We start from the raw sequence: 72,089 nt of genomic DNA on the forward strand, positions 1-72,089 counted from the left end.
ACTTTAGCCTTGTAGATAAGTAAAGGAAACCCAGAGAGCCTTGTGCCCTGGGTCTCGTGTCTGCTAAGACAGCGATGGCATTCAATCTCAGATTTTATGTGATGACTGACAGTTCCTTGTCATTTCTGTCCCCCTGTACTACTGTATGCTGTGATGAAGAAGGTGCAGGAAGTGTCCCAAGAGCCCAGGCTAAACTTCCTCTGCTCCCTCAGCAGTGCACATGGGACAGCAGGGAAGGAAGGGCCAGAGGCAGTGAGCATGAGCCTTCTCTCCTGGGAAAATGTTCTGTGACTTCTGTGCACTTGGGGCAAAAGGCTGAGAGGGGTGGCTTCAAGGTTGACATATGAAATAAGCCTGTGCCATAGAAAGACTAACCAGGCCAAGCACTCCAAGGAAGGGACAGAGCCTCTGCTAGACAAGCCTGCCATGGGCAAACCGAGGAGAGGCTGTGGGTGCTCAGAGTGGGTTGTGACTCTCCTGGGCCAGCACCATTGAGCTCATCTTGATTATTCCACTGCCATTTTCAGAAGAGCTTTCTCCCCTGATAAATTGTCTCTTCCTGCCACTCTTCATGTGCCCCTTCTGAGCTCTCGTTCTTCGAGTACACAGGAAAGAACTTGGAAATCCCAGCCACTGCCCTTGAACCCTGGACTCATACTCTCTGGAGTCTATTGATTGTCACAAGTCTCCTGCATGGCTTCCACTCCTGGGTGAGCCAAGCCAGCTGAAATCCTCACCTGTGTTCTGAAAGATGGCACTTCTCTGTTTGAGTTTGGGACAGAAGAAAGACACTGGACTGACTCAAGATGGAAGAACAGATTACTTCTGGTAGGAGGCGGGGGCCTCAGAAAATGGCCCATGATAGACAGGGACTCTCCAGGGGAGTGGTCAGCATAGTAGCTCCTTTTATTCCAGGACATGTCCCCAAGTATATGGCATGCAGAGCGCTGGATTCTTTTAGCAACACACACACACACACACACACACACACACACACACACACACACACACACACCCCTCTGCCCTTCAACAACAGAATGATTTTGATGCATCTCTTAACTAACCAAAAGTAACATCTTGACAATTTTAATGGACTAATTATACACTCCTGGTCATCTTGAAAAGTGCCCATTTTGGGTCATTATGTCTTGACAACTGTAAAGGTCCTCAGCTGGAAAATTAGGAATCAGACAGGGAATTTCAATGACTCTGACCTTGGGAAGTCCACAGCCGTCATTTTCCTTCACAGAGGAAGTCCATGAGAAGCAGAGGGAGCCCTGGAGGGATGGGGGTAGTGGCTTCAAAGTGGCACTAAAGCTCAGCCCTCTACCTGACCTGGGCACAACTGGAGAAGCCCAGGGAAGTGCATCAGGTACCAGGGATCATCGGCCATCCCTGAACACCAAAGTAGCAGACTCCTGAATGTGCCTACATTTTTGAAATCTGAACAGTCAAAGGCCTGTCTCCTGTGACCGTCCTGTCTCCTGTGACCATCCTGTCCCCTGTGACCATCTGTCCAGGGTCTTGCTCAAGCCAGGCTGTGTGTTGGTGAAGGGCTCCCTGGTTATGCCACCAGTTCACTTTGTTCATATCCAGGTTCAAATGGATTGCTCTCTGTGGTAATAAAGTCTAGGGAGTTCTGCAATCAGGAGGTCCCAGAATGCCAGACCTGTGCCTGAGCAGGAGAACCCGAGGGAGGGGGCAGCTCTGAGATCACCTCTGAAAGCTTAAGGAACACTACAAGACTGAGTCTGAAGGCCAGGCACCTGGACTGCTGCCACAGAAGACCAGAAAGGCATCCTCAGTTCAGAAGAGAGGGGGATGGTGGGCATACTGCTGCCTTGTGCTCTGTCTGTTCCCATGTGACTATATTCTATCTATACTGATGATAGCAACACTTCCTTAAGATGCGGCAATGATGATGTCCTCTGAAAACGCTGCACAGGCTCGCCTGTGACCTCAGCCAGGTATACACCTGAAGTTCACACTATTGTCAGGCAAGTCCTTTGTTGAACCCCACAGCAGCAGAGAGGCAAGCAGGGCATCTCTTCAGAGATACAGCCATCTCAACAACAGATTGGGGTAGAAACTCTGGAGATACTGGGGGCACAGCAATAGCCACCACAACCAATCCTAGACAAGTGTCTCCCAAGCTTCAGGCTACAGACCAGACTCTTTAAATAAGGTCTTCATTCCTTCAACAAATGCTGGACACTGTTGTTGAAAATATTTAATCCCAATGGGAGGCTTTTACTCTGCTTTTAATTACTAAGGTCCCAGATAAAAGACACACGTGACCTTAAGCCTTTATCAGCACCAAAGCCAAGCAGATATCTATCCTCTATGCCATTCGAATCTGCTTTCCTATTGATAACCCTGACTTATTACTCACTATGTTCCATCTGGGCTGCTCTTAACTCCAATTGGCCAGCCCTCGTGGACATGATTTTAACATTCTTACTGTGTGGTACCTTCTCTTTCCTACCTTCCTCTCTCTCCTCATGGTCTCCTCAGATTCCAAACCCAGGAACCCCAAGATCTTCCTCTCATAATTCCATCCAATTGTAGGCTGTAGGCATTTTTATTCACCAAACAGGGATAAGCTGGGGACAGGGAGCAAAGTCACAGTCACATAGCGTTACTTGGTCACTTGGGTCTAGTACAGACTCTCTTGTCACTGAGGCAACCAGGCTTTGGGGACCAGAATTTAGTGTTACAATATAAGCAAAAGACGAAACCTCATCAGGACACTTAGGAATAAGATGGCAGAAGTCACAAACAAAGCCTGTCAGATCTGTCTTCCTGAACAACTACGTGACTCCCCACACTGTCAGAGCATGAGACTGGTGTAGGACAACCCAGCTTGGCATCCTTAATACCATCCGAAGGCTCGATCTGTGGCAAGTAGTCGCCTTGAGTTGCAGCAGCATCCTTATCTTTCACAAGTTTGCACATAAACTCTCCTGCCTGGGGTGACATTATCAGCTCTGGGGGACTCTCTGTATGCCACAGACCTTGGGGAAGTACAATGACTGTGCCTGGGTCTTCTTCATGCTACCGATGGCTGTCGCAGTGGTACCTCCTTTGTTGCTCTGTGAGGGGCAGAGGGGCTTATGCTGACTTTCCACTGATCTTTCTAGTCTGTAAGGTTGAAAGAGGAAGTGCAAAAAGCCTGGGGCCTCATGGCGATCCAGCTTCAAATTCTGGATGCAGAATCGCCATCACACCATCTTTCTACCAGACATCTCTTTCCCCTGACTCCTGAGTTCTCCTTTCTCCCTTCAGCCTACCCACTCCCAACACCATGGCTCAGCACGGCCAGTGTCTGGGGACAGCTGCTGTGCTCACCCCATTCAGGACCCCACATCTGGCTCCAGGCATCCAGGGTTGCTCTTGTGGTTTGATTTTTCATGTCTTGGAAAGCTCCCCTCAAATGGGGCTCTCTGGCCTTGGAGAAAGAATGCTTTTGGCCGTGGCCGTGACCCTATACCCAAGAGCCAGGCAGTTCAGAAACCAGACTCAGCTTTTCCTCACTGAATAAAGGGGTTATTGTTCCCAGCTGCCCAAGTAGACATGCCCTGCCATGAGCCGAACTTGAGCTAATAACCAGATCCAGGCTTAGGGTGGCGGGAGGTGGAAGGCCACGGTTGTTTTAACTTTTAAAACTCGTTTTCAGTTTACGTTGCCAAGTGAGTAGGAAAATCGAGCCTCCTTTCCTCCCATACTCTCTTCCGTAGTCACCACTCCTACCCACCTTTATCCCCAATTTAATTTTTGTTTGTAATCTACAGAAAGCATCAGTGCAATATGGCTTCAGACTCAGGCTACCGCAGGACTTGGGCTGTCTTGGCACGGACTCTGGGTTTGTTAGTGTGCTTCCCAGACCATACTTGGCTCATCCTGGCTGGCTTGCCTGCTTATGTCTGGCCCCTTTTCTTCCATGTACCCCCTCAGTGGGAAGCAGGACTATTATAAAACTACCAATTTCAACCGTGTGCCCTGAATGTCATAGTTTACCTCCCAGCTGAGACATCATCTGACTGACCCGTGTCTCCTTTCTTCCCAGATGTTAGCTCTCCAGACAAGAATGGCACAGTTGTCACTGTGAGGTATGGCTAAGATATGTGGCATTACCCATAAAGCTCATGTGTGAAAGCTTGGGCCACAGCTGCTCGTGCTAATGAGGGGAGGACAGATGTATTGGAGCACCAGTGGATGATACGGGGAGGCATCACCTACTGGGAGGGAAGGGGTCACTGGAGGTGTGCCCAGGAGAGCTAGTCCTGTCCCTAGTGCCTCCTCCTTTTCCTCTTCATTATCTTTTCCCTTCCTCGTCCTTCCTCCTGACCTTTCCCTCCCTCTCACCCTCCTTTGTGGCTACCATGAGGTAAGCAGCAACCTCTCCACACATGCCTGCTGCCACCAGGGAAGTCTACCCCACCTCAAGCCAGAAGCAATGGATCCAGATGACCAGGAGCTGAAGTCTCTGAAACTGTGAGTCAAGAGAAACAAACCTGTTGTCTTGTCAAAATGGTTTCTCTCGGGCATTTGGTACAGAGTCAAAACCCAAATAACACACAAAGGGCGAGCAGTAACAGTTTGCACCCAACTTAACAAAGCTTGTGGGCGAGGGCCTCTTCCGTGTTGACTCCTGACAATGCCATGGCTCATGTGCAGAGGATCCAGGAACAACCTATTAGAGAGAACAGATCAACTTGAGACAGATGCTTTGTCACTCAAAATGAGGGCATCATGAACCACCCAGGTCTGATGAACGTCAAAAAACTCAAGTACGGGCAAGCCCAGCTTGGGCTTCTTGTATTGTTCAGTCACTCAATCCAAGACACCCAATAGTATGCTAAAATCATTGTCGAAGGCCTGCTAGCTTTGGGTTTATTTGTTACACAGCACAGTTAGCTGATGAATTGGTCTATGGTGCTAACACTGGCTGTCCTTCTTGGGTCATTTGTCTTCTATAATGTCCCATTTTTGTGGTCCTTTGCTTATGTCCAGGTAGGTTGCAAGTCCATCACAGCACATGTGTGTTGGTCACATGATATCCCACAGGTGGGACCTACAGAAAATGGTTCATGCCTATAAAATGCACGAGTAGACAATACAGGAAACAAGACAGGTCTGAATCTGCAACTCTTGCAACACTATTTTGTGACTTTGATCTGGGCTGCTAAGTTCTTTGGACATCAGTTTTCCTATCTACAAAGGACTAAACACAGCCTCAGAGTCCTTGGAGGGACTGATGTGTGTATCCCTTGCCCAGGGCTGTGTTGGACCACAACTCAGCAATAGCACTTTAATATTCTCTACATCTCCCTCTAGTACAGTTCTCTTAACATCTTTAACCATAGTTTTTGTGTCAGCCAGTGTGCATTAAATGAGGAATGTTTGACATGGAGATTAGCCTCTGCAGGCATTAGCCTCTGGGTCTTTGTCTTTTCTTCTGATGCTAGAGATGTCAGGAGACTTACTTCTGTGCAGACACACACACACCCAGGCCACTCTTGCCATGTTCCTTCCACAAACAGAAGCATCAAGTAATGAGTGAATACAGAAGACAACTTAGCCCATGTTGCAAGCCACGAAAGGTCACCAGGCACAGGGGACTAAAAAACTTGGACCCAGAAGGAGATGAGGCCCTAGAGTTAAAGCAGACAGCAAGAATGTACTCAGGCAGTTGAACCAAAGCGGGAAAGAATCACACACGGTCTTTTTCCACGTAGCTGTAGAATGAAAGGGAAGGTTTGGTAAAGATCGAATTCTAGTCTAAGTTTAAATGATCCCAGCAGAATCAGAGGCCAGGACTTCTAAGGACACCTAATCCTCAAGTCTCATGGGATCTTGGTGTTTCCATGTCTACCAACAGCACCAACCAGCTGAAATAATGAGTGTTGTCTGCATACCAAGTCTTCATGACTCAGCACCGGAGTCAAATGCATCTGTCGCATAAGAACAACAGATCCCAAGTAGCACAGTTTGAAGCACAGAGGACACTACACAGGGCCCTGTCTTCCCATATCCCATATGTGGCCCTCAAGGCAAATCTCCTTTCATTCTTGTTTGAGACAGAATCTTATGTAAGAGGCTGACCTGTCCTCAGGCTCTCTCAGTAGGTGAGGATGACCCTAAATGCCTGATCCTTCTACCTTCTCCTTCAAAGTGTTGGAACTACTGGCATGTGCCACCATCTCTGGGCTTGTTCCAAACTCTGTTTCGTTTACTGAGACAGGGTCACAGGCAGCTCAGGGTGGCCATGAACTTGCTACGGTAGGGCATCATCACCACGCCTGGATTATTCTAAGTTTTTTAAAAATGAAATCTACCCAGTGTCTGCCAAGAGTGTGTGCTGTGTACAATACATCCCATAATAGAAGCTGAATAGGTGATCATTTCATTCATATTTTAAAATTATCTCCATGCAGGAGCATACACAGGGATGTGTCATGCATGTGAAGTGTGAAGGAGTCCTGGTTCTCATCAATGCCACACTTTGTAAAGCTCTGATGTGTGGACAGTGGCCCAGGAGTGAATGTTCTCTACAGTGAGTATATTGTAGGCCTTTGTATATAGGATTATGTAATATTTGTAGGTCTTGTGGCTGTGTAAGTTAGGTAAGTGATTTGAACACGGGAAGGTTGGAATCAGACCAAGCAATTGCTCATTGATTACACTATTGTCATTGTCAAGCTGTAAAATCAATGCACTGATGTGAGCATAGATGGGGAGGAAGGTGCATGCTCAGGCATCATGCATGCACATGCACCACACTTGCTTGCGTTTGGTAATTATGTTGAATTCTTTACTCTGCTGTATCTCCCATCATGCATATGGAGGCTCTCAACAGTGGTGACTCTGGTCACCGATAGGACCTGTGTGAGCCAGAGCCATTGTGGAGTATCTCTGTTAATACTTGCATGAAAGCTACAGACCTGGCAAGTAACAGAGCTGAGCCTAGAACTCCTCTCTGAGTTCCCTACTCTGCAGCTCCATTGCTTGGCCAGTGGTATGTGTGTGTGCATGTGTGTGTGTGTGTGTGTGTGTGTGTGTGTGTGTGTTTTACTGCTGTGAACAGACACCATGGCCTGGTGTGAACAGACACCAAATCTTATAAAGACAATATTTAACTGGGGCTCACTTACAGGTTCAAAGTTTCAATCCAGTATCATCAAGGTGGGAGCATGGCAGCATCCCGGTAAGTATGATATAGGAGGAGCTGAGTGTTCTACAGCTTCATCTGAAGGGCTGCTAGCAGAATACTGGCTTCCAGGCAGCTAGGATGAGGGTCTTAAAGCCCATGCCCACAGTGACACACCCACTCCAACAAGGCTACACCTAATAGTACCACTCCCTAGGCCAAGCATATACAAACCATAACTCACTCTCTCTCTCTCTCTCTCTCTCTCTCTCTCTCTCTGTGTGTGTGTGTGTGTGTGTGTGTGTGTATTTGGGGGTGCATTGTATATGTGACAGTGCTCACCCATGCATGCACATCTAGGGCCCAGAGGTTTATATCACATATTTTCCTCTGTATCTCTCCACTTTATTTTTTTGAGACAGGCTCTCACACGGAACCTGGAACTTAACATTTCACTTAGACTGGTTATGAGTAAAGCCCTTGGATTTGTCTCTCTCTCTCTCTTTTTTTTTTTTTTTTGCCTCACTTGAGACCATTTACCTGGGTTCTGTGGATCTGAACTCAGGTTCTCATGCTTATGTAACAAGCATTCAGCCAATTGAGCTACCTCAAGACACCATAGATTTATTTGGCTTTTAATCTGGTGAACAGTCTCTAATGGTGCACATGTTCAGATGAACAACAGTGAGGTGGGGCAATGACAGAGAATCAAACCACACAATGACATCTCATGGGCACCGTGAGCCATGGGGGAAAGCGGTGGAGCAGTGAGGGAGGAGGTGATCTCTGCAGAGATGTAAACACAGATGAGTGCAGGGCTGGAGTGCACACGAGCCAGACAGTGTCCTCAGGATGGAATGGGCTCTGTGGAGCCATAAATTCCCCACCGTACTCCTGCATGCAATCTTCAACCTATCCAGGTACCAAGTGTTACATGCATATACAGTGCAATTATACACGGTGATATGGACAGCCCCACCCTACTCACAAATGCCTACTTGATGGTTTGGGACTCTGAGAAGATAGGTCCTTGGATCTAGGTGGTGATGAGGGCTAGAGATGCCAGATGGTACCTCTGTTTTCTTCTACAACTTTTGGTCCTAGGGATGGGGTAGCTGAATGAACTGTGAATGTTGCCCATTCTTATGGTGCTCAGATATGCTGCAGAGATAGGCATGGGGGAGGGTGCTGGAAATCAGGAGCTTTCGGGGATCATACAAATAAAAGGCTTGACAGGATACCAGAAGAACCTGGTGAGTGAGGTATAGGTGTCAAAAGAGCCCCATGGTGTGCTCTTCCCACTGCTGTAGGGAAGGGATGTAATTTCAACCAGAGGGAAAACACAAGAATCACTTGCATTTGGGGGGAGACTGCAAAGTTATCGTTTTGAGTTCATCTTCAAGTCCCTCTGGCTTCCTAAGGGTGTGTCCAGTTGCCAGGTGGATCTATCTGTGAGCAAAGCAGAACAGAGAGGAGTTCTCAACCTTCATTTTGGTCTCTGAGTCTTCATGGAAACTTTAAGGAATGAGTTGCAACCGGCCTTTGTGGTGAGACCACATCTAGGAATCTCTACTTGGCCGGACTTGAGTTGGGCTTCCTGCATTCCCTTAGGCCCTCTGTGCAGTTCCAGGCAAGAGTCCAGTGAAGAGTAGCATCTGTCTTCCCTGTGAAATCATTCTACCACCTGGGTCTCTCCTTGTGTCCCACCAGACTTAAGAATGTCTCTCACCCTGGTCTGCCATCATTTTAGCCAGAGCCTCTGATCCCTTACTGGGTGTCACTTGGTAATTTTCCACCATTGACCCTTCCACCTTGACATTACTTCCCAGGTCTTAGTGTCATAATTAGAGTGAAGCCCTAACACTCTCTCTGGTGGCAAACTCCATTGCAATGGACCCTGTATATAGAAGCATGGAGCAGCCTTGTCTGTTATAGCTCTCAGCTGATGTAGGATGCATCAGGGCCCCTGTGCCTCAAAGTCTTCTTTATATCCCTCTCTAATAAGAAGGTTCAGGAAAAAGGCAGACGAGATCTCAGAACCTTCTAGAATGTTCCATGTGGCCCTGCAGTCTCTAACAACCTCTTCCATGCCATGCCTCTGATTCTCCCCAATGCTTTGCAAGCTCAGTGCCAGCTGTTGGGATGGCCCCAGTCTTTGGGGTTCTAGGGCAGTGCTGGCATGTCAGATCTCTATCTGTCTAGACCAGATGAACTAACTGTGTTTCCTTACCTGCTGCTTTCTGGGTCTTTATCCTTATTTACCAGGGCAATTTGGCCTACTTTGAAGGAGAGCAACCCAACAGGCTTGGTGATGGGAGGAAGAGATAAATGGTGCTGCCTCCTAGCCTGTGGCTTCTACAGGGTTCTCACGGCACCCACAAGGCATGGCAGTCGGGGCAGAGGCTTCTACACTGCCGTTAGGCCTTGGTTGTGCTTGGACTCACCTCTCTACAGTTGAACATGAGCTGATATTGGTAGATAATAACAGAAAGCCAGCTAGAAGTGGTTTGGCCTGGACTGGCTTTTCAGGAGGTCTTTGTTGCTCTCAGGGTACAGGAAAGAACTTTGTTGCATGACACCCTCTTTATCATATTGTCAAGCTCTGCCTGGGAGGACTGTCTTGACTGATGTATGGCTGACCCATTGTCCTGAGTGGAGACAGGGAGGGGACCTGAGTTCACCTTTACATTTCTCTAGTCTCTACAAGGGCTAGATTGAACACACTGGGAAAGAAGAGGGTATTCATGTCCATTACAGTGTCACAGCTTGCAATAAAATTGAGGCTCAGTCTCGCCTTGACTGGCCTTATGGTGGTATGGCTCTTTGCTGTGGGGACCTGAGCTATGCACTGTAAGATATGGAAGAGCAATGAAGATATCCCCTGGCAGGCACAATTTCCCACTCTTCATTGGGAACCCCTGGGTCCTCGATGAAGAACATCACATGGACAGCCTCTGAGCTCAGCCCCGAGGGTTGCAGCTCCCACTTCATCATCACCGCAACAAATGTTGAGGCCATTCGGTGATTCATGTCCTTCACACTGTAAGGGCTCAGAATCTCTGGGATGTCCAGGTTCATTCCTTAACTCTGCATAACATGTGTCTGTGTCTGACAGCCAATCACAATAATGAAATAAAGTGCTGGGTAATCAATGTGAAAAGGTAAAGGGTGTCTTTACGGTAGATTCATTCTTTGCAACAGAAACATTCTCTTGAAAAGCCTAGTGCTCGTGAGAGTATAGCTGTCCTCAGTCTTGTCTATGTATGAGCTCACTAGGCAGTGCTGAGAACCCAAGAGCACTGGGTCTCAGGGCTACAAGCTCTGGCTTGCGAGGTCTGGGGTGCTGAAAGAAAGCCTTTTCTCTCTAAGTTACTTTTGGTCAATGTTTTATGACAACATCACAGAGACCAAACTGTCTTCACAAACTCCGTTAAAGATCTGGAAAGTCGAAGACCTCCCCTCATCATTTTCAAGTACCCAGTTGCTTAGGACACACATTTACAAAGGAAGTTATTAGGACCATGTTGGGTTTGGTGACATTGTGTGTCAGGAGGACTATGGGTGACTTTCAAAAAAAAAAAAAAAAAAGAAGATAAGCAAATATAGACTCTCAACGCCTTGGCACCAAGAACTGAGTCATTTGTCCTCAGCAATATCGACTAATGTCATTCAAAATTGACAGCGTAACAATGCAAGAGAGACTACCTTATATTTTTATTCTTTGACAGTTTCATATGAATATATAATGAATTTTTGTCATTTCTACTCTCTTCCTGACACTTACAGACTTTCCTACTTGTACTGAAACAACTTCCTCTCCTCCTCTCAAGACTTTTTGGGAGGGAGTGTAAGTGTACCTGTGTGTGCATGTGCACATGATCACGCATGTACATGGGTGCATGCATTGTGTGTGTGTGCATGTGCACATGAGCATGCATGTACATGGGTGCATGCATTGTGTGTGTGTGCATGTGCGCATAGATGTGTGTGTGCGTGTGTACTCCTGAGTTTAATGACTTGCTTACATGATCATGAGTGAAATGCTATTTACTTGAGTTGGGCAAATTTGCAGTGTTTACATTACAGAAGAAAATGACACCAGAAAGAGAGAAAAGATAAAGAGACGCTGGGCAGGATGAGGCTGTTCTCAGGTGCACCTCTGAGCTTGCTGCATTGTGCACCGAATCCATCTGATTTTTGTTCTGCTGTTCTTCTTGGCTTAGTCACTGAAATAAATATTCTTCACACTTATTATCTACTTGAACATCCTTTTGGGCTGTGGAGTTTTGTTATGAATGTGTTTTCTGTTTGTTGTCTTTACCTGGGAACATATTGGAATTATTTTTTCATTAATTTATAAGTTCTCTTTCTAGATTAAGGATATTAATATCTTGTCTTTATGTTTCAGGCATTATTTGCCAACTTGTTTGTTCCTTTTACATTTTAGCATGTTTTCGACAGTATTTATTATCTCTTTTCTGAGAGTTAATAGAAAAAATATATTCATGAGCAAAATTTGAAAAGCAAAGATGGGAATGTGAATTCTGAAACAAAATATGTTTTGATTCCTCAGAAATAATCATGACTACATTTTGGTGCATCTCTAGCTGCTGACAGGAACATGAGTTTTTTTTTTCTTTTTAAGAAATTGAAATTATATAGTGTTTGCTAGCTATATTGTAGCCTGTTTTTGTGAGTGTTCATTTCCCTAACCAATAGTCTTCTAAGGTGTGATATTTCATAGCTATGAGCTCTTCTGTTATAGAGTTGCTGTATATTATTTTAAATGGTTGCCTGGTACCCAGAATTCTTGATGCTTCCAAACATTACTCAGAATAAATACAGCAATGAGAACCCTTCAAGATGAATTTATCTGATCCTGTAGGTTGGATGTGGCCCTAAGCATGGGATTGTGAGGATCAAAGATAAGTCTATAATAAAAATGTGATAAAAGTAAGATATCTCACTGATTAAGAATGTTTGCTGTTCTTCCAAGGAGCCTGAGTTTGTACCCCCCCCCCAACATCAGTGCTTCTGTAACTGATATAAACTGTCTGTAACTGAAGTTCCAGTGGCTCAGACTTCCTTTTCTGGTCTCTCTGTGCACATGCTCACAGGTGGCATGTACACATATACACATGCTGAATACAGTCTGAGTGACATGTACCCACAACAGTCTAGAAGGTTCTAAGCATGATGTAGCTAGCTCACCAATGCAATTATGCATGTGGTGAAGGGAAGCAGCCATTGTCAGAGACCTTGAGCCTGGTGAACATGCATCTCTGGCTTCATAAAGACTCACCCAGATGAGTATTTCTCTGAGTTAATAGGTGACATTTAGGGAGGTCAGGATAGATGCCTGTGACCAGGGAGTCCAGGAGCTAGGATTTTGGAGGGATCTTCCCCTGTATATAGTGTGCTACTCCTGGAGAGACACAAGAGGGATCAGATGATGGGGAACGTGGGGAAAACAAAAGTTTGAAGGTCCAGAGGAAAGATGAGGCAAGAGGGCAGTATAGAGAAGGCTCTGGAGACCCTAGAGGGAGAGAGCAGACATGTCCATGAGCGGGAATGATAGGCGCAACCCAGAAGGAAGACAGCCAACAGATTCACTGCCAGGATTGGTTCCCTGGTCCCTCGATTTCAAAGGTATCTGACATGTTGGCATCTGTAGCTGCGAGGGCAAATACAGAGGAAATGCCTGCCTGTGCAGTCTGGTGCCAAGCATTGCCCAGATAGCATCCGTTCTTTGAGGTATTGTTATAGTCTCCTGGGGTCTGAATTGACTGAGGATGGGATCCAGGGCCACGCTATACAAGTCAGTTCACACTGAGACTGGGTTTTCTTTGACATCAGGGATAATATGCATTGATGTGCTGTGGAAGGACTGTCCTATATCAGGGATATTGAGCACTCCCAGGGACCGGCCTACTTCTCCCTCTCTTCTCTCAGCTCAGGGAATTCTCAAGAGAAGCTTTTCAGTGCTGCTTTTATTTTCTTTCTCATTTTGTTTTGTAAGGTGTGCTGTGGAGCCAGGGGCCCCATGAAAACATTTACCTGGAACTTAATATTCTGTGGCCATTTCCAACTTGAATGTGTTGAAATTAAGTAGAGAAGACATGAAAACATCACAGAGACCAAGGAGGTGCTATGAAGACTGGGTGTGTGTATGAGGGGAGGGACACCAGGCCTTGGCATAAGAAAGAGTTGAATTCCATTTCTTTAGAGCCTTGCAAAGCATTTCAAATTCTTGGTGAGACAGCTAGACTCAAGGTCCTATCCCTAAGGGCTCCTGACTCTACTCCCCAATTTCCCAATTTGGATCATGGCTTTCAGCTTGTGCTGTGTGCTTTGACCGTGTTTATGTATATGTTCCTAAGGCCTGAAGAAAATTCCCTACTCTCTCTCTCTCTCCATGCTTGGGAAATTTCAGTCCATTAAAAAAAAACAAAAAAACAAAAAAACAGAGTTAAGGGTCAGGTAAGGCTCTTAGAAACAAGCCCCAAGCCATAACCAGGGCTTTGCAGCCATTGTGTGTTTTCTTGTGGGTTGCTCTGCCCTCACATTTAATTGTTGATTCATTTCACGTGTATTTATGAAGCACTCGATGGGGCTGTTCTGAGAGCTGAGGTTTCATAGATCAACGAAGCTCTCACAGCTCATCAGAGAAGTTTCTCTGTGTGGTGGACAGTGTGAATACATAGACCTATAAGTGGTCAGAGTTCGGAAAAGAGATGTCAGTGTGATGCTTAGGCACGAATGGGTCAACTTAATCACCCACCCTCCTCAAGGCTCAAGGTCCATCTCAGGAGAAAGGATGGAAATACTGTAAGGGCCAGAGACCAAGGATGACTGGAGGGAACAGTGTCTGGACATGAAGTCACAGCAGCTTTTGGTTATCTGAACAAGATCTCCACAAGATGAAGCCGGTCATGGAGGAGAGAGGGTTGAGAAGGACTTGCTCCTATCTGAGGAGCAATGGACAGCTGATGGCTTCTATGGAAAGGACAATCAGTTTTCTTCAAGGGTGTGGACCATGGCACACACTCCAGTGGATGGCCCCAGATCAAGGGTATTCGAGAGGCATGAATTAAAGTTGAGTTTTTAAAGAGGTCATTATGTTGTGAGGGAGGGTCAAGAGGTGGGAGTGGATCTGGAAGGAGCTGAGGTGAGAATCTGGGGGTGAATATCAAAATGTGTCCTATGAAATTATCAAAGAACTGGTAATTTTTTAAATAGTGGAAGCTCATTGAATAATAGTTTGGTTATCTGATTTCTGCCTGCACAAACTTCATTTCTGGTAACAAGCTGCTGAGGGATAGCCTACCTCTGACCCTTCTTTCCTCATGAAGAACCAAACGAGTGAAGACATGAATCATTTGTCTTAGTTACACTTCTATTGCTATAAGAAAACACCAGCCGGGCACGGTGGCGCACGCCTTTAAGCCCAGCACTCAGGAGGCAGAGGCAGGCGGATTTCTGAGTTCGAGGCCAGCCTGGTCTACAAAGTGAGTTCCAGGACAGCCAGGGCTATACAGAGAAACCCTGTCTCGAAAAAAACAAAACAAAACAAAACAAACAAACAAACAAACAAAAGACCACCATAACCAAGACAGTTTATGAAAGGAAGCATTTATTTAGTTATAGTTCCAGAAAGAATTTGTGAAGGGGAAGCAGACATGGGAGGCAGTAGACAGCTAAAAAGTAGTAGCTGAGAGTCCACATATCACACCACAAAGAAGAAACAGAGAAAGCAAACTTGACCTGGTAAGAGTGTTTTTGCAAACTCAGAGCTTGATCCCAGTGACATACCTCCTGCAGTCAAATCTAATCCTTCCCAAACAGTACCACCAACTGAAGACTGAGCACCCAAATGCTGGAGAATCTGAGGACATTTATTATTTGAACCACACTCCACTTTCAGCCCCCATGGGCTTATTGCCATACTATAATGCAGAAAGCATTTAATCCAACTTCAAAAGTCCTCGGAGTCTTTCAGTCCTTTAGTGTAATATTCTATTGTTATGAGGAGACACAGTGACCACAGCAACTCTTATGAAGGAAATCATTTCATTGGGCTGGCTTACAGTTGCAAAAGCTTAGCTTAGTAACAGCATGGTAGGAAGCATGGTTGGCATTGTGTTGGAGAAGTCAAGAGTTTTAGGTCCAGATCTTAAGGCCACAGAAACAGAGAGTGACACTTTCTCCAACAAGGCCACGTCTCCTTATCCCTCTTAAGTAGCACCACTCCCTAATTGGCCAAGCTTTCAAATATGTAAGTCTCTGGGGTCATTCCTCCTCAAACCACCATCACATGGTGTTTGTTTGTGATTTACAGCTACCGAGGGGTAAGAACACACCACCACCATCACACCACAAAACATGGCAGCAGCCAGGCACAGAGGCAGGACCAGCCGAGACTTCACATCTTCAACTTCAAATAGGAAGCAAAGAGAAAACTCAAAATGGCAGAATTCTTTTGAAACCTCAAGGTCCATTCCCAGTGATATACTTCCACCAGCTAGACCACACCTCCTCGACCTCCCTAAATAGCCACCAACTAAGGACCAAGCATTCAAGTAGTAGAGACTATGGGGGCAGGGCATTTGTCATTCAAACCATCACAGCATCCAAACACACACCCATAGCTGTGCCTGATACATCACTAGGGTTTGAAGCCAGCCAATGGAAAGGAAGAGGGACACTCCTTTAAGTAGAGGCCTGGGGAGCTCACAATATTGACACACCCATGTGATACCACAGGACATCAGGCCTATGAAAGAAATAGGCACAAGACACCAAACTATGAATCACACGAATTCATACTGCCTCACTTCACTGTATTGAGTTTAAGGACAGGTTTTAATACACCTGTCCTGGGAGTCCCCACAGGAGAGAGGGTTTCCTGAAACAGGAAGGCTAGGTGAAGCCTTCCCTGTGTTGAGAGACTCTGAGACGCATGACTGGAAATTTGCAAATCTACTCCTCCCCTGATTTAAGAAAGCAGCAGCCATCGCTGTCTAAAGCAGCTGCGTGGATACTGAGTAACGAATACATCTTTAATAAGATCCAAAATCCAGCAGGATTTATTGATTGGGAGCAATTGCTTTTAAATACAGACTAGTAGGCCAGGCTTATAACATTCTTTTTTCCCTTCAAATAGTTCAGTTGGTTTGAATTAGAGACATGTAGCTGAGACTATTAGCTAAAGCTAAGAAGAATAAACTTTTAACCAGAAATTTCAGGATACACCTCCCCACCCCATGCCACCACTGCCACATTAAGAAAGTGTCACAGATCCCTCCATGGAAAAAGAGCATTTTGAGGCAAATCCACTGTTTAGGGAAAAGAAGCCACACAGAAAACTAAGGCCATCATCCAAGCTGGAAACTTACTCAGCCAGCATCCTCCTGCATTCAGATGGACAGAGGCAGGGCTTATTCAAAGAACTTGCTCACCAGGGTCCAGGCAGATCTGAGAAAGCATGGCAGCCCTCAGACCACATCCCACCGGAGGTGTGGAGCCCTGAGGGAAGATGTCTGTTGTACTTCTGTAAGTTCAGTGCAAAGAGACCGTGCTTCACTCCATAGCTGACAGGAAAAACCCCAGAAATACTCCCGATTCTCTTCTCTCTCACCCTCACATAGAGCACCATAATAATTCCAATTTCTTTCTTATCTATCCCTCTTGTACACTCTCAAGATGGTGGAGGCTCTCCTCATGAGGTCATGCTTAAATTCCTTGGTATGGTTTGCATCTGAGGCGTCCTCCACAGGCTCATGATTGAGTGGCTCTGTTATTTCGAAGAGGCTGCAACACCTTATGGGTGTGTCTTATGTTTTTTTTTTTTTTTACGACTGACATTGTCATCTACAAAGTTCACTGAGAGCCATGCAACTATGTTCCCCAGCCCAAGATTTAAAACAAATTCAATTCCCCATAATTCTCTAAGGAAGTCTTGAGTCTGCATTGTGGGATATCCATAGCTGTCAGGGGAGGCTGTAGTCCATTGGCTGCAGGTTTGATTCACGAGTCTAGGAGGAGGAGCCCAGCTCCTAGGCACCAGGAAGACCCTTAAAAGGTGACATTCAACCTCTGGTCCTTGTTTGCTAAGTTCAACAAGCTTCCACCTCATGCTGTCACCTATACAGACAGATCAATGCTGCCAGGCCTTACCCACCATGACGAACCTGAACCATGAGCCAAAGGGAACCTGCAGTGGGCAAATACCACAGGCCACTGCAATTAAACACTAGGACTGTTTTCTTTTAAAATCCCAGAGGTGCAAGGCCTAAATGCAAGCAGGGACAGTTTCTTGTGTGACCTCCACAGTATTTTATAGATGGTTCCCTGTGGGTGGTTGTGACATGCTCTCCCCCTCACCTCCTTCCCCCTCTTTCTGGGGCTCTTGCTCTTCCCCCCAGCACTAGGGGTATAGATGCACACCACTGTACCTAGTGTTTATGTGATTCACACAAGCCCGTGGACTCAAACTCAGGCCTCCTGCTTATGCAGCAAGCACCACGCCCACTGCCTCATCTCCTAAGCCCTTCCCCCTGCTCTTCTACTGAAGCCCCTTCCTTGGGAAGGGAAAACGGTTAAGAAACATCTGGAGAGATACAGCTGTTGTTTGTCCCTTTGGAATCTGCCATTCAGGGTAGTTTCTGGTTTTCTCCATTCCCTTCCTTGCTCTGGCTTTTGGTGAGGAAGCTCTTTTTTTTTTCCTGGAGGAAGTACGGGGAATGCTTTAAGTTTGTCAGGCACTGGGGCCAGCAAGATGGCCCAGTGGGTTAAGGTACTTCTTGCAAAGCCAAGCTTGAGCCCTTCTATTCCAAGGACCTGTATGGTAGATGGGAAGAACTGAGTCTTGCAAGCTGTCTTCTAACCACCATATGTGTGTGCATGGCATGGCATGGCATGCCCCCCTGCCCTCCAGTGAATACATGTAATAAATCAAACAGATTGATTAGACATTGGCTTGTACTCAACCTCTACTGCTCTGGGGAGCTGTATCAGTACTGCACTCATCAGCCTGACTTATTTCAACTTCTTGAACAGTAAGAAGCTTATAAGATAATGGTTTAGAACCGTGGCTCCCTCAACCCCATGGAAACCACAGCATCAGAGTGGAATGACACCCAAGCTCCCTCCAGAAACTCAGATGCTCCAGGAACAAAGGGCTTCTCAGGCTCAGACAGCAGAGCCTAATGAACCAGGAGATACACTCTCGTGTTTTAAAAGTTTGACCCTTTAAGTTGGAAAGGACTAAATTCTCATGACTGTAGTCTCCAGTCTTTCCAGGATTTGGCTCCTGAGATTTGAGCTTCAGACCATTCTCTCTGGGCTGGGCTTTGAAAACAAAGCACTTTGCATCTTAAAGTCATCTATGTGCTGCATCTGGCAGGTAGAACAGCCTGTTCTGTGTCCTTTCACCCCACCAGAGTGCCTCTGTGGTCGGCCAGCCTGGGTGGAGACAGCAAGGGGCAAAAAGAGAGAAACACACCAAGTTCAACCTCTGTAGAGTGAGCCTGGTCATGAGCCCATTTCACAAGTGTTGGGTGGGGGAAATGACAAAAAAACATGTCTCCCCCCGAGCTCCTGCTTGACTATGGCCAAGGCTCAGAAGATGAACTCCTTTCTGGGACAGGCACAACACGCACTACATCTTCCGGGTTAGGAACATGCTAACCTGGGATCAGATGAGGCAGCTTTTCCTTCTGACAGTATGGTATTTCGTGTGTGAACATTCCTTCCCTGGCTTCTGGTTCCTGTCTTCCATCTGAGTATAGCCATAGCCAAAGAGATATGCCGGCTCAGATCTAGAACCTTCTTTCCTTCCTTCCTTGAGCTGCTTTTGTCCGCTGTTTTGTCACACCAATGGAAAGGCACCAACTCAGCTCCAGAGTGAGCCTCCCTTAAAAGCCGGTCAGCTCCCATGAGTCTTTGGACCTCAAGACCTCCACCCCCAGCTGGAGGAAAATCCTGGCTCCATCCTTGTCAGAGAAAGTGGCCTTCATCATGAAGTTCTCTGTGCACACCACACAGCAGCTTAAATACAGAAGTGAGGTACAAGGCTGGGGGCTACGAGAAGAGACAGAGAATGGGGGATCCATACCCGTAGTTTTATACCTCCATGCCTGAAACAACTTTGGTGCTGCACACATAACAACTCCACGTCCCTTGAATTGAACTTGAATTGGGATTGGGCAAGAATTTCTTTGCCAGTTTTCTTCTCTTTCAAGATTAAAAGAGAAGCCTAAATACAGGCTGCTTTCATCCTGGGGTGAAGTGCACATGGTGTAAACGCACTGGCTGCTCACTTAGACTGAACGAGGTCACCCCTCCTGGGGCCACCTGATACCTGTGCCTACCTGTAGCCTCGTCTTCTTGATGCTCTTCTGTCAGTCACATGACCCAGAGAAGATGGGTCAAGCCTTGTCTGTGCTTGCCTTTGAGTCCTCCTTCCTTTGCTGTCTCCTGCTCAGTGCCAATGTAGCTTCTACTGTAGACCCCTAATCCATCTCCATCTCTTCCTCCAGCTCCTCATGGCCCATGGGCAGCATTTGATTTGAACCCAGCGTGGATATTTGGAAGCAGTTGTGCAGAGCACACAACACACCCAGACTGTCTACCAGAATCAAAGATGCCCAAAGAGTGCTGTATCTCTCTCATGACAACCCAGATCTTACCTGGTGCTTCCTTTTAGGATGTCTCCTTGGGCTGTCCCCAAGACGTGTCTACGCATCTCGCTCAAAAGCTGAGTTTTCTCAATGCTAGCTGCACCTCAAAGTCTCCCAGAGCTCCTCTGAACAGGACTCATCTGTGTCACGATTCCACAAGCCACACTCTCTTGACCCCACCTCCCCTTTATCTATGCGTTCACACATCTCTTAAGGGAATATGCAATCCCTCTTGTCAATAGCAATGGGGACATTTGAGAGTAAGATCAGATGAATGGCTTCAGGGGCCTGAAGGTAAGAAAAATAGCTTAAGGGGCCAACGTTGGTCCTGGTGGCTATGGTGGCCTGTGGATGGATCCTTTTGCTAAGTCTTAGAATAGTATACTTCCAAGCAGGGAATCTACGCAGTTCATGTCACAGCTCAGTGATAGACAATAGCGCTTTCACAGAGTCTCGAGATGCTAGAAAAATATTACTTCCTATTGCAGGGCAGAAAGATCCCAGCTCGGTTCCACCTCACCTCCTCTTCAAGTTTTCAACTTTTCCCAACTTGCTCAGAGTCCCAAAAGTCCCCCGTTCAGAAAATAGAAACATGATATTGATTTTGACAGGTGGGAGCTGTGAGGATCCAATTATATACCATAAAAACATAAACTAAGGGGTGCCCCACGCAGGGTTTAATTCACTTCTTTAAACATCCATACTGTGCTTAAACACTCTGTGCTGTGTGGCTTATTAAGTTGCTGTGACAGATGAAGACACTAGTGTTGGGGATTCTAGAGTCCCTGCTTTCATGTCAGCTTGGTTCTGCATTCTTGACCGAATGCATACTTACCACCCTTCCCTGAAGCCAAAAAACCCCTTTCCTCCTAAGGGTTCCATGGGAGAAGCCAGCCTGTGCTCAGCCCTAACCCGAGACTCTTTGTCAGACCTTACGATACTTTGCAGGTGGCACAACTGCTTCTCACAGGGCTTGATCCTGAATATATTTCCAAACTTGGGATCTCTCTCCTGAGCAACATGGCCTGACTCTGTGTGTGAACATGGCTTCCTGCTCCTCAGTATAGATAAAGATGGATCTGGGGCCATACTCTCTAGGGGACTCTAAGGAACCTTCACTTAGTGAGGGCTGGTGGCAAAACATAGCCATGGGATTTTCCCAAAGGAGGATTTGGTGAGTCATACCAAAAACTTATACATGCACTTTCCCTTTGATTCAGAGTCTCAAATTCCAAAGATGTTTCTTCAGCAAATACCGAAAGTCTTCTAAAAGAAATTCTTGTATCCAAGATCTCGGTATAAACAACTCCATCATTGGCTTATGCTGCTGGAATTCTAGAAACACAAAGTAAGTAGCTACCGGTACTGAAGCATTAGGGACACTAGGAAGTAGCCATAAACCAGTATTAAAAATGTACATTCTAGAAGGTTAGCTGGTGACATAAAACATCTCTGCAGTATTTTTGAAGAGTGGTTTTATATATATGTATATGTGTGTATACACACACACACACACACACACACACACACACATATATATATATATATATATATATCTCAGAGTCACTTCCCACTCACTGTGTGGATTTGAGTGAATTCCACAGGTTAGGGAGACAGCCGTCTATTTTAGTAAGAACATTTAATACTTGCAGCAGGAATTGCAGGTATTATCAGCATCAATCAGTAGTATGAGTGTTTGTGTAGGTGAGTGGGGAGTGGGGCAGAAAAGAACTTTCCAATGAAATATTTCTGAGCATTCAAAGGTTATCAAAAGTCAGGAAAAATGGAGAACGTGAGAGCAAAGAGGACTGGGAGCAGGAAGCCAAACTGTTCAGGGATTCACGGATCAAAGCCCAGCTGGGGTGTGAGGGCAGAGTGAGATGGTCAGCTACATTTGAGAGCCATAGGGTATCAGATGGTGTTTCATGGTGTTAGGAGGCCCTGGAGAGATTTAGTTATAAACTGTGGGTGTATATGTAGGGAAATGTGTATGCCAACAGGAGCGAATCCATATCCCCAAACATATCTGCATTCCCATGGTCATAACAGCCAAGACAGGGAAACTACCAAAATCAAAACAGCTCTTGAATGGCCTTCAGGAAAGACATGAACAAATCCCTAAAAGTCCCAGATGACATGACAATGGCTAATGAAGAAAAGGTCCACACAGGTTCAGCTTGGAGAACCCACGAGAGCACTGGAGTTTCTCAGAGGAACACGAATGACAGGCAACTTACAGAAACATGGGTGACCCAGGGTGGTTGTGTTTCTGAAAGGCCCGCCCCAGCATCCACGAGCTTCTGTCACTGCTTGGGGTCAGCTCCACTTGATTCCTTCCCAGAAGGCAAATAACCTGTAAGAGAAGTTAAATGGGCTGCATGTTCCCGAGCTGCTGATGAGTTCACGTCTCTTTGCCAATGTTCTAAAGAACAATGGATCACCCACTTAAGAGATGGTGAGAGTTCTGTTACATACACAATAAAGCTATTTTGACAGTGGATGTGTCACCATTCATAACTCAAAGAAGAAAGCCACAGCCGCCTTCAACCAGATATTGTCACGTGAAAAGAGAGATTTGAGAATTTCACAGCAGTAGGACCCAGTTGTTACTGACTTTGAGAGTTTGCTTTGGATATTTTTCTATGTCAGGATATAGAAGCTTGGGAGTTAGGAATCTGCAGACTGAACCGAGTTATTTGGATGAGGATTGATACATAGCTGAGTTAATAAATACTTATAAACACTCAATGCAAACCTGTGTGGATTTCTCTAATGTCTTCTCGGGGTTCATTCCTGGGTCTTCAACGTGCTTTAGACAAGGTGACACATGAGGTTTCAGATAGATAGCTCGCTGCTTTGGGTCTCTTTGTAAGGCCTGGGGACCAAGTATGGGGACATGTTTGTCGTGATATTGATTGCTTTTTTTCCTATCCTCAATCTCCCTTCTAATCTCAACCTTTCTGACCTCCGACGATTCTCAGTAGCATGGATCACTAGGTTTCAGCTAAATCATAGGGATGAAGTTAGCATCCATTGATGGAGAGCCTTGAAGGCCATGAAGAACCTGGAGCCCTCAGCGACACCATCACGGGCTCAGAGTTGAGCTAAGGTCTGACCAAAATGGTACTTTATCATTTTTATTATTAATTGAGACTCCATACAAATAAGCATATTTGGCAAGCTCTCCTATGGTTAGAGTATTGATGTTGTGACCCTGGCCTAGTGAGCAATGTAGATTTCACTATAGATACTGGGCTGGAATGGCGCTGGAAGGCAGATCTGGCACAGGAAGCCAGGGCTCCATCACTCCATTGCTCTGTAGGTTTTAATGGAAGACAAGGATTCCTGGTAATAATTTCTCCCCAGGGAGGTCCTATTTAAATCCAGGTTTTCTGCAGCATCTGTAAATCCAGCCAGGTTTCTGTTGTGAGGCAGGGTAGGAGGGGTACACACAAGTAGGTCAATCCAGGTGCTTTTGTGAACTAAGAATGATGGAGAACACCAGAGTCTCCCATCGCCCAGGTGACTGCAGTTTGTATTAACCAAGGAATCTTGGACTTGCATTTACCCAAAGGACAGGGGTGGGTATTGGGCGGAGAGAGAAATTCACAGCAGCCGAAGCCAGCAAAGAGCAAGGCTCCTGAGTCAGAGATGGTAGACACACCCTGTGCTGAGAGCACAGGGCACTCATTGCCTTGTGATTGGATCTGAGGGCTCACTCTCAGGTCCTGAAACGGAACAGAGCTTTTGATTGACACAGAGAAAGAGAAGCTTGTCAGTGCTTCCCAACGCCAAGCTTGTTACAAGGGCTTGCAGTTCCTAGAGGAGGGTATGACATTCTTCACTATGGTGACAATGTGGGACAGAAAGGGACCAGCCTAGGAGCAGAGACTCTCTAGGTCTATGGCGTTGTCCTTCTGGGCCCATCACTGTTCTCTATATCAGGGGGTGGACCATGCAGCATCTGAGGCTCCTATTTTAATGCTGATCACAGAAGTGGCAATAAGAAATGGCATTGACTGACAAACCTGAATCTTTTCAACAGGATGAGAAAAGAAAGATTCAAATTTATTATGTGATGGAGGTTTACCAATGCAAAGGGATTGTATACTGAGGGCCTGCTTAGAGCCCAGTTCTTTCTTACACTTTTCTGTTGCCCAATGCTTCCTGTGACATGACATCCTGGCCCAGACCATAAGGAAGAAGCTGATGTGGATCTTTGTTGCAAAAAGTCAGGAGTAAAACAGGACCATGTTACAGGCCCTCATACTAGCCGTTTAATAACAGTGATTAAAATAATTAATCTTACCCGCAACACTCTGAGGCAGGTGTTCTGGAGAGCTGACAGATGACGAAAGTGAGATGTTCACGAGGTCAGGGAACTAATGGAAAGTTATAAAGCTGCAGGATGCTGGGAGAATCTGTGGGAAGCTTTGATGATTCTGTTGGCATGCCCACCATAACCAGGGACATATTTGAAAGTTTGCCATTGTGACTGAAAATTTTCAGAAGACCCGAAATGTGAACCTGGAGAATTCTCAAACCAACTGCTACTTGCTCGGCTCCCTCTTTATTGTCCATACTCGACTGGACCTTCTGTCTCTCCTCTGTTGTGAAAGAGGAGATGGTTTCAACCTCCAGCACTGGGTGTATTATCCTCTCCTCTCAGCCAAGCATCTCAGTTTTCAAGAGTTCCTCTCCGTTTCCTTAACTTTGTATCATCTTAAGATTCATTCTTCCGGTGGCTGCTCAAATTACTCCATCTTCGATTCCCCTAAATGATAAAGCGTCAAGAGTGAGTACATGTTCCATAAGCTCAGAGCTGAGCACTGACCCTCCCAGAGAATAATTGTTAAGACAGGAAAAATGGACTGGAGAGATGGCTCAGCAGTTAAGAGCACTAGCTGCTGTTCCAGAGGAGCTGGGCTTAGTCCCAGCACCCACACGACAGCTCACCACTATCTGTAGCGCCAGTTCCAGAGGGATCTGTGGCCTGCCCTCTCTTGGCCTCCTCAGGTACTGCACTCACAAGTGCACATATCTACCCACTCACATGGTTAAAAAACAAAATCAAAATTGTAAAAAGGAAAGTAAAAGAGATCGGAGGGAAGAGGATACATATATGATTCTGACAGGGATGGAAGTGACTCAGCTCTCCATTCATTTAGTTATTCGAGGAGTGTCCATTGGCCCCTGCCCACACTGCAGGTGTCAGGGTTATCCTGGCAGATAACATAGATGACTTGTTTTCTCATCAGGCATGGATTATACACAAGCAGCAATCCTCACATGTACGGTTCTATGAAAAGATGCCGAAGACTATGGAGATGGCATGGTATGTAAAAATAAACAAACAACAACAGCCAAAAAAAACCAGTTGCCTCACAAGTATATGAACCTGAGTTCAGATTCCAGAACACAGATACAAGCTGGATTGTTGGCATGAATGTCTATAACCGGGGGCAGAAAAGATCACACAGGAAGTCAGACCCCATACTCCCTTTGGAAGATTACACTGAAGGATGCCAGGCAGGAGCAACTGAAGACAATTTGTAGATTATCAGATAGACAGTAAGAACAATGGAGTTGAAGGTTCTGGGTAGTGTATCTTTTAATTTTGTTGTATTTTTAATGAAAATTAAATTATATTATTCCCCTTCCTTCTCTACTCTTTATACATTTCTCTTTCAAATTCACACCCTATTTTTCTTTAATTATTTATTACATGTCATGTGCACACATGCACACACACACAGTGGTAACTGAAGGCCTGTATTTTATGAGATACGCAGGAGAGGGAGAGGTTTCATTCTAGCTTCTGCCATAACCCAGGCTTCCAGCTGCCTTCTACTTGGCATGCGTGTGTTTATTCCCAGGATCCTTCCTCCCTGTTTCCAGGCAGAGCCTCTCACTGGTCTGGGATTCATTCATTTGGAGGTGTTATCCATCTACTTCTAGAATTCCCCTGTCTTTGTCTCCCAGGGCTGGGGTTTTACAAGCTCATAATATCACACACAGACTGGTGTTGAACTTGGTCCTCTTCTTTGCATAGCCACAGGCACTTTAAGACGGAGTCTTCTCTATGGTATCACACTGGACATTCCTGTTGCTACAGTTGGTGGCTTTCTGGACTTTGACAGGGTCAAAGTATCCTTGTGGATGAAGGCCCTGGCTCCCTGAGATAGAAAGATACCATCAGGCTGTGATAGTCACTTTTTGTAAACTCAACACAAGCTGGGGTCATCTGGGAAGAGAAATATGAGTTGAGAAAAGACACCCATAAGACTGGCCTGTGGGAAAGTCTTGGGGGGGCATTTTTTGATTAGTAGTTGATGTGGGAGGGCTCAGCCCACTGTGGGTTGTGATATCCCTAGACAGATGGTTCCAGATTATGAGAAAGCCATCCGGAGCAAGCAAGTAAGCAGCATCCCTCCATAGCCTCTGCATCAGCTCCTGCCTTCAGGTTCTTGCCCTGGCTTCCCTTCATGACAGCCTATAAGCTGTAAGATGAAATAAACCCTTCCTCCCCAGGTTACTTTTGGTGTTTATCACAGCAGTAGAAAGCCAAGTTCAGAGGCACAGTCCTCTGGTTTGGTGCTCCTGACATGGACAACTACATTCTGTCTTTTTTCCCCCAATTTGGTTTTTGACAACAGTCTGTGGATGCTTGTTCTGCAGAAGGCTTTGTTACTGGGTTTTCAGACCAAACTTTCCTGTCCTTGTTACTTTCCAAGGAGCACTGGGCCTTGTCTTGTCTTTGGCAGCAGCAACCGCTGCCCGAAGCTCATCTGTTTGGTTCCAGACAACCTAACAACAGGACCACCACGGAAAGATGCTGAGAGCCAAACCTCTAGGCTTCAAGGGGATGATTCCGACCTGCCTCCAGCTAATTACAAAGCCGTCCCCATACCAACCAATATGTTTTCTGCAATGTGAGGTCAAAGTCAGGTTGTCCTGTTCCGTGAATAATGAATTCTAAGTAATATTAATAGTTGAGCGATAGTGATGCTCCTGCAGACATGTCAGCCTGTCTCTGTCTGCTGTCACGCTCATCTCACTGCGAGTGTACGGAGACAAAGTCTCTCCCCTCCCCAACTCAGACTTAATACAGTGCAGGCGAGCGAGCGATTCCTTTCCACTTCTCACAGACATCTGAGATTGATTTCAGAGGCTGAGCGCTCCAATTAGAGTTATGGAGATAAACTCAAAGATGAGGTTACCCTGTTGAGGCTCAGAGAACAACTGCTGAAGCTGTGTGTATGTGTCCATAGGTTTCTGTGTATGTCCATGTTTGTGTATGTGTGTGTGTATGTGTGTGTGCATGTGTTTGTGTGTGTGTCCACAAGTCTCTGTGTGTGTCTGTGTATCTGTGTGTTTTTGTCCATAAGTCTCTGCATGTATCTATGTATGTGTGTGTGTGTGAGTGTGTGTCCATCCTGTAGAGAAGGTTCTCCATTCAGCTTGTTGTTTTCTCGAATCTTGCAATTCAAAAGAAAGAAATACTGGTTCTCATGCCCACCTGTGAAGGTTGTAAGTTTTTTAGCATCTGCTCAAACCCAGAGTGAATGGGCTTCATGAGTGTAACAGGGACACTGAGGCTCCACAGAGTGGGTAGAGCTGATTCTACCACTGTGGATGTCATTTTATTGCACGATGGTCACTCACCCTTCTACCTGCAGTCTGAAGACATACATGGTCAGTGGTTCTTAGATGCTTTGGAAGATGCAAGGTAACATTTCACTTAAAAGATACTTGCTTACAAACTTTTAAAGCAAAGATCTTTATTAGATAAAAACAAAAACAAAAACAAAAGAGGCTCTGAATTAATGTGCACTTAGCAGCAGAGTCTTCATATAAAATACAAAGCAACAAGAATGAAAACTTACATCTCAGAATTTTCTGTGACTTGTTTTATTCTCCTTCCTATATGTATTAGATGGGCATGGCCAGAGCTGCTTTCTGGAGCCTGCCTTCTTGGTGCTAGTCCTTCTGGGTTTGAACAGACCTGTAAACTACACCATCAGGCCAAAGGGATGGAAAGAGAAGACTCCAGTCTTTAACGAATTGCACTGCAGTCCTTGATACAGCCAGTCACTTCTGAAGGTGGAGACGTGGGGTGACGGGAGATGGTGGTGAGTTCAAATCTAACTTTGTATTTTCACGTTTGGGCAAGCCCTCATTGGATTGGCTCATGTCTCCTGAGATGCATGGTTTACCTATCAATTCTTGATGTCTCCAAGGAGGCTTAACTACTGTGGTTGATGACAGAGAAATCACAGGTTCAGGTGAGTGACAGGTCATGAGTGTATTCTAGATCAATGAACCCTCTAGCAAACGTGGCTGTGGAGTCACATGGTAGGTACAGTACCAGAAGGTTCCTAGAGTTTTTAGATGATAGTGATAGAGGATTTGGGAAGGCAGATACTCCATCCTTTGACTTTAGATTCTTCTAGATCATAACTGAGGGAGGTTGGAAAACCAACCCATGTCTACTGACTGAGTAAAATTTCAGTAGCATAAGCAACTTCATCTCTGATGCCCTGGGGATGTGCAGTAGAACACAGACCAGGATGCAGCCTCCAAAATCTCTATCTGGTGTCCCTGAATCAGCCACAGTCAGAATCTGCCTGGCTTAGAGGGCAAACGTGCTTGCTGCTCAAACTTGGTACCAAGAACCAGTGGGGGAGCTGAATTCCCTACCCTCAAATCATCCTGTGACCACTACAGGTGCTCATGCACACACCCATGCATGCTCGAAATAATAAATAAAATAAACTAAAAGAGAAAACCCGAGCTCATAACATTGAAAGAGACCACTAGTGGGTTGAAGAGATGACCATAGTATAAAACAAATGCTTTGCCAGATTCTTATCTGGTGGAGGATTTAATATCCAGAATTCATTTTAAAAATGGAGAAAATGGATAAAGACAATAATGCCATCCGTGGACAGACAGGCACATGACTAAAGATCACAGGGTGGGACAGACTGTTGGAAGAGAGAACCTGAGATGCTACTGTGTCATCCTTACGTTCCTTAGTAGGATGGTGCCCTGTAGAAAAAGACCCAACCATCTGCCTCGGGGCTCAGCCTCCTGAAACACGTGGTATTCCTGCTGAAGACACCAAGGGAGTGTTCTCATGCAAAGCTAGATTGTGGAGCATTGCACATGTATATATTTGTCTGTGCTTATAGACATGCATATACACCCAGGTATCTGTGCACACATGGCCTTAATATCCATACATAAATGCATGCAGAACATATATAGACCCCTCAGGCTTTCTCTAGTTTTCTTCCACTTGGAGTTTTTTTTTTTTTTTTTTTTTCTTTTTAACAGTTGGAACCAGGCTGCTCCTGGTTTATAGATTCTGGCTGGGCCAGTGAGTCATAGCAGACAAACCCTCTTCATCAGGAGCCTGTATTTACTCGCTCTGCGTGGAGTAAATGCAAGATGAAATCCATGTTAATCCCATGAGTTCTGCTTGTGGGCTTCAGGGAATGTAGTTAACATACCTTTATCTCCTTAAGATAAACATATGCAAAACTCTACCCAAAACCCACAAATTTGCTCATTAAGACAGTTTCCAGTTGGAAACACAGAAGCCACACACAACAGATGGAGCTTGGTGAGGGGTGGTGGGTGGTAGCAAGGGACACAGATGTGAGACACGGGCGATCGGTTGTTTATCTGTGGCCCGGGACACAGCCTGTAGGTGTGGGGATGCATGTGAGGAGGGAGAGAATGAAGAGCATTGGCTAGAAGATAATCATTATACACTGCAACAGGGGCTCACTGCTGCCTCCGTGAGGTCATGTCACAGCCTCACAGAAGGGACAATGCTCTCAGAATCCAGCCTTGCCAGGTCCCTGATCCCCTCCTTCATCCCTGCCTTTGCCATCTCCAGGAACGCATGCAGAGGGAGGTGAAGTATCCCAGCCATCATTGAGTTCTGTCATCGATAGGTACTGAGCAGGGAGATGCCATCCTCCAAGGGGTCTTACTGTCTATGCTGAATCCGTTCGTGACTCCCTACCACGCTCTCAAACTTAAGTCTGTAATAACAAAACCACAAATTAAGCTATAACTTAATTCATTTATCAAGTTTTAGTTCCATTCCATTAAAATTTCTTTTTTCCCCCTCACTATGAGCAGCTTATTTTTAAAAATGTGTTTCAGAAAACTCAACCTTACTAAACCCAAGAACACAAGTCTTCAAGAGTCTACACTGCGTTCACCTCGGGGACTATGATCACCTTGGTCATCCCTGTGGTGGGTTGAAAGAAAATGGTGCCCGTAGGCTCAGAGGGAGGGGCACAATTAGGAAATGTGGCCTTGTTGAAGTAAGTGTGTCACCAAGGGTGGGATTTGACGTTTCAGATGTTCAAGCCAGGCCCAGTGTGACATACTCTCTTCATGCTGTCTGCTGATCTGGATGTAGGACTCTCAGTTCCTTCTCCAGCACCAAGTCTCCCTGCATGCTGCTATGCTTCCCACCATGACAGTAAAGGACTAAACCTCTGAGTTGTAAGCCAGCCCCAATTAAATGCTTTATCATATAAGACTAGCCATGGTCATAGTGTCTGTTCACAGCATAAGAAACCCTAACGAAGAGAATCGTTTTGTCTTAATGACTGGAACACAGTAGATGCTCAAACCTGTGCATTGACTGTGTTTGGACCGCATCTGGACTTACCTTAGCAGATTTTATGATCAGTGAAGTGGAAGAAGCAGGAAGAGAAGGTGAAGCTGAGTGTCTTCTGTATGTGCACGGCCGATTCTGCTCCTTCATCTCCTCACAGTACATTAAAGTAGACTCGCCCTGGAAGGCCATATCACACAAAGGGCGAGCCATGTGAGTCCAAGGCAACCATACTTCAAACACCAGGAATCATGCGTAATTATCTGTCATATACATTGAGTCATATAGTTAGTTGGAAACTTTACATTTGAAACAACTTGGGTGAGTTGACTTCTTAAACTACAAATTTTATGTAAGCTTAAATACAAACCAGATATTTGTGATAAAGATTTAGTGCCCAAATTGCAGTGTACTAAGATTACAATATACATTAGACTTTGAAATAGTGGTGAAGCACAAGACATGTTACTAACTTATTAATGGATATATTAACTGCGACGCTTGTATTTCAGATTTACTGAGTTACAAAAACTATATCAAAGGATTAATCTTGGGGGCTTTATTTTTCTTATTGTGACCACTAGGAACCTGTAAGCTGTCCATGTGGTTTACTTTGTAGTTCTTTTGCACAGGGTTATCTTATGAAGCATGGGGCAGGGACAGACCTGTGTCATCCTGGTTGAATAGAAACCAGGAACACAGTTTGAATTCATCCCCTGGAAATCCCAGTTTTAACTCACCAAATAAATGAAAAAGATGATCTTATCTAGGAATTAGCAATTCCTTGATCAATCCTGAAATATATCTGATTAAATAGTTCTTGGCTTGGCTCAAAATCAGCTCTGGTAGTCTGATTTGTGATGGAGTTTACACCTTCTAAATACAGTTCCTAACTCATTAATCTTTTGGCCCCATGAAAAAATTTATATATTTTTATACATACAAATTCGTGTATTGTGATTTTTTTGAGACAAGGTCTCACTATATATTTCAAGCTGACCTGGAGCTCAAGGTCATGACCCTGTTTCAGCCTCCCCAGTACCAGGATTAACAGATGCCTACCACCATGTTTTATTGGTATATATTCTTTTATTTTATAGCATATACCCATGTATGTATGTGCCTGTTTGCATATGTGCAGCAAATGTGTGCCTGGTGCCCACAGAGACCAGAAAAGAGTGCAGTGTCCCTAGAACTGAAGTTTCAGGGGGTTATGGGTCACCACAAGGTGCTAGGAACAGACTCTTGGTCCTCTGAAAGAGAAGCCAGTGCTCTTAAAAGCTGAGTCATCTCTGGGCCTTGGCTTATGTATTTGCCTTTGATAATGGTTTTCATGATGAGGTTTTCACACAAGTGTGTAACAGCCTTTGAACATGACCTGTTCCCACACTGTTCCTTCCCCTTCTTAGTCCCCGTGTTCTTCTACAGTCTCTTTCCTACTGGACCAATAGAAGGCTCTCAGTGGAGGATGGAAGGTAGGACTTCCTGTTTACCCTCCTGTTCCTCTAGGAAATCTGAGAATAATCTCTACCCACTGCTCCTGTGTGGGAGGAACTGCAGGCCTCACTAACAAGGCAGTAGCCACTTCTGAATAAATATCAGTAAATGGCATGTGGGCCTGTGTTAGCACAGAGGCAAGAGGGCCAACTGAAGCCTGCCCGAGAGCCTAGAGATTGGTGATGCAGACAATGACAGCCAATCAGGAACTGCCACTTGGAAGACACATTTGCTTGGGACCAATGGGACATGGGTAGAGGGTATAAAGGCGCTCCCCGAGAATTAATAAAGGAACTTGCTGCGGCACTATCACCTGCTCCCATGTGCCTTCTCACCCACTGTCCCCAGCGGGGGACACAGGGTTGGGCGGAGGACTGAGGCAACACTCCTGGACATTTATCTGGACCAGGTATCATTCTGCTTGCAGGAGTCTGGACCCAGGCTTTCCCTTAAGGCTCACTGGAGGGAGCGCATTAGCTCAGCCCACTCTGTTTCCCTTTCATGTGTCAATGTTTGTGCAGTTAACTGCTCTGCCTTATATCTTTTGAAACATGTAACGTTGCCTTGTTTTCCTGATGGAAAATTGATTTTGTTATAATCATGTATTTATTTATTTGTACATGCATGTATATAAATGGGTGCTAGCCCGTTTCACAGCTCACAGGTAGAGGTCAAAGGGCAAGCTGTAGTGATCCACCACATAGGTTCCAGGGCTGCAACTCAAGCTGCCAGGATTGGTGCTAGGCAACCTCACAACCCCCTAGATGCTGATGTGAATAAGATCTCTTGCATTTAGAAATGTAAAGTGTCTAAATAAACCACATGTCCAGGCATATGGGCAGAACAAACTGGACTTGATAAGTGAGGGAGGGGGAGAAGGAGGAGGAGGGGGATGGGGAAGATGGTGAAGAGGTAAGAAGAGACAATGTCCACTGGGGAAGGGAGGCATATCTAGAAGGGTGTGGGAAGGGATGAATATGATGGAAATACAATGTATGTAGTTCTCAAAGAACTAATAGAACTCAAATTAAAGATAATAACATAGAAAACATACCTACAACAGGCCTAATTCCACAATAACCTGGGAACATTAAAACATACTGCAATAAACAGATTATAATTAAAAATCACGAGGCACAGATAACACAACTTTTAAGTTAATAACTAATGGCTCACACTAGGAAGCAAGAAGGATGAAGTCAATAGCTAGGAATTCAAACAAAATGAAACAAATGAAATAAGTCATTTTTAAAAAGAATCATTAAAACTCAGAAAGGGAGAAATAATGAAAACAGAAATAAAAACAGCACAATGAAATTACAGAAACAATAAAGGAACCTATACTGTCAGGCCAGTGATTGACAGCAAATCACCCTGTGTGGTCATTTCACTCAAAGAGAAACAGTACTAACAACAGAGAGGGACTTGTGACAGGACAGGGGACACCACAGAGAAGGGGCTGGGAGCCTAGCAGGACTGGGGTTGGGGGGTGAGGGGGACATGTCTGGGGCCCCTGTGCTGTTGGAGCAACACGTGCAGGAGAACTGCCCAGACAAAGGGAATCTGTTCTGCACACCTCCATGATCAATGGGAAAACCCCAACAGAAACAAACCAAGGAGCTCCTTAGCTGCTGTGCTTGCTAACTGCTCTCTTTAGGATGGAGAAAGAAGGGAGACCAGCCTCCTGCTGGGTTTTGCTGCAAGTTCAAGAACATAGCCAAGACAGGTTCTCAGCTTTCTCCCAGTTGGTCAGCAGGAAAGAAAAAGAGAGCAATGCAAATGGAAAGTTTTCTGCCTGAATCAACTTTTGGCACCAAAGTCAAAGGGAGACGCTCTCAAGGGACGTCACCAGCAATTTCAGTTAGGGATACAAAAGGGTGCAAGTAAAATAATCGGAAGTGAAATGCTAAAACATATATTAAGCAATTGTAGAAAGATCAATTGCAAGTAAAACTAGAAACATGGATAATTTAAAATTAGAAGACAAATTAATATACATTACTATAGAAACAGAATAAGAAAATGAAACTCTATTGATAAAATTTGTTCAATATATATATATCATCCATATCAAAATGGATAAAATTTAAACACTTGATGAAGTTCCCATCTCTCCCATAATTAATAAATATATAAAATATCCGGTTTACATATTGTATATTTTATACTAATATAATATTATATTATTAGTATTTATATTGTTATATGTATACATTATAAATTACATTTTATATATAGTGTATTATTAGTATGGGGCACTTGACAAAATTCAAACCCATACTTTTCAAAATGAGCTCTTCATAAATGAGAAGCTAAAAGTGAGTTTAATTTTCAAAATCCAACTATATATTATAACTCGTAAGATATCATAAGTGTAAGAGTCGTTACGTAAAAAACAAGTGGCACTCATGTCACTGCTTAAGCAAATAGTGCTGAGCTGGCTTGGACAGGAAGCAAAATGAATGAATAAAGGCAGGGGTTTAAGGGAAGAGACCAAATTGTTGTATTAATGAAATTAATGAGGCTTCCTGTAAGCTTACAGATACAAGCCCAAATTATTCAGCTGGATTTTTATAGGGCCATGACTAGAAAAGACTCATTTTTAAAGATACTGTTTAAGCAGCGCAAAAATGCAGCCTTAGCAGACATTGTCCTCTCGCAGAGATCTCTCCATTGTATCTTGTTTCAAGGGGGAGATCCGTCTCTGGGAGGTGGGGGGCTTGGTCTGCCCTGAGGGACCATGAAAGAGCTGAATTCGGAGAACAAGAGGACTCTGGGGGAAATGGGACCATTCCATCAACGCAAAAATGTTCAGCGTGGACAAAAGCCTAGCCACCTTTCAGAAAGAGAGTGGAAGAGAGATATTGTGTGACTATGTGGCAGTGGGACAGTGGGGCAGTGGGGCAGTGGGGCAGTGGGGCAGTGGGGCAGTGGCTTGGCTCCCATGTTGTCACCCTAAGCTTAGCGGGAGCTGCTGACTGCCCTGAAGTAGATGTTGCTGCTGCTGGCCCCTTGCACGTGCAAACTGGTTCACAGACTCCAGTGAGCTACCAGGAAGTGACTGCTCTCCTAACACTGTCCCTCAAGTGGCTTTAAGAAGTGTTTCAGCTTGACTTGAGTCAGATTCCAAACTGAGGTGGAGGAAAGTCAATGGAAGCAGGACACCACTCCGGCTAGGAAAGTAGGTAGTCCCGTCTCGTCTTGAATGAAGGAAGGGAGCCCCTGGGGGTAGGAATGGGCATCCCTGTAGATGCTTCACCAACAAGCCTGGGACACAGGGAATGTTGAGTTCAGTAAACGGTTTTGCAGTGTGGGGACAACTGCGTGAGCAGAAACCTTCTGGGATCCCGTGGCTTATTGGGTCCGAGAGGCCAGAGCTGTGTTAAGTATTTGGCAGGAGGAGGCTGTCTATGTAACAGGAAGAAAACACAGGTTTTCCTAAGAAGGTTCACGGGTTTCCTCTGAGAACAAGCAGCTTCTGAGTGCCAGCTTGGTGCCTGATTAAGAGACCAGGTCCCAGGAAATGAATAAGAAAGGAGAAAAGTAGCAGACTGCACACACCTCTGTGTGTGTGTGTGTGTGTGTGTGTGTGTGTGTGTGTGTGTGTGTAGGGGGTAGGATGGGGGATAAAGGGGTAGTGATATACATGGGGAGGGGAGATAAGGGGGTGGGGATATACAGGGGGAGGGGAGATAAGGGGGTAGGGATATATGTGGTGGGGGCAGAGGAAGCCTAGAGGGTGTTTACAGGAAAGACCTGGTAAGGCCAGGCAGCCCACGTGACCTGCCTTTGATCCTTAATCCAGCTTCAGGTGGGTGCTCTCAGAGCCAGACAGCGCTAATCAGGGCTATAGAAGCTGTAGAAGTAGCCTGGGAAGCTAAGTGGGGCAGGGTGGGAAGAAAGAGAGAAAAAAGCAGCTTAAAACACAGGGAAAAGAAGTCTCCCTGAGATAAAATTACCAGGCCGGACAGAAGCGGGCAAAGCAGCAGTGATGGCCACACCCAGGAGTCTGCCCTGGCAGCCACCTTCCTCCAAGGACTGCCGGAGGCAGCGGAAGACTTGAGCCCTGAGAGACACTGCTCCTGCTTGCTCCCCACGAGAGGCAAAGTGGGCCTAGGTTTGGGGTCTTTGGACTACAAAGGAATGATCTAGAACTCACAACGTGAGAAGTAAGGAGGCTGCTTGCCCTTTATTTCTGCAAACGGGCCTCCAACAACAGCAGCCACCTGGTCAAAACTGGAGTTGGCCCCGGAAGTTTAATGAGCATCTTAAAGTATGTATCACACTGACACATAAATAAATGCCTTTTCTCCAGACCAAAAAAAAAAAAAAAAAAAAAAAAAAAAAGAATAATAAAGAAGGGGGAGAGGGGGAGGGAATGATGGTCGCCGGATTTACGCTGCCACACACAAGCTTGGATGCCGATCACTTATCTGAATAATTAAGCAGTATCAGGCAGCAACCAGATCTCAGAAACCTGATATTAATCCATCCCTCTTAATGGCAACCCGGGCTGCCGTGGGAGCTCAGGCGAGACTTCCTAATCCCCTTCAGCGTGCATTCTGCCACCAGAACCCAGCCTGGCTTTCCAGAGAGGCCGAGACACGCCACTGGCGGCTTAAGCCTCAGGCTGGGTCTGGCTGTAAAGCACGTTGCAGATTTTAAAAGGAGCCAAGAGGCCTCCAGCCTCCTCTGCAGGGAGGAAGGGGCGGGGGTCCTGGTCTGTGTCAACAGGCAGCAGGAGGTGGATCTTTCTCCCTGAGGTTTGGGTTGATAAGGAAGGTGGCACTGGGCCATCTGTCTGAAACCAGGCTGGAATCTGACCGGGCCCTCTACCTTCCTCATTGGCCCTTTGCTCTGGCTCCTCCCATAGGGTGGGATATCCAGCTGTGTTTGGGTTTCAAGAAAGAAAACACTGGTTTACTATTCAGTGAATCCTATCTCTTATGGATGTATATGTATGGGAACCGGTGTCTATGCATCAGGTAAATTTGGATGCAGGTCTGCATGCAAGACTGGGTATGGGAGGGTACATGTGTGATTGTCAGAGGCCAATGTCATGTGTTGGGCCTCAAGACCCAGCCACTTTGTTTTTGGAGAGTCTCTCATTGGCCTGTAGCTCACCAACTAGTCTAAGGTGGCTGGCTGGTAAGTCCCAAATGTCTGCTTTTCTACAGTCCTCCAGTGCACCGTGACAGCCGGCTTTATTTCACTTTATCTGGGTATGGTAACTGGATGTGGGTGAGGCTGCATGCACCCAAGCAAACGCTTAGAGGCCAGAGGATATTAGATGTCCTGGTCTGTTGCTTAGTGCCCTGAGACAGGGTTTCTCACAGAAACTAGTCCTTGTCATTTTTCAGCAAGGATGGCCAATAAGATCCAGCAATCCTCCTGCCTCACCTCCCTCCAGCTCTAGGGTTACACATGATAGGACCCATGCTAGGTTTTTGCATGACTGTCATGAATCCAACTCAGTCTCTCATAGTTGAGGGGCAAGCACTTTAATGACTAAGCCAACTTCTTAGCCCCTAGAGATGTTTCCTCTTCCAGCATGGGGCCTCCAGAAAAAGAGGAAATGGAAGGACAGGCTGTCCAGGCCTTGGGCCACTGTTATTGTTCCAGTCGCCTGATCATCTGCCTCCAGTTCATTCTCTGGCTGACTTTACTACTCCAACCTCTACTGACTGCTGTCCTCTAGACACCCACAGCAAGCTCTCCCAAAGGGGAGCTCTGACTGGTTCATTTGAACTCTGCCCGTGAAGAAGATATCCAGTCTATAGTAGTTTCAGGGCTCACTCAGTGGTCAGTGTGTGGCTGGTCACCTCTGGATCACATCCGCTCAGAAATGTCAATCATTCTGCTGAAGGGAACTGAGCACTCACTCAACAGAGAGGGAGGGCATGGAAAGGTGAGCTCCAGAGAGGACCGGGGACCTGCACATGTGTGGAGCATCCGTTTTTCTTTCTGGTGTGGTTTGCATCAGCTGCGGGCTCTCCTTGCTTTACATCATCTCAAGGAATGGGTCATTCCTGGTGCCCCCTGTAATGACTTCAATGACTGATCACTGCTACAGAGAGTTTAGTGCCATTCCTGCCTGCAGAGTGCAGAACATGGACTGCTGAGATTACCATAAACTTGAGGTGCCATCTCACTCCCGTGGAGGGCAAGGAACTGAGATGCTTCAGGCTGAGTGGTCTTGCTCAGCCCCGAGGGATGGCTGGGAAGCAGGGAGTGTCTTCCCACTCTAGGTGTCTGAGCTGGGTGACTTCTTTTCAGGGTAAGCTCTCTGGCAACTCCTCCATTGCATGATGCACTGGTGCTGTTGGACTCTCTGCTTGGATAGTTTGCTCTTCATGGCTCAAAGACCACGGCATGAATGGGACTGGAACGTAGCCTGTAGAGTGCTTAATGAGGAGAGAGAAGAGAGGGCATTTGAGGTAAGGCCTGGAGATCCAGAAGAGCCAAGGTGAGAGGTAGAAGTGAGCCCTGCACATGCTATGCTCAGGTCAGCTTCCATGGGGACTTCCCACCATCAGCACACTGCTCCCCACAGCTGGACACTGTGAATAACAAGGGAGGCTCTAGGGTGGAGTTAGTGACATGGGATGAACTTTCTGTCCCCTGGAGGCTAAGGGGACTCAAGACCACAGAGGGATTAGAGCATCAGATCTTGCCAGCTCCTCATCTGAGGCTTCCACCACAAACTTCAGGTCTATGTGTGTCTTCATATTGTTCAACATGCTCAAGCTGTGTGGCTTCTGCATGCAACCCCAGCATTACAGAGTGATCAGCCTGAAAACCATGTATATATATATATATATATATATATATATACACACACACACACACACACACACACACATATATATATATATATATCAACAACACGTGTGTGCACAGACATACACATGACACACACATGCAGACACACAGACACACATATACAAACAGACATACATATACACATGCACACAGACACAGAAACACACTTTTATACACATATGCATATATGCACACACACATGCACACAGATATAAACAGAGGCACACACATGCATACACACATACATACAGATAGATACAGACACACACATACATGTACACACAGACATACTCACATGTACACATGCACACAGATACAGAAACACACTTGTACACACACATGCACATACACACATGCATATATGCACACAGACTCACGCACACACACATGCACAAAGATATAAAAAGAGCCACACACATGCACACAAATATGTACACACATGTGTTAGCACACACACACACACACACACACACACACACACACACAATTCCAAATGGGAGGCAGATCGCTGTTTTTTGAACCACAGTTATTTGTTGACATCACACCTTGAACATCAAGTGGCTTGTCATTGCTCTTGGGACAGGCAGACATCTCCCATGGTCTCTAGACTTCCGTGACCTGCGGAGATATTTTCTGTCCTATGCCATCATCTCCAAGGAGTCCTCTGCCTTCATCCTCTTCCTGCATTCTGTCAGCAGAGCTTTCACCAGCATGCTGAAGGGCCCTCCTGTAGTCTCCTCAGTCCTGGCTGGCCCTGACCCAGGCCCACTAACTCAGAGCCTTCTCTCCCATAATCTCTTCCTGGCACCTCTTGACAGGGAGTTCTAGTCACATTTGGGAAATTCACTATATTGTCCCTTTAAGACACATGCAGAGGGCACCATGTCTCTTTTCCCATGTCCCTCATCCCCAACCAATGTGGTCAGGGCACTGTAGATGGTTAAAAACATTCCTCTTTGAGTATGTGTGTGTGTGTGTGGGGGTGGGGGTGGGGGGGAGGCCCACTTTTCTCTCAGGAGGGTGAGCACAGAAGGAATCAGTGCCTTGGAATCCAACTACTCAGCTTGACCACTCTCCCTGGCTCCAGGCTTAGCAGCAGACCTGGCTCCTTGGACCCAGGCTCCTTAGGAGTGAACAGTGTAACACTGGCCTCCTCCAGGCATGGAGATGCTGTGGTCAGACCAGGCCTGGTGAGCCCGTTTCCCAGGTGACCCCTCTCCCACTCCCCTTAAGCCCCCATCTCTTCCCCTCACTTCCATCTGGTGGCAGACTGCGAGCTGCAGCAGAAACAGCTTTGACAGAGTGAGCTTCCACTGCAAGACCAACCAGGACAGAGCCGGGAGCCAAGCAGGTATTTGTTGATAAAATAACACAGAGCCCAGCTCTGTGGAGGAACTGTGAGGGGCGCAGAGGGAGGGGTGGGTGGGCATCAACAATCAGGAGTACCTCTGCCTTTAACTTTTCACTCAGTATTTTTACCGAAATGGTAAAATGTTTTTACAGGGTAAGGCAACGGTGCTACCGAACCTGATTTAGAGCTCCCTTAATTAATATGTCAGCATACAAGAAATGATGAAAATATGTATAATTAAATTCTTGCACTCAAATGGGGCTTGAAAATGCACCCAAAATAGAAGCATGGCTTCCCCCCCTCATTTCTTCTCCTCCCCACTTCCCTGATGCTCTTGCTCCTGAAATAATAATAATAATAATAATAATAATAATAATAATAATAATAAACAGAGGTGTTAAGGCAGCGGCAGCTGCCTGTTGGAGGAGACCTCAAAGACCGATCAGGCTGATGAGCTGACAGGATGGTCACCCCCCCCCAAATTAGACACAAATCGTTGACATTAAAACCCTCCCCGTATCAGGTGCCTCCTGCTTTATTTTCCTAGAGAGATTCTGCAGACTCTGCAGAGCGACAGCTGGACATGTTGCTTCTCACACGGGCTCATGCCGTGATAAGAATGCTGGAGACAGGTGCTCAGAGAATTCAGCATCCTGAATAAATATGATTAAAGTACAGAGGGCATGTGGAGGGTGAGTTACTTATGGAGGTATTTATTATTTAGGCTTGCAATGAGGAACAAAGCTGTCCCTAGCTATGCTGCCGAAGTTTGCCAAAACAATGGAGATTTAAAAGAAATTCACCGACTGGGTCGATTCTCCCAATTCAGAGCTTGACTCTGGACCTCTGGGCCTAATTCTCCCCCAAGTCCAGAAAGTTCTCCGAATGGACGTACCTGTTTTCCTCAAGCGTCATTAATGTAGGATTTTATCAGCCCAACAAGGGAGCAGACCTGAGTCACAGGTGTTTTCTCCACTGGGAAAGGGTTCCCCCTGAAACTCAGGGACAAGATGTAATGAGATGGATTTGTCAGTGTGTCTGGGGAGGGCTTTGGGTATTTAGAGATTTCCTTCTGGGGTTTGCCCTGAAGGGTGGGTGACTTCTTCCTCTACCACCCTCCAGAGACAGGCAAAGAGGCATCTGCAGTGGCTGGAGTTCTTGGGTCCACACTGATCTGTTTGGTGGAAGCGGGATGGAGATTCTCTAAACCCATGCAGGTGAGAGCAGCTGCCTTTGAAGTCAGACAAGAACAGGAGGACATGGGGGCTGGGCTGGCTGCTGGTCTCATGTGTGTGCTGCAGATGAAGTGATGGTCAGATCCTTGCTTTGTTTGCCTTCTATTCTCTGAGTGACCCCAGGTGAGTTTCAGATAAGGAGCCAGTTCTCTGACCTATGAGTGGAAACAATCTTCCCGGCCTTCCCAGCTCGATGGTAAAGGGAACTCTGTGTTTACAGGTCTGCACTAGACTCAGTGTCCAGCTGCTTAAACGCCAAATCAAAAAGCACTGGGCACACGGCCCCAAGATCTTATCCCGAAGATGTGTCTCTTCAAACACCATCCTGACCTAGTAATCCAGTGAGGTTGAGAAGCTGACCCAGATGGACTCCCACAATGATCATGAGCAGAAAGACACTCCAGGGAAGGGCCACTTACATTTGGATATTAGACATTGTGTCAACCCCCCCCACACACACACACACACACACGCCATAGAGAGTAAATGGACACCCTCCATGGCTGTCCTTGCTTGAGTGAAATTGCACCCTTTACATTTTAGACAGCGCCCACTCTTGGTCTGGAACTCCCCAAGCAGGCTAGGTTGGCTGGCCAGGGAGCCCCAAGTTTCTACTTCCCCAGTACAGGCTTGTACCACCACACCTGGCATTCTCATGTGGTTTCTGGAATCTAACTCAGATATTGTTGTCTGTAAACAAGCAGTTCTGAGCCATCTCCCCAGCCTAGATCCACACCCACCTTTAGAAGTAAGTCCTTCACTGGTGTGGTGGGAAGGTTCTAAGCAGTGGGACTGTCTGCAAGATGGGACCCTGCATTAGTTCTTCTGCCCAGCCAAGGCCAAGAGGGGCTTTTTGTATGCTGGCTTTCGATTTTGCTATGAGTTAAAAGACAGTGGTTGGATTCAGATGACAGCAAAGGCATTCCTAGAGAGTGGCCAGAGGAGGTCCTTGATTTTCAAATCATTACGTTTGGTCCCCAGGGGGATAGTCGATTAAAGAAAAAAAAAAGTCAATAGGTCCAAGCAGCTTTCTAGCTGGCAGGGAAGTGGCCTGTTTGTCCCTGAGGCCTGAGTGTAGGCCAGCTGCTGGTGGACAGGTGTTCATTCCTGCTCCCGGGGGACCTACAGAGCAGAGGGATCAGATGTACCCCCTATGTGCTGTGTGAAACCCAAGCTCTGAGCTGGGAAGCTGATGAGAGCCAACGGTCAGGTGCAGGGGTCCCACAGGCAGAAGCATTCCTCTGGCAGTGAGTGCTTGCTTCCTCTCTACATAGCTGCCTGTTGTCCATGTCCCCTTGCGGGGGTAGGGGTCTGGGGGGGTGGTGTCTGTCTCAGAAGTTGCACAGGGCCTAGATAGGTGATAGAAGATGCCCAATAAATATTTGTGAATAGGGAGGGATGAGAAAAAAGCGGAGAAGAAGAAAAGAAAGGGGAAGGGAAAAGAGATGAAAGGGGGTGGACGAGAGTGAGAGGGGAGGGAAGGAGAGGGTGAGAATATTTAAAATTTCCTTGTCCAGGGAAGAAGCCACATAAGCGGATGCAGGAAGTTGTACTTGTGACTACAGTAGATATTAGGCTATAGAACAGGTCTGATGGACCTGTTGGTAACAGCCCAGGGGTGGAATGGCCTCCAGACAGATCCCCAAACCAATGACTACTTGGAGGACATGACAGCTTGGAGCTGTATTTTGAAGATTAGACGATGAACCCATATCTTTTTCCTCAAAATATCCGTCCAGGCATTAGTGTGATGTTTTCTAATTAGAAAGCAATTGAAAAAGGAAGCAAACACGAGGTGGAGCCTTTTAACCCTCCGCATATGCATCACTCTAATGGGTTCACTGAATGCATTGCTGTGTGCTTCCTACTCCTATAGCAGACATACATGTGTGCCATAATTAATACTATATAATACACATGGCTATATAATTAATACTATATAATACACATGGCTCCACAGCTAAAATTTGGCAGATATTTTTAATACTTATGTCCTTAATGCCTCCACCCAACATTCCTGCTCCCAAGGGAGCTACAGAGGAAAGCGATCCTATCTACCCCTAGGTGTTGGCGTGAAACCCAAGCTCTGAGCTTTTTTCACACAGTTCCTTCACACCGCACTCCCTAATGTCTCTTGGCCCCTTTCAATCATCTGCTGCTTCCATTGGCACACGTGCCATTACTACGGACAATGATTTGGGAGACACCTCCCTCTTTGAGATTCTGACTTTAAATTTGGAATATTCTCTCCCAGTGACAAGTGGAAAATGGAATCAGTCATTCAAGCACATATCTGCTCTGCCACACTAAGGTGACATAGGAGGGGAATGTAGGAAGGACCTTGGACTCAGAAGATGGTTTGTGCCAAGGACTTCAGAATCACACTACTCGGAACATCTTGAGTAAAGACAAGGTCTTTGACGTGTTTGAGGTCACAGTGAGGGCAGAGGGTGTGAGAGGAGTGAATGTGGTGTTTGTGGGGACTTGGTCAGCGTAATCATGGGGTGTGGGGATGATGGGGATGGTTGGTTGGACTGTGGTGATGGTCACAATAGCCGTTGTTACAGTGATTGGTGGTTGTGAGGTGACAGTCTCTATGACAACAGTGGTGACATTGTGGTTGGGGTAGAGGTGGCAGTGCTGTCAGAGGTAGCTGTGGTTGTATCAGCAGTGGTGATGGAGCCAGTGGGGGTCATGTCATGGCAGTAGCAGTTGTTTCTATGGTGATAACATCCATGGTCATAACATGGTCATGGTCATGATAGTGGCTGTGATCCTGGCTGTGCAGGTCATGGTGACAGTGACTGGCATGGCTATAGTAATGGTGATGATGATAATGTGGGGCTTGTGTTGGTGACAGGGCAGGCAGGTATGCCTGTGGTGGCACTGATGCGGACACTGGAACCAGTGGTATCTTGTTTCTCTTTGGAAATTTGACAGGGAGTGGGGTGGGAACAGAGTACTCTCTCTGCCTTCTTGTTAGCCTCTGAGTGTCAATTTAGTTAGGGAAAATTCTGTCAAGCATTATGGTTCTATCTGCCTATTACTGTGAGAAAATACCCGAGGAAGTCAATTTAATAAAGAAAAGGGTTATGGTGCTCTGTTGAATAAGCTGCAGGCCAGGATGTCTTGTCCCAGTTGCTTTGGGTCTGTAGTGGTCTGGCGCATCAATGTAATAGCACACTGCAAAAGAGAGGATCTAGGAGCTGGGCCTGGAGAGCAGGGTCTGGATTTCCACATGCCCCACAGGGGGACTGTCTCTACTAACCTTATACCTCACATTGGGCTTCATCTTTCAACCGCTGTATTCCAGTGAGAACCAAGCCTGTAACATTCAGGCCTTTGTAAGTAGTTTTGAATCCAATCCATAGCTATAACTACGTTGCAAGGGAAGGACCTTGACTCTCTAGAGTGGTCCTATCAAAACAAGAAAAACAATGAAACATGGGAGACAACCCAGTGGCAAAACAGACTTCTTTCCTAACCGCATGGGCTACCCTCAGCCACACTCTGAATGGGCTATCCTTGGCCACACTGTGCATGTTTTGTGAGATGGAAGATTTAGTTTTAGTTCCCTGTGGCTCAGCAGTCCTATAATAAAACCACTTTTACTCCCTGCCAAAGGTCCTCAGGGGAGTGTATTTCCTCTACCTATGCACGCAATTGTGTCTGTCAGGAATTGACCAGTTATGGCCTCAGAGGCAAACCAACCGATGACAGTATCCTGTTTTCAGAAACCAACTTGCTGAGAAGGAGTTTGCATTTCGAAGAGTTCATTCAAAAAGTCAAAGGAAGCATATTTTATGATTCCTGAAAATGAGATAAAATTCAAGTTTTAATAGCCGTATAGAAGTAGCTTTAGGAACGTGGACACATTCTCTCACTTTCCGTTTTCCCATGACTGCTTTTGTACCATTGCGGCAGACATAAGCAGCTTCAGCCGGGACTTTGAGGTTTTCCACGTGATCTCTTACAGAGAGAGCCTGCTGCTCCCTGCCACTCTTACAGGAGAGTGGACCCTGAACATCAGTGAGTCTCACACTGTGTGGGCATGTGCCTCTTTCTGTTACAAAGTATCTGACCAACAATACAGACGGGGGAGGGGGTGGGGGGGTGGGGGATGGGGAATGGGTCGGGAGGGGTGGGGGGGGGATGGGTATGTCAGTTAAGTCTTCTTACTGTGAGACACGCCACAATCAGCAGACAGTCAGGGAAGAGAGGGCTTGTTTCATCTCACAACTCAGAGCCAATCACCCAGGGAAGTCAGAGCAGGAACTCAAGGCAGAAGCCTGGAGGTAGGAGCTGAAGCAGAGGCCATGGAGGGATGCTGCTAACTGGCTTGCTCCTCGTGGCTTGCTCAGCTTACTTTCTTACAGCACCCAGGATCACCAGCCCACTGAGGGCAGTGTCCATAATGGGCTGAATCCTCCTCTATCAATCACTAATTAAGAAAATGTCCCTCAGGGCCATCTGATGGACGCAGCTCACGAGGTTCTCAGCTGAGGTTCCCTCTTCCCAGGGACTCTGGCTCAGGTTGAGTTGAAAAAGACACTGAATAGCACCAAGAATTTGTTTGGGGTCATAGTTTAAGAAGCGATGAAGTGAATCCTGGAGGAAAGCATTGCTGCAGTATCATGAGATCGCATCATCGTAGTATCTGCAGTCAGGAAGTGGAGAGTAGACAGGAAGTGGGTAAGGCTGTAAAACCTTGGCTGGCTGGCCCTAGCGGGCCAACTTCCTCCAGTAAGACTCCACCTCCTAAAGATTCCAGCACCTTCTGATATAGCAGGGAAACAAGTCTGAAAACACATGAACCTATGAGTACATTTCACACTGAATCACGGCAGAGATTCAGGATAAGGCTCGATGACGAACAGGAGTCAGGTTGCCTCTGATTAAATGACCTGGGGGCAGGGCATGTAGATTCTCAGGTCAAGCAGCAGCACTTTGAAAACGTATTGGATTTTTTATCTTGAGTTTCCTGGTAGAAAGGTAAAAAAGGGTAAGAGGCTCACCATCCACCAAACATTAAATTCTTTGGGTAGAATAGATCACTGTCTGCTTGAGCAGTTTGAGGTCCTTATGCAATCTGGATTCTCACACCGGGCCAGCAGGGGGTCCCAGACCTGTACTGTCAGCTCAGGCAACATGGCCTGTTATCCTTAGGGAAAGCTGAAGCCAAAGGTGCAAGCATTTGGTAAAGCAATCCTGTGAGTGGAGTGAAATTCTGGGGCAGGAGTTTCTGCTTTCAATCCCTTTCTGGGATAGATGGAAACTCTGGAAAAAACCAAATAACTCAGGACCATGTTAAAAAAAATCCCTCTTTTCCTTCCATGTCTCTGTCATGGGGTTCCCACAGGAGTGTCCCCAAGAGCATCCTAGACCATCAGCCAGCCCCCAGCAGCCTCAGCGGTGGACAAAGATGGAGGTGTGCATGGCTTGCAAGCGCGGACCTTGTGTCCCCATTCTCCGCTGCGAGCATTTAACCCAGCACACAGGCTGAACCACACCAGCACAAATACATCATTGTGTATTTTCAATTAGTTTGCACTCTCCCTAGCTGCTGTCCTGGATAATTAGGGAAGCAATTCACATTGTGCCAAGAGCTGATCTGAAGTAGTATGCCTGGGATAATTATCTGTCTGCAGTTCGGCTTCCTGGGCTCCTCCCAGGTCAGCTAGGCCGTAGGAGGACACCCAGGGAGCACTAATGAGCTCTCATTGAAGATGCTAAAAAGCTTGTATTGATCTGTTTGTCCAAGAAGGGGATATTGAAGCCTTACTACTGAGGGCAGGGGAGATAGCTAACCCTAGTCCAGAGCCTTCCTGCCTTCCCACACCCTCTCAACGGGGCCACTTCTGGAGGTCAGCCTTGCTAATTCAGGCTGTTCTTGCTACATCTCAAATACTAGTTCTCTCTCTCTCTCTCTCTCTCTCTCTCTCTCTCTCTCTCTCTCTCTCCCTTTCTCCCTCCCTCCCTCTGTATGTGTGTGTGTGTGTGTGTGTGTGTGTGTGTGAGAGAGAGAGAGAGAGAGACAGAGAGACAGAGAGACACAGAAAGAGACTGAAAGCAGAAATGGGAAGGACCCAGTGGGGATGAGGTGGGGATAAGAGAGCAGCTTCAAAAGGGTAAATAGCACCAAAGTACATTAAGAACAGTATGAGCATCTCGCCAGGCAGCCCGTGACCACGTGTCATTAGTATATGCTAATAAAAATACACTGACAAACAGAAGGCCAGTTTAGCAATGCAGAGGGAAGAAAGATTTAGGAGATGGGTGTTTGACAACTTTGAGAGCAGGAACCGACCCAGAGTAGACACAACAGCGCGTGGGTCCTGGCTGGAGCCCGGGTTGGCTGTGCTCTCAATCTCTCACCAAAAGATACTAACTCATTAAAAGGAAAAGAGAGAAACTTCACAGCAATGAAGAGCCTGGCGGATGCCACCTTCCCCAGGTGATCAAAGTAGACCCAGACAGGATTGGAACTAATTGCCGTCACATGCCTCGGTGCACCAGGAGGGCTCCAGTCTCCTCTCTGGGGTCCCCCTGAAAGGCTCAGCTTGAATCTTATTCTTAGGAGACAGCAGGCACTCTCATATTGCACGGAGCAACTGGCCGGAAGTCTTTATCAAAGTCAAATTCACGAAAGGCAGGAGGACTCTGTGGAAGACCCAGGGCAGCTAAACTAAGGAAGGAGACTGTGAACTTTAGCCCAGGCCAGAGCCACAGTGTTCACTCTAAGTCATTGACCAGTGCACTGGGGTCATCTATTGTACTGTCTTCTATCATTTTTCACTGTGTGGTTTTGAAAGCAAAGTCTTAGGCAACACACATTCACTGAGGTATTTGGAATTACAAAGGGACTCGGAGATGTGTCTGAGTCTCTGTACAGGTCCATCTGTCTCTCCATCCACCTATCATGTAGCTACACAGGAATGCTTGGAGCAGACACTACACATGGTTAAATAGCAGGGCTGGAGGGATTCTACCAGCTATTCTGTCAGTTTGAATGCTTTGAAATAATTTAAGGGAGGGAAGAATAGAAGGAAGGATGAAACCAGTAAAGAAGGGAAGAAGGGAACAAGAAAGGAAGGGAGGAAAGGAAGAAGGGAGGAGGATGGGGAAGAGGGAGGAAGGGAAGGAGAGAAGGCTAGAAATGAAGCCAAATGCTGGAGCTTCTCGTACAAGGCACCTGAACTGAACCTGGTACCAAGCACATCACAGTCAGCATGGACTTCGAGACAGTGACCTGCTTTTGCCATTCTGTGCTCAGCAGGGCAGAGAGGGTCTGAGAGTGGCATTGAGCTGCAAGTCAAGAGCCGAGGCCTCTGCCCCATGCTTACTGCCTGAGAATCTGGAGGAGCAAGTCGAGCCCTTAAGCATGTCAGGGTTTTGTGCTTCCCAGATCCGTCTGCAGACATGCTTGGATGTTGTCGTGGCATGCGGCTTGTGACATGGAGTCATTGGCTTCTTTTGGGTTCGGGATGACTTAAGGTGTTGGGACAGTTCTCTATGCCTTAGATGGCCCTTCTGAGCTACTCTGAGAAGAGCAGGCAGCAGGACTTTATGTTGTGGTTTGAAGTGCTTCTGAGCCTTAGTGTCTCTGCATCTGTGCAGTGGGTATGTAGATCGTGTGCCGCACTGGTATTGAATTGCTCATTGAATAACATTTGAACTACCACTCTCTGCTGGGGAAGTAGTCTCTGGGCAGGGGAGGGTCACAGATAATGCACTGAGGTTGCCTTGGAGCAGGGTCCGCAGGGGAGGAAGCAATGTCCCCTAGATTGGCTAGAAGGCTGCCGTAACTTCATTCCTTGAGCCTTGGACTCCTAATCTGGGAAGCAAACAGAATGCACCCATCTGTCTGCACAGTTGCGGGTTTTTGAGATGGTGACACGTGTAAATACTGCAGAGATCACGCACTTGGCAGGGTGGCTTCCTCTTAGTGAGGCCCGCCCTCTTCTCAACCCCCAGTGTGAGAGGTGACTGTCCTTGCTCTATTGGCTGGTGGATGTTGGAACAATTCCATCTTTGTCCTGGTCTTACCTAAGCATCAGATCAGATTCTATTGAGGTGACAGCCCGCCCTCTCCCATCTGCCAGCTGAGAACATGTCATGCTAAACTGCTGATTTTGCCCTGGGAAGAAAGGTGCCTCCCCAGCCTGCATGTTCCAGGTGGGGTCTGAGAGGCGCCTGGCTAATGGGCGAGGGGTGTCGGAGCAGGTGAGCCGTGGGATCTAAGCACACACCTTTTGTCTCTTGAGAGGTCAGACAGCCTTGCGGCCCTAATTAAAAGCTTATATCACAGATCCATCTGCCCAGCTTCACTGGGGCTCTTCCCCTGAATATGTTCTTCTTTGTCACCCTTGTCTCCCACCCCCGCCTGAACATGCAGCCCTGTCTAAAGGTCACTGTTACAGGGCGTGAGACCAGGGAGGCCTCTAAAGGGTGTGTGTGTGGGGGGGATGTGTGATCCTCCATGGTGGGAGCAGACAACTTGGCCAGTAGGAGCAGAAGCTAAAAAACCAGCATAGCCTTCCTAAGGAAATGCAGGCTTCCGCCTACAGCATGGGTATGTGGACACAGTCGTGTGGAAGCCTTGCAGGCGAAAGGCTGTCATCAAACCAGAACATGGTATTAACAGGCATTTTTATATGAAAAGGTATGAGCTAGAAGTATATAGTTTAGTTCTTTTATTTATGTAATAGAAGGGAGAAAGGGTAACTGGCACATGCTACCAGCAAAGTAAAGCCACACTAGTGATCCACTTAAAGAAACAAGCTGGCAGAATCTGATGATGGGAAAACTGTATTCTTCCTCATAGCTCCCCTTTAAGGTCTAAATGTGTAACTCGGATGTGGTTTGGCTTAGGCGGTAGGAGGGCATTTTTCTGCTGCATCTAGGTAATGCCTGAGAGGTACAGCCTAAGAATTTGACAGAAGAGAGATTTCCAGCAATCCTCCCCAGATCTTTTGTGTACACACATACACACAGATAATGCGCATGTGCCTGCACATGGTCATACATGCATATCAACTCACATATAACAGGAAACAGAAAGATGGTCAAACAAACTATCAAAGAGGGTTCCCAGGGAAAGAATGTCTTTCTCTGAAGAAACTAAATTGACTGGGCTTTGTCACAATTTGTCCCAACTACTGAGTCTTTTCTGCTTTATCTGTAACCTGGAATATATTTTATTTTTCCTCATATGAAGGCAAATGTCATCAATCCACTAAGCTGGCAACAAGTCAGAAAGTATAAAATAACTGAAGTTGGCTTTGAAGAAAAGAGAAATTTGGATTATCAGGGTCCAATTGAAGAAACTGGCAGGTGGAGGGATACAAAGTAGCAACTGCATAGGGTGATGAGATACAAAGTAGCAAGTGTATAGGGTGATGAGGTGCAGAGACAAAGTCTATGACGGATCAACAAGACTACATCCTGTTTAGATGGAGCTGGTGGCTGTTTGTGAGCAGACAGCGGGCATGGTGGTCTAGTCCACTATGTGGCCATTTCATTGCATCTAGGGCAGGGGATGACTCTGGCTAAAAACAATGGCTGCCCACACATGAGGGCCTGAACTGGAATCGCTGGTATCCTCTTCAAAAGCCGGGTGTGCTGAAAGCAGTGACAGAACAGCACAAGTTGCGTCTTCTGGCCCCATGAGAGTGTGTGTGCACACTTGCACACACACACACACACACACACACACACACACACACACACACACAGATTCTTCCTCTCCCCCTCATACATACAATTTAATTTGTAAGTGAAATAACTTCAGATACAGAAGAGCAACCTCCCATCTTTTAGATTCATTTCTCTTGCATCTCTGTCTCACATGCTCCTTCCCATCTTCCCTCTTTTCCTCTCTTTGCCCTCTGTGTTTCTATTTTTTCTCCTCCTCCCCCATCTCCTTTCCCTCCCTTCCCCTCCCCCTCCTCGTCTGTTACTCTAGAGAATCTCTGCCCTATGTCCTCCCCTCTGTCCTTGTCTCTTCCTCTCCTTTCATCTGTCCTTCCTCCCCTCCCGCTTTCTCTTCTACATCCCACACCTGTCCTGTTCTTACCTCTCCTTGGCTTTGTGTTCTGCCCCCCGCCCCCACCCCCATTTTCAAGCTCTATTCAAACTCTCAGGAGAGTGAGTTCTGAGCAAGCCAGGATGAGCTGAGGTCTGGTTAGGCTGCACATGGATACTCTTGACTGATTTATACAAACCTTTACTCTAAGAGAAACCTCCATCCAACCTTCAGGCTAATAAGAGCATGTTCCTGGGATGAGGAGCCTTCAGCGTACCTGGCCTTTCTGTTCCATGTCATGGCACAGGCCCAGTGTCTGGGAGGGAGGAGAAGTCAGAGCAGCTTGGGGAAGACTCTTCCGTATGCCTGTGGCCATGGGGGCAAATCACTACATCCAGAACTACTGTTTTCTGGCATTGCCGTGTGCTAAGATGTTCCCACTTACATTGTTTTCTAGAGCTGGTGCACCCACTCCCCCGCTGGCTCTCCAAGGAAATATGACTGTACCCAGTGGTGCAGATAATGTCCCACAGAACTCTAATAGAGAGACAGACTACTTGAAAATGGTGGGATTTATCAAATCCCATGATCAGGATGGCAGAAAAAACACTATCTCATTTGAGTCACCAAAAGAGAACACTTTCAGTGGAGGGGATCCTTCCTCTCTCTCTCTCTCTCTCTCTCTCTCTCTCTCTCTCTCTCTCTCTCTCTCTCTCTCTGTGTGTGTGTGTGTGAATGAGAGAGAGAGAGAGAGAGAGAGAGAGAGAGAGAGAGAGAGAGAGAGAGAGAGAGAGAGGATGGATACTCTACAGAGGCCATGCTCAGGGAACAATGGGTGTCTGTCCTCAACGTCTGCCTTGGGACAGGATATCTGCAGCCTTCTGACTTATACTCCAGGAGAGCTGGCTGAGCAGCATCTAAGGACTTTCCTGCTTCTGCCTCACATCTTTATGCAGGAATGGTTGAGATCCAAATGCTTGCAGTTCATGGCTGGACTTCATGGTTGTGGACATTCACATTCATCACCATATGCTTGCATAGCAAGTGGATTTAAGCTCTGAGCCATCCCCAAAGCCCTGGTGTGGATTCTTCATCATCTTATGTCCAAAATCTGAGGCTCAGTGAAGTGCTAGTGAGATTCTCAAGGACATTGAGCCTCTGGGTCTATGGGGAAGCTCAAGAATAGACTAGCACTCACGGCAACATTCTCCTCTATTGTATTCTGGCCGTCTGTGTTGAGCCTGCTGACCACGGAGTGTTATACAGAACCTCAATTCCGTGGCACTTGAGTCTTGTGGGCAGCTAGATGCCCCTGATTCCTGTTTCCAGTTTCCCTGAACTTCCCCATCCTAACCCTCCATGAGGACTCTTGTAGCACCCAAATCTGAATTTGGTGCCCATTCTTAGGGCATCCTTTAGATCTTTAATCTCTCCTCTCCTCCATAGCTCTTTCTTGTCTTTTGATTTTACTGTGTTCCATTTGAAATAGGGGCAGTTTTGAAGTGGGATAGTGTTCTCTTGAAGACTTTTGATAAACATCCAGACCATGTGATGGCGGGCACCCGAGTTAGCTAGCTTGTAGTTACTGTAACAGATACCCCAGAGTCAAACTCAAAAGACAAAGATACATTTTAGCTCACAGTTTCCAAGGTCCCCTCTCAGTACCATTGGGTTTGATGTCTTCAAGGAAGGCTGCCCATCTAGGTGGGATCTCAGGAAAAAAATATCATTCTCATCAAGACCACAAGTGAAAAGGAAGGAAAGGGAAGGAGGCGCCCCCCCCCACAGTCCCCTTCAAGGACATCTTCCTTGACCTCTCCTAAGACCTCCCATAGGGCCCCACCTCCTCCATCAAATGTCATCCTTGGGATCCAGTACTTAGCACATGAGCTCTGGAGGACTGACCATTTAAAATCAAAATGCAGCTCTGCAGAGTCAAGAGGACAAGATTCTACTCCAGTGATTCTCAACCTGTGGGGCGTGACCTCTGGGGAGGGGCGGTGGGATGACCTTTTCGGAGTAGTTGCCTAAGACCATACAAAACACAAATGTTTACATTGCAATTCAGAACAGTAGCAAAATTATAGTTATAAAGTAGAAACAAAAATAATTTTACATTGGAGGGGGAGGGGGTCACCACAACATGAGGAACTGTATTCAAAGATCTCAGAATTAGGAAAGTTGAGGACCACTTCCAAAGAGTTTGCAAAGACCTGAGAGACAGCAAACAGAGATGCCTGGCAAATGACACTCAGGGTGTAGGTAGCACAGTTCTTTGGGGACTGACAGATGCTTTTTTGACGAGCAAAGGAATAAAAGAAATAATAAGTACATAATGCTGTTTGTTTCTACAAAGTGATCATGCATTGGCTCTGTGTGTAATATGAAAGAGGAGTCGGCCCACTGACCCCACCCACAGAGGAGGAGACTTGAGTTAGGGTGGGTTGAGGTTAGAACATGGAAGATGCAGGTGAGAGGGAGCAGGCCAGAGGCTCTGCAGGTTCCAAGCTCCTCTCCTGGCTCCCCAGCTCCTCTCAGCAGCTCCTTGAGTTTTGTCAGTGATAAAGGGGCCTTATTATTTACACTCAGCCCACACCCTTGTTAAGAGCTTTCTAGTTATTTACTGAAGGGTTGAGGAAGCAAACAAGGAAAATGACAGGGTACTTTTTCGTAATTCATTTTAATGTCTGGGTCTCGGTTGTCTGGTGGCAGCTCTGAGGATCCATTTGTCTGTCACGTGCAATAAATATTGCAGGAGTGTTGCCCCCTCCATCCAGGGCTCCGTGGGGAGAGGTGTGGGAGGACTGAGCCTGCCAAACCCGTAGCTCCTGGAGCCCAGAATTCAGAGAAATGAAGGTGAGAAGAGGTGGTGACACCATTGTTCTCTGTGCAAAGGGATTGTCACATGCCAGGGAAACACTTATGCTGCCAGACCATCCAAGAAGTCATCATAGAGAGGGAACCATTCCAGGGCAAATGCCACAGGTGTGTGATCCCCAAATGTACATTCATGTTGTTCCAGGGGCACAGGCAGGACTAGGGTCTGTGGCCCTTCTGATGGTGACTGAGTCTTGAAGCTGGCTTGTCAGTGAGAATTAGCTGCCATGGGGGCTGGAGATGTGGCTCAGTCTAGAGAGTGCTTGTCTAGCGTGTGTGAAGCATGACGTTCGATCCCCAGCACTGTGTGAACTGAGCATGGTGGTGCATGTTTGCAATCCTAGTACATAGGTGGAGACAAGAAGACCAGCAGTTCAAGGCCATCCTTGGCAACAAAGAGTATCTCATGGAGGCTAGCCTGGGCTACATTAGATGCTATCTCAAAAGAAAAGAGAGAGAGAAAAAGGCCAACATCAAACGATCACTGGGTCAGTAAAGGAGAAGTCCTATGCTAAAGAACAGTGGTCCTTACTCTAAGCAAGGTTAGGCATCATTCCTCACCCCACTGCCACTCCCACCCGATGCCACCGCCACCGCCACCGCCACCGCCACCACACTCTCCTTAGCTCCAGTCTCTCTACCACTCTCGGTACCTGCTATGTCCAAGCTGAGTAGTAACTATGGCTCGTAGCCAACAAACACTTGAGAGTGGTTAGCTGAAACTGACCTGTGGTGTGACTGTCATACACACCCAGGGGAGTTAAAAGATTTAGTATAAACGAAAAAGATATGAATGATGTCATCCATATTGCTTTATATTGATTACGTGTCCAAATGATTATATTGTGGCTACGTTAGCTTGAAGAAAAATCTTATCCATTAGAATGTGAGAAGCCCCCACCCCCACCCCAACCCCACCCCCACCCCCATAATGACTGTGGGTTTCCAGACCCCAGCAGCCTGTGACTGCAGCTTCATTTATACATTGAATGTTCATTTCAGTGTGGGGGTTCGTTTTGCTCGCCACGGTTACCATGAAGACGTCCGTTTCCCTTTATACATCTCTGTCTTACTACACGTTTTAAAACCCAGCGTAGCTGCACACGGGGAATTCTCACTACAATCTTGCTTTGAGTTCATCCATGCTTTTCCCATGGCTGCCCCGTAGCTGCTGGAGCCATAGAGATGCTGGGCTCTCCAGTAGCTGATACAGAGAGGAAGGTCTGTGTGAATATTAACTACAAGGGCTGTTCATCATTCACCCCTGGCTCAAGGTGACAGGGTTCGTCCTGACAGCAGATGTTTAGTAGGATTAGGCTGTGACAAGGCCCCTGACACTGCTGCTCTGTTATTTGAAGTCCCAGGAGCTCCGTGGGCACACTCGATCAGAGCACATCTGGAAATTCACACTCAGGGACAGCCTGGACGTTTCCTTTCAAATTGATTCATTCCTACCTCGTTTCTGTTCTCCTTCTGAGTGCTGGAAGATAATGAAAAGAATGTAGTGAGTGGGTGTCTGCTATGAATGGAAATTTGAACAAGTAAATGAAGAAATAAAGTGGATCAAGAAATGAGGTGAAGAACAAATGAGGGATTAAATGAACCAGTTGGTTTTGGATAAAGAGATGAGTGGAGAGTAAGACCAGCCTGTAGGTAAACAAAATATTGAATGTGTACACTTCTGTAGGATGGATAGGCAGATGGAAGAATGCCTGGCTGAACTGCTTGATCTACTGGATGGTTGATGTATGAAGAAATACCTAATGGATAAGCTGGTGGGTGTGTGGGTGGGTAGATAAGTTTGACATCATGCCTGTTATTTTTGCAGTGCTGAGGATAGGTGATAGATAAGTAGGAGATAGATAGATGATAGATAGATAGATAGATAGATAGATAGATAGATAGATAGATAGATAGATAGAAGATAATCGATAGATGATAGATTATAGATAGGTATATGTTATAGAGAGATGATTTATAGATAATAGATAAATAGATACATATATGATAGATATAGTTAGGTAATTGACAAATAATAGACAAGGTAGGAAACACACACATAAATATATATGTATATATATATATATGTGTGTGTGTGTGTATGTATACATATATACATATATATATATAGAGAGAGACTGATTTATTGATAGATGATAGATAAATCTATACATAGATTAATACTAAGTGATTATATAGTTAATAGAAGAAAGGTGATATGATAGAGAAATAGGCACTAAGTGATTACATAGCCAATAGAAGAAAGGAGATATGATAGAGAGATAGGCAGACAGAAGACATATAGAAAGACATGTGGAAGAAACAACAAGACACAGTCAGGTGTTTTAAAATAGGACAGGGTTGCTATCTGCAGCCACCGAGCAGCCTTTATACAGTGTCTTATACTTGTACATTTGGGGCTTGGAACGAGTCTTGCATTTTCCTCTGTGAAGCATTAGAAGGCCATCTAAGGCAGCTTCAAGTCTGTCTTGAGGATTCGAGGACAAACAGTGTGGGGGTGTGTCTGTTACTCATATCAAAAGTGTAGGCTCCCACCCAGCTCAGACATGCCCAAACCTCAACAAACAAATGTTCTCCTTCAGACTCAGCTGTTCTCTTCTGTAAGTCAGAAGGAGCCTTGGACTCAGCTCTTACAGGTTTGCTTTAAAACACATTCAAAGCAAACATCATAGAAGCCGCAAACCCAAGGCACAGCGACTGCCCTTCTGCGTACTTAAAAAATGATTACCAAGCTTGGTTTAAAAGGTTACCAAGTTATGGGACTATTAGCTGAGTGAGCTGGACATTCAGCCAGCCATTGCATCTGGGGCAGATGGTCACCGTGTAGCCAAGTCAAGGAGGCAGAAATGGACCTCAGGGTGGCTGACTGCTGAGGTGCTATAGCCTCACTGATTCTAAGAAGCCCAGCCCAGCCCAGCCCAGCCCAGCCCAGCCCAGCCCAGCCCAGCCCAGCCCAGCCCAGCCTAGCCCAGCCCAGCCCTTCTATTCCTTCTCTGTCCCCTCTCTCCCTTCTCTCCTCTTTCTTCTCCTTTCTGTTTCAAGAGCTGACACTGTGACGTCCACCCAAGTCACAGACAAGGCTGAGAAACACCAAAGTCCTCAGTGAAGCGTGGATATTGACACCCATCCATACTTTATCAGTTATCTGCACTCCAGTCCTCCATCCCTGCTGAAAGATACAGGAACAAGCATACATGTGTGTGTGTGTGTGAGTATGCATGTGTGAATATGAGTGCATGTGTGTTTATGTTAGTGCATGTATGCACAGGCATGTGCATGCATCAGTGTGCATATGTATGTGTGTTTGTATGTATGCACACACACATGTGTACATTTATTAGTGTGAATGTATGTTTGTGTGATTATACATGTGGGAATATGAGTGCATGTGTGTGTACATTAGTGCACAAGTGAACATGCATGTGCATGTATTAATATGCATATGTGTACATGTGTGTGTACACACTCATATGCATGTATTAATGTATGTGTGTTCATGCATATGTGTGCATGTATTAGTGTGCACATGTGTGCACATGTGTGTGTTTGTGTATGTATGTGTGCACACCCATGTAGCATGTACATGTACAAGTGTACCGTCCTCTAATTCCTGCTTAACATTGGGTTGGCATTGAGTGTCTTCCTCTACCATTCCCCACTTCGGTTTTTAATGCAGGATATCTCCCAAAACTTGAAGTACACTGTCTAGGCTCGGCTGTCTAGCAAGCTAGGGCTCTGCCTTCCTCTCCTGCTTATAATGTCCCCCCAACATGGACTATAGATGTAGGCCTCCATCATATCTGCTATTTAAGTGGGAGCTGGGGGTTTGAACTAAGGACCTCATTCTTGCCCAGCAAGCATCATACCTAGTAAACCATGTCTCCAATCCCCAACTCAACTTTTACACATTTTGTTTCTGTCCTACCTAAGGAAAAATGTGAATCTTTGGATTGGTGGGAGATATTAAAATTTCATACTGTTACTTCATGGTCTTTTTAATAAGTATTTATTTGGGGAGGAACTATCTGGATTTACTTCAATATAAGCTTTTGAGTTATTTTTAATTACTTCAATGTCAAATACCACCATTGATTGTGAAAGATTGCTTGGCCCAAATACTCCAATAACCAGAGGGAAGTGAGACAGAGTGAATCTTGTTAAGGTTCAGACCATGTTTCTCATCAGCCAGAGTTGGATTCACATCTTCATTTAGAAATTTTATCATTGACGTTCCAACTGTTTGGGGCTTTTACCAGTGGTGTGTATGTGGGGGTTGGGGTTTCAGGTTTGGGGGGAGGAGTGATTGATAATTGTAGTAGGACCCATTCCTAAGCAGCTACCCTCCTTGTCCCTGGGCCCTGTGCCCATAAGAAAGGACATGCATGGAGGACACTGCTCCACTTTCTGGCATCGGTCTTGTCAATGTGATTTCTTTTCTTAGTAGGTTGTTAGCAGGTGAAATATAAACAGAGAGGAGATGTGTCCTTGCATTTGTTTTTACTACTACCCATAGATACCAGACCATTTCTGGCTCCAAAGGATGGCTAGAGACCCATGGAGCAGAGTTAGACCAAGGTGAACTTTCTCCCTACACAGTTGACTCAGATATACAAATAAGCACCATCCAGACTAGGCCAGTTCCCTCCCACTAACATGCATGTGCATCCATGAGTTAAATACATGCTTAGTGCATCTTGCTGTGATTTTAAGGTCATTTGCTTCACAGATACCTGTGGCTGTAACTCACTGCTACAAAGAGAAACCACAAAACAGTGTTCAGTGCTAAAACCCCATGGTCCTTGGCTCTGTAGCTTGTAGTGGCTCTATTGTGAGACTACATGTGATCCATGGACAACATGGGGGCTGGAGGTTGGGCCAGTCAGGGCTCTCCTGAGGAACAGAGCCAGTAGAGTGAAAATATATATAAAGGCAACTTACTGATGGGCTCACAGGGTAGGGGCTGTGTAGTCCACAACCGCTGTGTATTCACTGGGGAAGGTGAGCACCCCCTAGCTGCTAGTTCACACAGTCAAAGGCCACCATAGCCTGAGTCGGGGGGGGGGGGCAGAGGCCTCCCTATTTCTGTGGCCCTAAGTTCACATTGAAAGGCCACAGAAGCTGTGCTCTGCTGTAAACAAAGGATTTGGTGGCCGTAGAGTAGATGTTCTCACCAACAAGGAGCAAAGGCTGGGCTGCCTCAGCAGACTTCTTTGATATTTGGGCTGCACCAGAATGGGCTACTTGGTTTGCAAGGTCTCTCTCCCTCTCCCTCTCCCTCTCCCTCTCCCTCTCCCTCTCCCTCTCCCTCTCCCTCTCCCTCTCCCTCTCCCTCTCCCTCTCCCTCTCCCTCTCCCTCTCCCTCTCCCTCTCCCTCTCCCTCTCCCTCTCCCTCTCCCTCTCCCTCTCCCTCTCCCTCTCCCTCTCCCTCTCCCTCTCCCTCTCCCTCTCCCTCTCCCTCTCCCTCTCCCTCTCCCTCTCCCTCTCCCTCTCCCTCTCCCTCTCCCTCTCCCTCTCCCTCTCCCTCTCCCTCTCCCCCCCCACTACCAGGAAATACTGTCACAATCACATCCAGAAGCATGCCCTTTAGTCGATCTATTCAAGATCTAATCAAGTTACCACCCGAGAATAACCATCACAGAAGGCTTCGGTCTAAAATCCCTGGATAACTTTTGACACCCTGCCCCAATGTGCTACTACTGGTAAGACTGTAGTCTGGAACTTACAACTTACAGATAACGTAGACAGTTAAGCTAGGTTACACATACTGTCTATCTCTGACGCAGTGGGAACTGCGGGCAGTCTCTTCTCACTGCTAGAGATGTGTGATGAAGCTTCTGTCTCTTCATCCGGGGCAGCTGTAGTTACTCTCCACTTGGCCCTATCCTTTTCACTTCGAAGGCTGGCCTAAGGGACTAGTTATGTATGGACATAAAGACTCAAAGACCCATCGCTTAACTGGCATTATCCAGGGAATGTTCCAGCCCTCGTACTGCCAACGTGGAGAATGTTTAAAGACAAAACTATAATCCCCTATGTGTTAAGTTGATCTTATTTGCGATTGTGTCAACTGCCTTCCAAGGAACTATGGCCCTCACTGCCCTTAGGGAGAGGAGTCCTCATACATTCTCGTGGACACACTGCTTTTGAATTTTTTTTTTAAACGGAAAAGGTGTTCAGTGACACACTCAATCAAAAATATTTACTGAGTGCCAACTGTGTGCTGGGCACTGTTCCAGGTGCTGGAGACACGTGAATGAAGGCAGCCGCGATCCCTGGCTCCACAGCATCTCCATGTGCACACCTCTCCCTTGCTCCGTAGTTCACTGATGCTCGTCAAGCAGGGCAGCCTGCACGTAAATATTCAATGTCAGATGACATTGACAGAATCATGGACAGCCATTCGGTCCTTCCTCCCCTCCCCCCTCTCCCAGTGTCAAGATGGTCACCCATCTCTTCCATGGACCTTCTTTTAGGGGAACGCCATCAATCCCTCCAACAGGTGTAAGTGAAAGACGGATGAAGAGGAGAGAGCCAGGGTTCTAATTGCTTTGTGCCACAGAGGGTTTGTCCTGGTGGGCTGTAAAGAGCAACGTTACTGGGTCAGTATGGTCATGGTCCTCTGTGTTGGGCAAAGGATGGATACAGGTGCTCTATGGGAGAAGGCTCAGGGGGAAAGAGCCACAGAGGCCTGCCGTCTGTCTGGTGTTGGTTCTGTGGTTTTAGAATTGTGGCTGATTTTCTCATGGTGGTATTTCTACATCCCACTGCTTTCTGTTCCATTCTTGTTTCCATTCTTTCCTTTTTCCTGATACCTGGGATAACAAAGGTGTCCAGAGGTGGGAATAAGTGAGCAAACATTCATATTAATGGGTGCCTTTTACTGAGAAAAAAATATTCTACATCTAAATTTGATGGAAGGAAAAACTTCTTAACCTGATCCCTTCTCTGAAAGAGAGGAAAGAAACATTTAGGCTTCTGGATACTGTAAATACATCTTCTCAGATGAGAAGTGTTAGTACAATTTAAAAAAAAATACAATTCAACTCCCAGGGAAAGCAAAACGTAAAAAACAAAACAAAACAAAACAGTAGAACCTATAAATGGTTCCATTCAGGGGCTCTTTTCATGTTGCTGCGGTGACAGATTAAGAAGGAGAAACTTGAACCAGACCTCTGACCTGTTACGGGGTCAGAGGTGACTCCCGTCTGTGTTCGGAGTCCTCTGACAACTTCCTGTATAATTTGACTATTATTTTCATGTCTGGGCACTGTCTGACCCCAGAGTCTGGAAAATGAGAAAGGCGGCCTGCCTTTCCACGCCATATGGACCGCAGCGAGGGAGGGCACATTTAATCAAATCTGGGTGGGAAACACTGTCTGTTCCTAGGTTGGGGAAGGAAGCTCCAGGGAGGGACTGCCACTAGACTTGCTAAGGGAGGGTCATCTGACAGCATGTCCGTGTTTGGGGGTGCATGTCCCCCGCCAGATGCTGGTATGACTGTGAGGGATGGGAATGAGTCTGGAGACAGTTCACTTATGAGAGGAAGAAAGGCTGGTGGCATTTCAGACAGCCGGTGGATAGCTGCCATGGAGTCCAGCAAGACTGTGCACTAGAAACCCAAGCCTATGTCTGGCTGGAGGTGAGCTGAGTCACAGGAAAATGAACACACTGGAAAAAAATGGGAGTTTTTTTTTTTTATCCCTTTCTAGTTTTTAGATCTCACAGGAGAGTATGCACATAAACAGCCATAGACCAGTTCTCTAACAGTCCCAATGGTCCCAATGGTGTATTTAACACTGTATATTTCAACGATGATAGGCCATCTAATTGATAAGTATTACAAGGGCCTCAGGTGCTACATAAGAAAGCCAGTCTTAGCATTGAGCTCACAGAACACTGACTTATCACTGAACAGAAAGTGTGAGTTTTTAAACTCTTTCTGGTGACATCTGAGGTCCTAAGAAAATGCGACACTTTCTTATCATGGTACAGAACAGGCTTTTGAGGTGAGCATTTGAAGGTGTTTTCTGCATCATGTATCCTCTAATGACTGAGTTTTAACTTTTGGTAGAGGGAATATGCATAAAGGCACCAATCATACACACACAGATATCTTTTATTGATCAGTTATTATTGCTGTGCATTATAGATTGTTCAGTTGTTCATAAAATGAATTTGACCTCACAGGTAAAGGTAAAGTCTCATGCAGGGACCCTGTGTGAGACAGGAAGAAGCTGTGGCCCTGAGACTTTTGTAGGTGAGCCAGATGCCCTAGCCTGTGGGTGGAGTGTTCCCTGAGACCCCCAACTTCTGGAGCAGCGTTTAAATATAGTCTTATTCTCTCCTCTCTGCTCTTTAGATTCCTTCCATATCTGGAATTTTGTTCTTCTATTTTAGAATTTAAATCCAGGATTTCACATCCTGGCTAGGTAGACACTATATTCCCAGACCTTGATATATATATATTTTTTGTTTTTGAATTAATATTGTGTCTTCTTGAGCAGAGAGTGAAGGGGAGGTGTCTCACACAAGTAAGAGAGCTGAAGAGTTAAGACTGCTGGTCCCCCTTCCAAGCCCATTACCGACAACTATCTAAATGCAATGTAAAGGGTATTTGAGACTAAGTTAGCTCTATGCATCCTTCCACTTGGCATGAGACTTGATTTCCCCCACTCTCCAGTGGCACTTTAAAAAATATTAGATAAATTAAGAAACTGGGTAGAGGGACTATTGCTCAAAGTCTCAGGGTGCTTTGTCTTTTCAAGTGTTGAGGAGTGTTGAATCCAGGGCCTAGGAGCAAGGCGTGTCTATTTATTTATTTATTTATTTATTTATTTATTTATTTATTTATTTATATTTATATTTATTTTTATTTATTTATTTATTTATTTATTTATTTATTTATGATAGGGGTGGTGTTGGTGCTTATACCCTCAGGGCACTGTATCCCATTCCAAGGCAAGCTCTGGGTTATGTCAGACCCTTATTAAATATCAAGAGCCCTCCATCTGCCTCTGTCTTTCCTCTGAGACGGCTGCCAGACAGTCAAGGTCATGACCACATATGCCCCACTGTTCCCAGGGTTGGGGGTGGGGAGAGAAGGAAGAGAGCAGCCTGTCTACATGAAAGAGACACAAAGGGGCTCTTATTCAGGTCTGTCCCCCACCACATGCATGGCCAAAACATGCCCAACGCCACACTTGCTTGTACACTCTGCTTCAGTCTGTGACCTTCAGTGTACAGTCACAGACTCCCTCTGGGTTTAGAAATGCAGTGAAGTCTGAGTGGTGTGACACAGGGACAGAAACAAGGAGGGTTCCCTGGATTTGTGTTCTTAGAGCTTTTCACTAGGAGAAGACTGGGAGTCCCTTGGGCACCATATGCAAAATGGTGTGTTATAAGATGAGTCCAAGAGATTGTAATCAGTTATCCCTCTCAGACGCTCACCTTCGCTGCTACAGAGTCACCCCCAGAACCACACTCTCCCCCAGAGACCAAGTTGGCCTTTCTTTCCTGGTCCACGTTCCTTAGGGACCACACCTTCCTCAAGGTGCATCACCCTCCTCATACACACTTTTCCTCTGAATCCACAGCCCTGCTTCTCAGCCTGGTGTAGCCCTGCCTCTTGGGCTGCAACAGCCCTTGTGGGTCAACTCACAACCCCAGGAGAGATCTTACAAGAGCACGGAGAAGCAAGACACAATTTGCTTTCAGTCCTTTGTAAGTTCTCATGTGCAAATTATTCTCTTGACTGGGGCATTCTTGTCTTATTACTTTTATTAAAGGGACTCAAGGGGCACTGACCACATGGAGACTCCATACCAATGATGTCTGTCACGTCACAAGTAGAGTGACAATGGAGAGGGTGGTAGTCCTGTCACATGGACCTGACATTCCTGTGCCACTAAGTGGAGAGGTGGTGGTGTCTTCTTTTACCACCCACAGGTCCTGCAAACCCAACCCTCTGATAGGATAGGATTGTCTCAGGGATTCAGATCCAGGAGTATCTGTGATGTGGTGTCTCTGCGGTCGCAGCTGAAGAGTGATCTAAAGCTGGTGGAAGAAGAGCAGGGGTTCCTCTCCTAACCTCTGAGTAACCACCGAGGGACCTCTCCACCTCCTCTTCAGGATTCTTTCCCAGAAGAAGTTAACTTGGAAACAGTACAGAAAGCATGAGGAATGGAGGTGTTGGCTATAAGATTTAAGGATGGCACCATAGAGGACAAAGGTCAGGAAGGATGTGCAGACAAACTGAGCTCCACCGAGAAGCACCCAGCACTTGCCTTCCCGGCATCTCTGTGTTTGCTCAATAGTTGGAGTAAAATTCACATGGTGGTCCTGGAAAAGAGGAAAAGGAGAGGTGTGTGGAAGGACATGGAGAAAGATGTCCTCAAGAAACAGATGTGTGTCTCAGGCTGAAGAGCCACACACACGTAGGGGTGACAGTGTACAGGAAAAGGTAACAGATCCAACAAGGGAGACAGGAGAAAGGTACGGGCTGGAGTCCAGGTCAAGTGCCTGCCGGTGTTACGGTTATTATCTGCCATCCTCAGCTCAGTAGACTCGTCACTCACCACACAGATCCAGATAAAGATAAGAGAAATAGCAAAGAGAGTCACGTTTGGAAAGTTTTACTAGAATCTCACTAGGTATTAGGAAAGGGGTACAAACAATGCCGTCGAACAAACTCATCCTGTGAGCAGAGCTGGTAATGGTGACCATAATGAGCCTGAGAGCTTGGGTGCTGGCCTCCCCTCCTGTGCTGCTGCCTAGCTTTTCCCTTAAACCCTTAGATGTTGCTCAGGGGCCTCATTCCAGTCTCATGGCCATTTGAGTTAGACACATTAAGCCTCTGCCTGGCTAAATGGTGGTGGTCACTCATCAACTTGGGCTGTTCTTCCTTACATCTACCTTGGTTGGTCAAAAGTCCATATGCTTCTTTGGGGTTGCAGGAGGCTTTCATGGTTCTGTGACAGGACCATGGTAGGGTAGGGAGTGTCTGGCTGTTCCCAAGGGCACCAGACACCTCCGGTCGTCACGTTGTATCCCGTGGAACCTGACACAGGACTTCACCTGAACATGATGACAAATGCAAGCACTTAGATACTGACACCTGTGCCCCAGGTGCTGTTGTGAACAGATTCTCTACATTGTGTAGATGAGAGGGGCATGAGGGACTTTCCAGAGTCGTACCCTAGCCACACTGACTCTCTGCATATGCATTTACTACCCAGTGTTTTAATCTCATGAATTACTTTTTTCTTCTTCTTCAGATAATGACTAAGAAGTTATCCCATAGGGTCAGACATATTTACCTGGTTTCAGATGAACTTAAGAATTCTCATTTTCTTGCAAACCAGCTCCCTATCCTTTTGCAGACTACACATTCAGGGGCACAATGTCTTACAGGGGCGCAGAAATCAAATATTATAATTAAAATTTTCTCTGGGGGTGATCTTACTGCCAAGTGTAAGTCCCCTCGGTGATCAAGGGACAAGACATAAAAGTGTGGGGTCAGCAAGAGTTCCCTTAGCTCATTTTTATTGATACGACTGAAATATAATTGAAACATCCTTCAAAGAAAGCCACCCCAACCTCCTCTTCAGCTTTGATAGGGATTTTTAATCAGGAGACATTGTTGCTTTACAATGAATGCAGAGAGCATTTAAAATATTTTGTGGATGGAATGCTTGCTTTTGACCCCAGTTGAAAGACCACATGGAAAAGAGCTGAAAGGAATTCACTTGGAGTCCTCTGGGCTCCAGTTACCGTGGGTCTGGCAACAGGCTCAGACTGGAGACTGCTGGAGTAAAGAGTAAACTTCAGAGAGTTGGAAAATGAGAGGCCAGCAGCTTTGTTCCTGGGAAAAAGTATGTCTCCATGAGAGCCCAGGGATATTCAGGAGACACTGATTGTCAACTCTGAGATGTGACATACTTACTATCCCGTGTGTATGTTTTGTCCTAGCTCATGTTTTCCCAAGATGTGCCCTGTGGATAGAGAGAGAGTCTCCAAGATATTTTTCTACAAACACATTGTCACCTACCTTTCTGATTTGAATGATAACCCTCTCCTGGTGACTGATCCTCACTGGTTCTTGGTATATCAAAGGAGTTAATTCATGAGTAAAGGATGCCTGATGGCTTTGAATCACATTTGATTCTGTGGAGTCTTTGGCTATATACAGTCTAGAGTACTACCATGCTTGGCTCATTAAGGGGACATTGCAGAGAAGGTCAGGTAGGGTCTAGACTGACACATTTTATTAGCCTTTGGATGTGCGTGCCCAACAAGGACTACAATCTTCAAATCCTACTTCCAAACTCAGCCTATGATATAAGCAACTGGAAATAAATCAATTGTCTTGACTTGGGATTTTTTAAAATTATAATACATAGATTATCTGATATTATTAAAATGAGAATTTAGATGTATGGATAGATCTAGAAATAAATAACTAGAATATGAGAGAGAGACAGGGAGAGAGAGAGAGAGAGAGAGAGAGAGAGAGAGAGAGAGAGAGAGAGAGAGAGAGAGAGAGAGAGAGAGAGATATCTCAGGAACCTTCCATAAGTTCTCCAACCTCTCTGGGCTGAGGAACTAGCTGGATAAGGGAAATCTGGGAGCACTGGAGGTCAAGCACACGTTGATACACACACAGAATTTTTCTGTGCCCTTCTTATTGATAGTCACAAAAAGCTAATGATAATAGTTTTTGCAACATAAAAGTCCAGGAACTTGCCACAAAATGAATTAGACTACAAAATACACGGGAAAAACTGTCCATCAACCAGCAATGAAAGATCGGTTATGGCGCCCACTTTTATATGAACACAGCTGCCTATTGGTCAACAGACCATGCAGGTCACTGTAAGCTGATTTCCTTCTTGTCATTTGGTTGGTTTGGTCTTGGACTTAATGTGACAAATAATCATATTCTTCCCAATCACCATGTCTGTCCCATTGTCCAGTTTAAGTCATAAACATGATTTTGGTGCATCACTGTTTTTTCCTGATGCTGTGTTCCTGTCTGAGGTGGGTATGTGTGCATGTGCAGGAAGTGCATGTGCATATGTGTGTTGGGTGGGATGTTGTATCTGGAGACCAGAGGACAGCCTCAGGAATCATTTCACAGCTCTCATTCATCTGGTTGGTTGGTTGGTTGGTTGGTTGGTTGGTTGGTTGGTTGGTTGGCTGGTTGGCTGGTTGGCTGGTTGGCTGGTTGGCTGGTTGGCTGGTTGGCTGGTTGGCTGGTTGGCTGGTTGGCTGGTTGGCTGGTTGGCTGGTTGGCTGGTTGGCTGGTTGGCTGGTTGGCTGGTTGGCTGGTTGGCTGGTTGGCTGGTTGGCTGGTTGGCTGGTTGAGTTTGAAACAAGGCCCATTCTGAGTCCTGTACATGAGGGATCAACACTGAGATCAGGAGAATTGTCATTACCTAATTCTCTGGGCTTCTCTTTCCTTGCACAAACCATTTACTTTTCCTGATCTTTACTCTCAGTTCCTCATTTTTTTGTTTGTTTGTTTTTTTCAAGACAGGGTTTCCCTGTGTATCCCTGGCTGTCCTGGAACTCACTCTGTAGACCAGGCTGGCCTCAAACTCAGAAATCCACCTGCCTCTGCCTCCCAAGCGCTGGGATTAAAGGCATGCGCCACCACTGCCCGGCTCCTCATTTTCTAGATTCAGGTGGATTAAAAGGACATAAGAGACCCAGGGCTTCTGTTTTTTCGACCTCCTAGTCACAGGAAACACACAAGTCACATCACTTCAGCCTGCATTCCTCACTTGGTGCTTCCCTTCAGACTGGCCATCTGTGTGAAAGGGCAAGACCAGAGTTTAATCCACTCAACAAACTGACACCTTTCCCTCGACATCTCATCCACACCCCACAGATTATTCTTATATTTATGCAGAGAGGTCCATTTCGTAGATAGTTTGTCCAAGTGTGTTAAGATGTACAGGGTCTTGAGCTTTGTATTCTGGCTACTTGTCTGCACTTTCCCTGCCTAGGTTCCAGAGGTGTGGATGAAGTCCACAGGCCACAGTGCTTGGTTCAAAGTGTGTTGATGGCCCATCATGGGCTCTTTGCTCCATTGGTCACCAACCTAGTCTTGTCATTAGTTATCACTGGCAGCACAGAATATCTAAAGATGTTACTGACTGGAACAGAGCAGCAAAGAGAGTTCACAGTTCAAGCGAGTCCTTAGCCAGCTCCAGCCTACCACCTCTGGTTGAACTTAGAACTCCGTAGCTCTTTCTCTCTGACTCCAGTAGGGTACTTAACATCAGTACCTACAAGAGGCTCATAGAAAGTACAAGGTTTGGATCTACATCCTTCTCTATCCACAGCCTAGATAAGTGCCTTCCATTCCATGACCAGGAAGACCGGAAGAAGGCAGCCAAGCAGGGAAGAAGGATGCTCTCCTTCACTTCTCTGTCACCATGTCAAGTCTTACTCCGTAGGCTTCCAAAGAGATATCCCGGGTCAGCCTTGACGGACGGCACATTTTCTGAGGAGCACCCTTTCCAAACCACCTCATTTTGATGTAACTGCAAAAGGCAATACTATTTTGAGTTCTTGCTAGGATAAAACTAAAGCTTCAAGCTAGGGACTTTCATGAGAGATCGCATTGAAATGTCAGCAGATGGCTTGCTAATCGCGTTAAAAAAAAATACTCGTTTCTTTAAAAAAAATGGCATTTCCCTCCAGCAAGCAGATCAGAAAGCAACATTATGATGTAAAACATATTAGTCACAATGTCGTTTAATTATCCTGCTTAATCATCGAGGTCATAATGATAATTGTTTCCAAAAACTCAACACCTATTTCTTTTGCAAGAAAACTAAAACCTCTAGTCAGAAACAGAGACTTGCTTCCCTGGGAGGCCATATAGGGTAAAAGAAGGCAGGAAGGGACCATGGAAAGTGCTCTTAACAAAGTGCAGGCAGTTCCCAGGAGATGAGAACTGTTAAAATATTGGTTGGTCTGTTTTGCTCAAATCAAAACTCCAGCTTTCCAGCCAGACTGGGCACAGGATCCTAAGAGCCATGGTGACGGTCCTCCATCAGAGCCTCACATTTTCCTGTAAAGGCAGTTACCTTATGAGTCTGCTGAGCTCAACTGCGTATGGACGCTGGCTCTGGGGGTAGAATGGAGGCATCTCTCTGCTCTTAGACCCAGTTCTCACACCCTGCCTCTCCAACCGGCCTCTTTTCCTTGCTTCTATGGTGGATCCCTTTCTAGCTTATGCTTCAGGGCTCCTATTATCCTAATGCTATCTTTAAACTTCACACTCTTTGATGGCTCCCTCCATCTCTCCAAGAGCAGAATCCTCCCTGTGCCAACCTGTGGGCCCCCAGCTCTGGGAGGCAGTGTTCTCAGCCAGCATCTTTTCTCACCCCCTCCTCACCTCCAGCCCCCTTTGGAAGGATGCTTCAAAAAAGCTGTCACATTCCAAGCACTTGGGATTTTCACAGCTAAAGACATGTTCTATAGCAATGACTGAAGCCTCTCTTTTTCAGCATCTAACACAACTTTCCCTGGTAGCTCTGGTCTCCTTTACAACTATGCAGCTATGCATACAGGAAGGGAACTCTGTTTAGTGCTCATACTTACCGATGAGCCTGGATCACAATTAAGAACTTTGGTGACAATGTAGTCAATGACCCTACCGGTGCCACAAAGGAGGACCCCAAGACTGTTGAGTTTCTTACATGACTTCTTCCACCCTCCAGTTTTCTGTGTGTCACCCTTCTTGGATCCTGGCATTAAATGTATCCAATGAGCCATCATGTCCCTGGCTCTCAGGTTGGGAGCTCTCACCTCTGACCTCAGTGCTCTTCTTCAGCATCTTCTATACCTGTACCTGCTTGAGAGGGCAGGCGGTCATGGCAATGGGCTTGAGTTCTGGTGAGAACTCGGTGGGATGTTGCTTGGAGCTCCTGCTTCAGGAAAGCCTCCTACACTGTCTCCTCCCGCTGCTAGGTGTGGTGGCCTGGAGCACTGTGCACACCTGCCTTTAGATGTCTGTCTTGACACCTACTAGGTGATCTGATGCAATGCACGCCATATGTCGGCGCCCCATTTTCCTTTTCTATGAACTAGGAAAGACCATACTATGAAACTCACTGGAGTGTCCTAGAGGTTCAATGTGAGGTGTTTAAGGTCCTTCCTGACAGGATTACACATTTATTAAAGACATAAGAGACCTTCCTCCCTCTCAACCTCACTCCACACCCTATACAGTCAGGATGGAAGTCACTTCTTTTTGAGATACCCCCAGAAAGCTGCTGCATGTCACCAAATTCTTAAGACATGTCCTTTGGGGCACAGAGGTGTGTGTTGCCTCCTCCTGAGTTCTGAGTTCACAATCATTTGGGTCTCCAAGTTATGTCTCATGTTCAGTAGCATTTATACCTCGCCTTCTCGGGACTTGGGGGTTGAGTCACAAATGGGGACAGGAAGTGAAGTCTGAGTCGGGTCAAGCCCAGTTCTCCCAGCTGAGGCAGCACAGGCTGTAAGGCCCACACATGCAGAGCTGGGGAAGGTTATCTCTCTGAAAACCGACACGATACTCTAGAAGACAGCAGATGTGTATCTAAGATGAGAAAAGACATTTGAACAAATTGTGCATTTTGAAAGAGCTGACCAGTATATACAAAACAGCATACTTTTACCACCTCATTGTGACAACTTAGAAATGCTTATTGCAAGATTTGGTTGTACATGCAGCTGAACTTTTAGAATATCTCTGTAGAGTAGACAATCCACGTCTTACATTTATTAATTCATTGATTTTGGTTTATTGACATTTGTAGACTAGTTTCTCTCACTTTACAGCCAGTTATTGACATTGTGTATAGATTCTATGAACTCTACTGTTATTCTCCTTACGAGACGGTGTCATGTGGTATAGTCCAGGCTGGCCTTGCCCATAGCAATCCTCCTGCCTCAGCCTCCCAAGATTATATGGAGAGTTTTTTTTTTTCAATTTATTTCACTACCCCCTCCCAGTCTGCTCTCTAAAATATCCTCATCCCATTCCTCCTCCCCCATCTCCAAGAGGATGCCCCACCCCCTACCAGGCCTCTCCACTCTCTGAGTCCTCAAGTCTCTCAAGGGTGTGTCTTCTCTCACTGAGGCCAGACCAGGCAGTCCTCTGCTGTATATGTGTTGGGGGCGGGGGTTCCTCGTATCAGCTGGTGTATGCTGCCTGGTTGGTGGCTCAGTGTCTAAGAGATCTCAGGGGTCCAGGTTAGTTGAGACTGCTGGTCTTCCTATGGGGTCACCCTCCTCCTCAGCTTCTTCCAGCCTTTCCCTAATTCAACCACAGGGGTCCCCAGCTTCTATCTATTGGTTGGGTGTAAATATCTGCATTTGACTCTTTCAGCTGCCTGTTGGGCCTCTAGGAGGGAAGCCATGCTTATGTGGAGTTTTAAAATGCCTTGAAGCATGGAAGCCACAGTCACATCTTGAGTGGCTTTGCTTGGTTGTCACCACTCAAGGTGGGACCCTGCTGATGAGACTCCATTAGAAGAAGATACCGACACAGTGCATTTATTCCCGGACACACACTCTATGACTTAATATGTTACTGGCAGGATATAGTTCTATATTTTCTGCCAGGTACTAGTGAGAACAATTCTTTCTTAAGATATCAGGCGCCTAAGTAGAAGACAATTCCACAGACCAGCTTTCCCGCTCTGCACCCTAGGGCTTGCTTCTAGTGCAGTTTCCCTTACTTCCAAGATGGAGCAATGGGGACATAGTCATTTCCCAACATGAACTTTAATC

Source organism: Mus caroli, unplaced genomic scaffold (assembly GCF_978045245.1).
Source record: "Mus caroli unplaced genomic scaffold, Mus_caroli_1 scaffold_14, whole genome shotgun sequence".
Lineage (NCBI taxonomy): Eukaryota > Metazoa > Chordata > Mammalia > Rodentia > Muridae > Mus > Mus caroli.